The 72,089-nt window shown below is 44.6% G+C and overlaps 1 protein-coding gene, 1 non-coding gene and 1 pseudogene across 2 annotated transcripts; 1 reads left to right on the forward strand and 2 right to left on the reverse strand.

Annotated features, from left to right (window-relative positions):
* Positions 1-38,084: 38,084 nt before the first annotated feature.
* Positions 38,085-38,156, reverse strand: TRNAD-GUC (transfer RNA aspartic acid (anticodon GUC)). Its single transcript has one exon. It is a non-coding gene; the product is annotated as a tRNA-Asp (tRNA).
* A 1,260-nt stretch (positions 38,157-39,416) lies between these two features.
* On the forward strand, positions 39,417-46,280 carry LOC125544986 (uncharacterized). The gene is made up of 15 exons (XM_048708804.2): positions 39,417-39,647; positions 41,159-41,332; positions 41,775-41,848; positions 41,925-42,042; positions 42,157-42,239; positions 42,320-42,479; positions 42,562-42,755; positions 43,120-43,304; positions 43,404-43,499; positions 43,958-44,073; positions 44,804-44,905; positions 44,995-45,104; positions 45,192-45,279; positions 45,393-45,592; positions 45,669-46,280. The coding sequence occupies exons 2-15, from the start codon at positions 41,231-41,233 to the stop codon at positions 45,877-45,879; spliced, it is 1,839 nt and encodes a 612-aa protein (XP_048564761.2). The 5' UTR covers positions 39,417-39,647; positions 41,159-41,230; the 3' UTR covers positions 45,880-46,280.
* Positions 46,281-47,573: 1,293 nt separating this feature from the next.
* LOC147980470 (secreted RxLR effector protein 161 pseudogene) lies at positions 47,574-49,092 on the reverse strand (annotated as a pseudogene).
* Between the last annotated feature and the right edge of the window lie 22,997 nt (positions 49,093-72,089).

A 72,089-nucleotide genomic window follows, 5' to 3' on the forward strand; every position in this document is an offset into this window, starting at 1 on the left:
CAGCACGGTAACAGGCCGTTAACAGGCCGTAGGACAGCAAAGGCTTAATTCTGTAACAGGCATAACGGGTCGCTAATGGGCCAGAATATAGGACGGGCTGGAAACGGCGCAACGGGTTAACAGGCCAGAAACGGGCCGACTCTTGCCATGGGCCAAATTTGGCCCATTAGGGTAACAGGCCAGTAATGGGCCAACTCTTGCCATGGGCCGAATTTGGCCCATTAGTGGAACAGGCCAGTAACGGGCCGACTCTTGCCATGGGCCGAATTTGGCCCATTAGGGGAACAGGCCAGTAACGGGCCGGAAGTAATCGAGGGCCGAAAAGGAGCCCAAGAACGTATGGGCTGTCAATAGGCCGAAAGCTAACGCAGGCTAGAAACGGCCCATGTAAATCACGGGCCGTTAACGGGTATAAAGAAAATTACTGTTCATTATGGGCTAGAGTCACCGTGGGCCTTTACCTGGCCCGGCCTATTATGGCACACGAAAATCTTGTGGGCCTTTACCCGGGCCGGCCCATTATGGCCCGCGAAATCTTGTGGGCCTTTAGCTGGGTCAACCCATCATGGTCCACAAAATCTCGTGGGCCTTTAGCTGGGCCGGCCCATTATGGTCCGCAAAATCTAGTGGGCCTTTAGTTAGGCCAGCCCATTTAAACTTGTTGGGTCGTGCCACGTGTCGACGTATCATAGGCACCTTCTGTCCAGTGAGTGGATGACATCTGTCCCGACGATGAGCCGACACGTGTTTCCTCTAGCCAATGATGATTTTACACGTGGAAAATCCCCATTGGTCGGGGCTGTTAACGGGTTATCAGATCCAAAACCCGACCCGATAGCTTAACGGCGTTCCATTACGGTGGATGTCATGTGTCGGTCACCCTTGACGAAAGCACTTCTGTGACGCGCGATTTATCGTCATGGAAGTGGACACTTCCGTGATGATAATTTTGGTAATGTCATGGAACACTTCTACGACAGCACAGGTATGACTATCTTGATTCTGTCATAAATTTGTCATGGATGTACATGCATGACAAAAAAGCGACCTACTGTGACAAACACGTATCATCACGGAAGTGTATTGTTTTGTAGTGATATAGGCAAATTCATCACTATAACGTTGGTCAGTACAACCAAAAATAATATCATCAACATATATTTGGCACACAAACAGTTCACCATCATAAGATTTAGTGAAAAGAGTAGGGTCGAGTGAACCGGATTTGAAGCCTTTCTTCATGAGGAATTCCTTCAAAGTATCATACCACGCCCGAGGGGCCTGCTTGAGGCCATAGAGGGCCTTGTTGAGTCTGAAGACTTTGTCAGGATTCTTTGGATCTTCAAAACCTGGGGGTTGAGCAACATATACTTCTCCCTCAAGCTTTTCATTGAGGAATGCACTTTTCACATCCATTTGATATAGAGTGATATCATGATGGTTAGCATAAGCAAGTAATATGCGAATAGCCTCAAGTCTAGCAACAAGTGCAAAAGTTTCATCGAAATCAATTCCTTCAACCTATGTGTAGCCTTGAGCTACAAGTCGTGCCTTATTCCTTACCACAAGGCCATTTTCATCTTGCTTGTTGCGATAGATCCATTTTGTGCCAATGATATTGTGCTTGCGAGGATCTGGACGTTTGACCAGTTCCCAGATGTTGTTGAGCTCGAACTAATGCAATTCTTCTTGCATGGCCTGAATCCAGTCAGGCTCCAGAAATGCTTCATCTACCTTAGTGGGCTCTTTGATGGAGACAAAAGCATAATGCCCACAAAAGTTAGATAAATGTGAAGCTTTTGAGCATGTGAGAGGACTTGGTGCTTTAATGTCATTGATGATCTTTTCAACTTGCACTTCTTTTGCAACGCGAGGATGAGTTGGTTGTCGTCGAGGAATTTGATCAGCATTTTCTTCAGCACCATTTTCTTCAGTATTTTCTTCAGGTGCATTAGCTCGCCGTTCTTCATGTTCTGGAATGAATTCTTCAGCAGATTCTTCAGTAGGAATGACATCCTCAGTAGCCTTGAACTTGATAGTTTCCTCAGGTGATGGTCATCTATCACAGTAGGTAGGTGCTCTCTTTGCGAGCCATTAGTTTCATCGAACCACACATCTACAGTTTCAACAACCTTGTGAAGAACATTGTTGAAGAATGTGTAGGTGTGCGAGTCCTTTCCGTAACCAAGAATAAAACCTTCATGTGCTTTCGGTGCAAATTTTGATTTGTGATGAGGATCTCTAATCCAACATTTAGCACCGAAGACTTTGAAATAACTTACATTGGGTTTCTTATCAGTGAGGAGTTCATAGGCACTCTTCTTGAAGAATTTGTGAAGATATACTCTGTTGATGATGTGGCACGCAGTATCAATTGCCTCAATACAGAAGCGACGAGGAGTTTTGTATTCATCAAGCATAGTGCGAGCCATCTCAGCAAGAGTCCTGTTCTTGCGCTCCACGACGCCGTTCTGCTGAGGAGTATAAGGAGCAGATAACTCATGAGTAATACCAAGTTCATCAAGATAGTCACCAAGACCAGAATTCTTGAACTCGGTTCCATTGACACTTCTGATTTGCTTGATCTTCACACCAAAGTTGGTTGAAGCCCTCGAGGAAAATTGTTTGAAGACTTCCTGCACTTCATGTTTGTAAGTAACAATGTGTACCCATGTGTATCGAGAGTAATCATCAACAATAACAAAGCCATATTGAGATGCCTCATTTGAGACTGGTGAATAATGGTTAGGACCGAAGAGATCCATGTGAAGCAATTCAAATGGACGAGTGGTGGTCATGATAGTCTTCGCTGGATGCTTAGCCTTTGTCATCTTCCCAGCTTCACAGGCTCCACATAAGTGATCTTTGAGGAATTTGACATTCTCGATGCCAATGACATGCTTCTTCTTCGCAAGCATGTGAAAACTCCTCATGCCTGCATGGCCAAGTTGTCGATGCCAGAGCCAGCCTTCTGAAGCTTTTGCAAGTAGGCACACGGCTGGTTGTGGTCCTGTAGAGAAATCAACAATATACAGGTCTCCTCTCCTAAAGCCTTCGAAGACTTCAGAATTGTCAGCTTCCATAACCACAACACAACGGTACTTGCCAAAGACAACAACCATATCAAGATCACAAAGCATTGAGACAGACATGAGGTTGTATCCTAAGGACTCGACAAGCATGACTTTGTCCATGTGTCGATCCTTTGTGATCGCAACCTTACCTAGACCCAATACCTGACTTTTTCCTTTGTCAGCAAGGATGATATGCTTCAGATGCGACGGAGATAATGGAGCATCCATCAATAGATTCTTGTCACTAGTCATGTGATTTGTACATCCACTATCGAGGACCCACTCAGTGGCTTTGGGTTGATCATCTTGCAGATGAATTAGTGCAGCTTACGAACTCATATACTTCATCAGTGAAAAATATGACATCAATTCATCAGATCAGTTTCATCAAGCAATAGAACAGATAAAGCCGTATGAGGACGTGAGAAATGAAAGTTCATTTCTTCATGGTTAGCCTGTGTCCTATCAGGCATATTCAGGTCTCCAGCAAATTCTTCAGACGATTACGTACGTCTAGAGACCTGACCCTATAGAAGAGATTAGTTCTTTTTCTTCACCACCCACATCTGAAGGGGTGGCAAAGAGTTCATCACTCTGCGAGCTCCATACGAGAAAGGTGGCATAGAAGCCAGCCCATTTCGTTTCACATAAGAAGAGTTAGGATAAGCATATGAATAAGCAGAGAAATTCTTCGAGGACTTATGAACATGATGATTAGAAGAATAATGCTCATATTCATAGCCCTTAGCTCTTCCCTAAGAAACAGAGTTGTTAGCGCGATGATATTCATATGCGGACTTTGATCCTTTTGAGGAATTTGGTCCATATGAAGAATTTGATCTGGGGTTCCTATTCTTCACAGGTGGTGTTCGGAGGACAGTCACCTGAAGACTTTTAAGGCACCTTTTGGGAACCCAGATTTTCTTCATAGTGGGACCGTTCCTGCAGTTAGTGCCAACATATCTAGCAAATACTTCACCATTCTGATTTTTGAACAGTTTATAGTTGGAGTCAAATGACTCATCATCAGAACGAGGAGATTCACATGCATATCCAGATAAGTTAGATGGATCAACTGGAGATCCCTTTGCAGCAACCCATGAGGTTTTGGGGTACTGCTCAGGTTTCCAATATGTACCATCAGCATTGAGTTTCCTCTCAAAGGCAATACCCTCTTTCCTAGGGTTCCTGTTGAGGATCTGCTTTTTAAGCACATCATAAAGAGTCTGATGCCCTTTGAGGCTTTTGTACATGCCTGTCATGTACAATTCCTTCAGCCCTGCATCGTTAGTGATACTAGCAATGTCCTCAGATGAGGAATTAGTGATAGCAGAGGCATGTGAAGAATTTGAAACATTAGCAGCATTTGAACATTCAGGTGAAGAATTAGCAGATTAACATTCAATGCACTTCAAGCATGGAGGAACAAATTCTTCCTGAGAAGCGCTGATTTGTTGAGCAAGCAATGAATCATGCTCCTTCTGAAGATCTTCATAACTCACTCTTAGCTTCTCAAGGTCTTGCTTTCTTTGAAGAAATTCATAAGAAAGCTTCTCATGATCAGATAAGAGAGTGTTATGATGACCTTGAAGGTTGTCAAACCTAGTCTGAAGTCTCTGAAGATTTTCATTCAAGGCTTTAGTGCGATCCATTTCTTCACCCAACATATCATCACTTTTGTCTAGCATGTTTTGAACCTTTTCAAAAGCCCTTTGTTATTTTACAGCAATCTTAGCAAGTTTAGAATAGCTGGGCTTGAGGTTTTCATCAGATTCATTCTCACTTGATTCAGAGAAGGTATATTTGAGTACCATGGAACCCTTTGCCATGAAGCAATAGGTGGGAGCGTAGTCATCATTGCCTTTATCAGCCTTGTTGGTGAGGTCATTTTCTTCAGTGTTGAAGATAGACTTGCTGACGAATGCAGTAGCGAGGGCTAGGCTTGCCACACCGGATTCGGACTCCTCAGATGCCTCCTCTTCCTCATTTTCTTCAGATGCAGCTTCAGAGCCCATTTCCTTGCCAATGAATGCCCGAACCTTCTTGGAGCTGCTCTTCTTGTGAGATAAAGACTTTGAGGATTTTGATGATGAAGATTTTGAGGATTTCTTCCTTTTCTTTGCATCATCAGAACTGTAATCCTTGTATTTCTTCTTCTTTGATTCCTTTTCCCACTGAGGACAGTCTTGAATGTAATGTCCAGGTTTCTTGCATTTGTGACAAAGCCTCTTCTTGTAGTCACTGGATGAGGAATCATTGCTCCTTGAGGGTCTTCCAAAGCGACCACGTCTTGAGAACTTCTGGAATTTCTTCACGAGCAGTGCTAGCTCATGTCTTAGTTCTTCAAGATCACCAAGGCTGCTACCAGAGTCTTCATCTTCGGACTCAGATACTGCCTTGGCCTTCAGTGCACGTGATCTACCATAGCTCGAACCATAGAGATCTCTCTTTTCAGCAAGCTGGAACTCATGAGTATTTAGCCTCTCAAGGATATCAGTGGGATCAAGTGACTTTTAATCAACACGTTCTTGTATCATCAATACCAGAGTATCAAACGAGGAATCAAGCGATCTTAGCAATTTCTTCACCACTTCATGGTCGGTGACGTCAGTGGCACCAAGTGCTTGAAGCTCATTTGAGATGTCAGTGAGGCGATCGAAGGTTTGTTGAACATTTCCATTTTCGAGTCTTTTGAAGCGGTTGAAGGGATTGCGAAGAACATCAACTCGATAGTCACGCTGTGTTGATACTCCTTCATTCACTTTGGACAGCCTATCCCAGATAAGCTTAGCAGTTTCCAAAGCACTCACTCTTCCATACTGTCCTTTGCTCAGATGGCCACATATGATATTCTTCGCTTGAGAATTGAGTTGCTTGAATCTCTTCACATCAGCAGCATTCAGAGAAGGTGTGACTGAGGGAACACCATTTTCCACAACATACCCCGCCTGCCTTCATTGAATCCACGCGTGTGCCGGCAACACGTCCTTCCGCGAGCCAGCAGGCATTTTAGAACACAAAAAATGACTAAAATATAATTAACTTACGCATGGTCTTGACTTGTTGTGCTCGTACTGGTAGCAAGAACTAGTAGAGGATTTTCCTTATTAATAACTCTCCTCACATTTTTTTGGCTTTTAAGTGAATCATGGTTGTGGACATTATGTATGAATGTGCAGATATCTGTGAACATGAGTTTGATGTGGAAGTTGAACTTGGAATGTCGGGCTTGCGCGTGAACTATACCATGTCCAATGCTTCATCTATTATTGTTTAGAAAGTAATTGCTGTTATTACATGACCCGAAAAAAACATTTTGTGCCACATCAGTAGATGCACGGACATCACAACAGGCATGCTGTCTGGATAAACATTTGAACCTAGCTATTATGAAGGAAATTTTGTATTGACAATAGTTTTAGATAGCAGGAGACGCCTAGCCTGCTCTGCCTCTGCTAGCTTATTTCTGGCTTCTTCCATCTCTTCTTTTGGCTTGGGTGAAGAGAGCATCTGATTGCTCTTTTCGCTTCTTCAGGAACTTAGCTACATTCTCAAGGGCTGTTGCACGCTTTCTTTTAGCCTTTACTAATGCCACGAGGACATGAACAGCTGACGACTCCACCTGCCTTGTGTGTAATCCAGCATCATCTGGGAATTTGCACCTTGTGTCTAATCCAGCATCATTAGGGAACTGACACCTTGTGTGTAATCCAGCCTCATTTTGGAAACATGATCTCGAGGTTGACCATACTTCCCTCCTCACAGGAACTGCATCCTGACATGAAGTTACTTCTTTTTTAGATCAATACTCAGAGCAACCTAGATCCATTTAGTAGAAGCCAGATAAATATAACTCAAAGAAGTGAATTCAAAAGGAAAAAAATAAAAACAGACTACAAGGTGAGAACACCCACTTCCTACATCAAGCTAAAAACGAAAGCATTAGGATGATTAAGACTCTTCTTATTACACATCAAAGAACACCACACTTAAGAGAAACAGAAACTACAACATATACACATCGAAGAACACGAGGCTACATGAAAGTAATTGAAAGGGTGTTACTTACCAAAGCTCGTTCTACAGGTTCGGTGCAACTCCTCTTTAACTTGGCACGCTCCTTGAAGATGTCCCGAATATACCGTGTTTGGTCTTCATTGCTCCTCTGCATGTTCGCACTCGTGGTTTTAAAATCTCAACATGGCAAGAAAAAAACTACTAGTAATACTCGCGCATCTTGTGGGCAACATTAAAGCACTCGTCTACCATGTTAGAGCATCTCCAATAGAATCGCAACGCGCGGCGCTTTAAAAATCTCAACATGCTATCTATACTCCCTTCTCTACTGTTATATTTATTTTATATTTAATATTTAATATTTATCTCTACTTCCTTTACTGTCTACTTTTTTTCTCTATACTTTTTTTCTTGCAATATAGGCCGTCCGATTTATATCTGACAGATAGGAAGGAAACAAATGGGAATTTTGCAAAAAGATACCCATACCCCTCTCCAGATTTGCAAATAAGGCCTTCCCTCGTTCATCCTTTTCTCCCACAAGATAAACTACTCATACAAATGCATCTTGATGCGTGCAATGCATGGGCATCTTGCTAGTTCTAAAAACCTTTCCATCATTTGCCACACTACCGGTTGCAGATGAAAAACCTACCCAAGCACAGAGCGATACAGGAGCGACGCACAATTACAAGATGATATTATGTTGGACAATGGAGGCTATAACCAATTACTTTTACGGGAACAATAGCACCCAGGAAATTTGAAGGGTAGGTATGAACAAAATTGGAACTGCACATGTACTGCTAAGTGATTCAATACACACATTACCAATCGAGGAGGAGAACAATGGTCGCGGCGGCCTCTGTGAGTCATGGTTGGCAACGGGAGTCGGTTCATTGTCCATGACGGTGGTACTTCTGCGCTTGGCGTCGGCTTCCGGGAAGCAGATCCGAGACCGTGGAAGACGATGTCGGGGAAGAGGCTCCATGTACGACGATGACGGTGGACCGGCTCCAGTGCGGCGTACGAGGTCGTCGATGAGGCAGATGCGCTGCGGTGGATGAGTGCGCCGATGTAAAGGGGAGGAGCACGAAGGTTGCGGTGCCGTGGAGAAGTCTATTTTGCGGTGGGGATAGAAAATGGGGAGTATTCATGTGTACTACTCTGGGTGCCGGGGTGGGGTTGGCTGGGAAGGGTGAACCTGAAGTTACGAAAATAGCCCCCTACCAAGCGTCATCTGTAGGCCTGTTCCGAAGGCTATGATGGTAACTTCCCACTGCTCAAATCAGGGTCGTGGGAGATTTTCCCGCCGACCTCAAAATTTTGTGACACTGGACTCCCCGTGTGGCGTGTTGAGTGATTCGGCTAAGCAACTAGCGAGTAGTAGTAGTAAACTCTGCATATTAGGTTTGACCAAAGTCAAACTTCCTAAAGTTTGACCAAGTTTACAGAAAAATATAAACATTTACCATAACAAATATGTATGATGTGAAAGTACATTCAATAATGAATCTAATGGTATTTATTTGTTATCGTATATGTTAATATTTTTTGTTATAAGCTTTCTGAGAGTTTACAAAACTTGACTTTGACCAATGCTAATACGCGGACTTAAATAAAAACGGAGGGAGTACACATTTGTTTTCTTAGTTTGTAGTGAACTAATCATTTGTTGAAAGTGTGAAATAAATATATTAGGCTATTGACTTCGAATGTAATGGTCTATACAATTCAGTAGTTACAATCATTGTCGAATCCCAAGATGTATGCAAGGTCTATAGTACTTCACAACATGCTCAAACTCACATAATCCCAGTCAAATGAGAATCTAAATGCATTTCATAGTTATTACTTTGTAGGATGAAACAAAAACAACCATAACTCTACATCAGCCATTATAGAAGCAACATTTTGACATATCCCAATGTGTGAATGAAACGTGCAGAGAGAGCTTTTGAAGATGGAGCAGATAGGGCGGGAAAGATTGTATGTATGTGGACGAGAGAGTAGGAGACAAACCTAACAAGACAGACAGAGAGAGAGAGAGAGGAAGAAGTTAGGTCTGTGAGAAAGATGGATACATGTAATATACATGAGATGCGTGTGCGTCTGGATTCTGTATACGTGGAAGGAGAAGAGACAACATGTTTGATGAGAGAGCTGGAAAAACATGGACAAGAGGGGAAGGATCTCGTGGGTTGAGGGATTGACAATTTTGTGCGGGGGAGAGAGGGATTGGTAATTTTGTGCAAGAGAGAGAGAGAGGGTGGGGGGAGGAGTCAGTCAGCCGTCGTCACATCACCCTACTTCCAAATGACCCCGCATTCTCTAGCGCGGTGTGGTCGCCGTCTTCGATCTGCTCGATGCCCTCTTTGAAGATTGAGGTGTTGTGCATGTTGGGGTGCAAAGAAGCACAAGCGAGAGTGGTTGCCGTATAACCTTGGATGGGGATGAATTGTGTGCTCGGGGGAGTGTGTGTGTGTGTGTGTGTGTTGTGCTGCGTGTGTCTCTGTCTGTGTGTGTGTGTGTCAGATATTGAGAGAAAACAAACCTAAGGAGAGAAATGGGTATTCACAAAGAGATTGTGCGGGCCTTGAGGTGGGCAGGGGCCGGGTGAGGGTGTCAAAATGTGCGCGTTGATGCATGTGTTGCATGCGACCGTGCGAGGGACGGACGAATCGAGAGAGATGGTTGTTGTGTTACGGATGCTCCTCTCTCTGTCTCTCTCTCTCTCACACACACAAGTAAACTAGAAGACCGTTCTCTCATGTATACACAACGTATCGGCATCTGTCTATGTCTCACTCATGCATGATCATTTGCACATTCACACCTTTCTATGTCTGTATCACACGCACACCGTCTCCACATTGCCCTTCCGCCACAACACACATATGGACACATACACACGTTCTCTCTCAGTCACACACACAAAATCAGTATTAAAAAAACTAGGGCGCACCTAAAACATCCAAATCCAAATAAACACGAACTGGAGATAAATTCAAATATATGGAAATACTGCAGCGCCAAGAACTTTCACAGGAAAAAAAAGTTGAGTAATATTCAAGGATTGTTTTCACACACACAAAAAGGTTCGGTGGATGTCCTTCGAGCGCGACACGGTGACGCACCTTTCGATCGACCGCGCGGCCGCGGTTCACGCGCTTGCACAGGATTCCGTATCGTGGTTGTGGTACTAACTAATAAAAGTGTTGCCTAAGTCTAATGTTTACGTGTACTAGTACGGTTTTCTTTTTAAGTTTGACCAACCTTATATATAAAACTAAAGTAAGCTCCCACACGCGCACTCATCAATATGCCGCGCCGTTGTTGCGCATGCCGGCGCCCGCCTGCTCCGGCCAACAATTTCTCGCCCATCACCGCCGTGTCGCCGCCATCCCTGTGCCATGAAGCCAAAGGCTCGCCCGCTCACATCGCCTGCAGTCCCTCCTCGCGATGCCGCCGCACTGCCAAGCACGCGAGCAGCTGGTGGAGCCGCGTTTATGCACGCAGCGTACGAAGAGGAGGACGAGCACGTGCTCCAGCACACCGGCGAGGAGGAACTAGCGTGTCATTGTCATCTCCGCTCGCGCGGAGGAGGCGCGCATGGTGGCTGTCGCGGCGGAAGCCGGTCGCGTGCGCGTCGAGCCCGCAAACCGGGTGCGGACGCGGAATCTACCTTCGAGACCTTGAATGCCACGTGGATCCTGCAATCTGAAGGAGCAATTTGGGTCAGTCGACTCATGTGAGCCGTCTGATGCAACATGGATGGCTGGAAGGGCTTCTTCCACCTCTTCTATCGTCTTCTTCCTTCGCTCCATCGAACTTCTTTCACAAATCGACTGACCCAAATTAAACTACTAGTACGAACGTATTAAGTACAGTAGGAACACGAAGATACGAGCAGTATTTCCAACTGCAAGAAGAACAATAGTAAGACATAGTACTAGTACTACTGTACGTACTAAAGAGTTCAAATAACGAGAAAGAACATAAACATAGTTCTGCTGGGGCCTCAGCATAACACACCCTTGAAAATAAACTAAGCAACTAGTCCGCTTGACACTGCAGTAGAACCAGCATGAGCGACGACACTGCCACCTACTCGGAGTCCGAGTCCACATCCTCGACTTTGTCCTCGTCCCTCTTCCTCTTCTTCTTCGCTGACGCTTCTTTGCTTGAACCAGACACTGGGCTCTGCTTCTTCATCCAACCCTTGTAGATATTTAAACAAAGGTAGGCATCCATTGCTGCGTACAGGATGTGATCTTCATCTAATGTCTTTGACTCCCATGCATGATGAAACTCATGATCTTCAGTTTAGCGTACGAAGGATCAATCATGGCTGCTTCCAGGGTCAGCATTGAAGTTTGAGAGGAGGACACCAGGCTTGCCTTCTGGAGATCGAAGGGTTGGCCTACAACGAGACCTATCCGACGCAGGACATCCCTGTCGTTCTTAAAGCCTACAGTAACAAATTTCACTCTTTTGTCCTTGAGGAAGTTCTTAAAATCCTGGCACCCAACGTCGGCATGGCATATGTGGTAGACCAAGCAAACGTTATGTACGCAAACCTGGATCACGGTGGGCTTCTTCCTCTCTTCGTCCTTTAGATCCTTCTCTCGTCCCAGGACGGTGGTGTACTCAACATCTAGCCCAGCGACCCACTCATCCGTTGAACTGTTGAACATGCGTAGGAAGCGAGCAAGCCATGCTTTCACCATCTCGGATCCACGTGTTTAGATGACGATGAACTGATCGCCGGTGATGGCTCTAACCTGGTACTCAGCGGCGACCATGGAGATTTGGGAGGCCATGGATTTTGGAGGAGCGTTAGGAGAAGTTGAACTGTTGTACCCCGCAAAAAAACTGGGAGCGAACTAATGTGAAAGGACGGGACGACTGGGAGCAAACTATTGTAAGGTAGAAGACGGGGACGAGTAGGGCGTGCGAACGGCGTGGGGTTGCTAGCTTGCCCGGTGGATAAACGGCTGCAAGCCCCCAAAGAGTTCTCGAGAACTATGCGGGACCCACTAGATGTCATGTCTACTAGACCCATATCGTAGGCCTGACAGTATAGCTTCTGCCTATTCGCACTGAAGGAAATATGCCCTAGAGGCAATAATAAAGTTATTATTAATTTCCTTATATCATGATAAATGTTTATTATTCATGCTAGAATTGTATTAACCGGAAACATAATACATGTGTGAATACATAGACAAACAGAGTGTCACTAGTATGCCTCTACTTGACTAGCTCATTGATCAAAGATGGTTAAGTTTCCTAGCCATTGACATGGGTTGTCATTTGATTAACGGGATCACATCATTAGGAGAATGATGAGATTGACATGACCCATTCCATTAGCTTAGCACACGATCGTTAGTATGTTGCTATTGCTTTCTTCATGACTTATACATGTTCCTATGACTATGAGATTATGCAACTCCCGTTTACCGGAGGAACACTTTGTGTGCTACCAAACGTCACAACGTAACTGGGTGGTTATAAAGGTGCTCTACAGGTGTCTCCGAAGGTACTTGTTGGGTTGGCGTATTTCGAGATTAGGATTTGTCACTCCGATTGTCAGAGAAGTATCTCTGGGCCCTCTCGGTAATGCACATCACTTAAGCCTTGCAATCATTGCAACTAATGAGTTAGTTGCGGGATGATGTATTACGGGACAAGTAAAGAGACTTGCCGGTAATGAGATTGAACTAGGTATTGAGATACCGACGATCGAATCTCGGGCAAGTAACATACCGATGACAAAGGGAACAACGTATGTTCTTATGCGGTCTGACCGATAAAGATCTTCGTAGAATATGTAGGAGCCAATATGATCATCCAGGTTCCGCTATTGGTTATTGACCGGAGACGTGTCTCGATCATGTCTACATAGTTCTCGAACCCGTAGGGTCCGCACGCTTAACATTACGATGACAGTTATATTATGAGTTTATATGTTTTGATGTACCGAAGGTTGTTTGGAGTCCCGGATGTGATCACGGACATGACGAGGAGTCTCGAAATGGTCGAGACATGAAGATTGATATATTGGAAGCCTATGTTTGGATATCGGAAGTATTCCGGGTAAAATCGGGATTTTACCGGAGTACCGGGAGGTTACCGGACCCCCCCCCCCCCCCCCGGGAATCAAATGGGCCTTAGTGGGCCTAGGTGGAAGAGAGGAGAGGAGGCAAGGGCTGGCCGCGCGCCCCTCCCCCCCTAGTCCGAATAGGACAAGGAGAGGGGGGCGCCCCCCCCCCCCTTCCTTCCTTCTCCTCCACTCCTTCCCCTTCAAGTCCTAATCCAACTAGGAAAGGGGGGAGTCCTACTCCCAGTGGGAGTAGGACTCCTCCTGGCGCGCCCTCTCCCTTGGCGGGCCACACCCTCCCCTTGCTCCTTTATATACGGGGGCAAGGGGACACCCTAGAGACACAACAATTGATCATTGATCTCTTAGCCGTGTGCGGTGCCCCCCTCCACCATAGTCCACCTCGATAATACTGTAGCGGTGCTTAGGCGAAGCCCTGCGTCGGTAGAACATCAACATCGTCACCACGCCGTCGTGCTGACAAAACTCTCCCTCAACACTCGGCTGGATCGGAGTTCGAGGGACGTCATCAGGCTGAACGTGTGCTGAACTCGGAGGTGCCGTACGTTCGGTACTTGATCGGTCGAATCGTGAAGACGTACGACTACATCAACCGCGTTGTGCTAACGCTTCCGCTTTTGGTCTACGAGGGTACGTAGACAACACTCTCCCCTCTCGTTGCTATGCATCACCATGATCTTGCGTGTGCGTAGGATTTTTTTTGAAATCACTACGTTCCCCAACAATGGTATCAGAGCCAGGTTTTATGCGTTGATGGTATATGCACAAGTAGAACACAAGTGAGTTGTGGGTGATATAAGTCATACTACTTACCAGCATATCATACTTTGGTTCGGCGGTATTGTTGGATGAAGCGGCCCGGACTGACATTACGCATACGCTTACGCGAGACTGGTTCTACCGACATGCTTTGCACATAGGTGGCTGGCGGGTGTCAGTTTCTCCAACTTTAGTTGAACCAAGTGTGGCTACGCCCGGTCCTTGCGAAGGTTAAAACAGCACCAACTTGACTTACTATCGTTGTGGTTTTGATGCGTAGGTAAGAACGGTTCTTGCTAAGCCCGTAGCAGCCACGTAAAACTTGCAACAACAAAGTAGAGGATGTCTAACTTGTTTTTGCAGGGCATGTTGTGATGTGATATGGTCAAGACATGATGCTAAATTTTATTGTATGAGATGATCATGTTTTGTAACCGAGTTATCGGCAACTGGCAGGAGCCATATGGTTGTCGCTTTATTGTATGCAATGCAATCACCCTGTAATGCTTTACTGTATCACTAAGCGGTAGCGATAGTCGTGGAAGCATAAGATTGGCGAGACGACAATGATGCTACAATGGAGATCAAGGTGTCGCACCGGTGACAATGGTGATCATGACGGTGCTTCGGAGATGGAGATCACAAGCACAAGATGATGATGGCCATATCATATCACTTATATTGATTGCATGTGATGTTTATCTTTTATGCATCTTATCTTGCTTTGATTGACGGTGGCATTATAAGATGATCTCTCACTAAATTTCAAGATAGAAGTGTTCTCCCTGAGTATGCACCATTGCCAAAGTTCGTCGTGCCCAAACACCATGTGATGATCGGGTGTGTTAAGCTCTACGTCCATCTACAACGGGTGCAAGCTAGTTTTGCACACGCAGAATACTCAGGTTAAACTTGACGAGCCTAGCATATGCAGATATGGCCTCGGAACACTGAGACCGAAAGGTCGACCGTGAATCATATAGTAGATATGATCAACATAGTGATGTTCACCATTGGAAGCTACTCCATTTCACGTGATGATCGGTTATAGTTTAGTTGATTTGGATCACGTGATCACTTAGAGGATCAGAGGGATGTCTTTCTAAGTGGGAGTTCTTAAGTAATATGATTAATTGAACTTAAATTTATCATGAACTTAGTACCTAATAGTATCTTGCTTGTCTATGTTTGATTGTAGATAGATGGCACATGTTGTTGTTCCGTTGAATTTTAATGCATTCCTTGAGAAAGCAAAGTTGAAAGATGATGGTAGCAATTACACGGATTGGGTCCGTAACTTGAGGATTATCCTCATTGTTGCACAGAAGAATTACGTCCTGGAAGCACCGTTGAGTGCCAGGCCTACTGCTGATGCAACTGACAATGGTAAGAACGTCTGGCAGAGCAAAGCTGATGACTACTCAATAGTTCAGTGTGCCATGCTTTACGGCTTGGAACCGGGACTTCAACGACGTTTTGAACATCATGGAGCATATGAGATGTTCCAGGAGTTGAAGTTAATATTTCAAGCAAATTCCCGGATTGAGAGATATGAAGTCTCCAATAAGTTCTACAGCTGCAAGATGGAGGAGAATAGTTCTGTCAGTGAACATATATTCAGAATGTCTGGGTGCCATAATCACTTAACTCAGCTGGGAGTTGATCTTCCGGTTGATAGTGTCATTGACAGAGTTCTTCAATCACTGCCACCAAGCTACAAGAGCTATGTGATGAACTATAATATGCAAGGGATGAATAAGACAATTCTCGAGCTCTTCGCAATGCTAAAAGCTGCGGAGGTAGAAATCAAGAAGGAGCATCAAGTGTTGATGGTCAACAAGACCACTAGTTTCAAGAAAAGGGGCAAAGGGAAGAAGAAGGGGAACTTCAAGAAGAACAGCAAGCAAGTTGCTGCCCAGGAGAAGAAACCCAAGTCTGGACCTAAGCCTGAAACTGAGTGCTTCTACTTCAAGCAGACTGGTCACTGGAAGCGGAACTGCCCCAAGTATTTGGCGGATAAGAAGGATGACAAGGTGAACAAAGGTATATGTGATATACATGTTATTGATGTGTACCTTACTAGAGCTCGCAGTAGCACCTGGGTATTTGATACTGGTTCTATTGCTAATATTTGCAACTCGAAACAGGGACTACGGATTAAGCGAACACTGGCAAAGGACGAGGTGACGATGCGCGTGGGAAACGGTTCCAAAGTCGATGTGATCGCGGTCGGCACGCTACCTCTACATCTACCTTCGGGATTAGTATTAGACCTAAATAATTGTTATTTGGTGCCAGCGTTGAGCATGAACATTATATATGGATCTTGTTTGATGCGAGACGGTTGTTCATTTAAATCAGAGAATAATGGTTGTTCTATTTATATGAGTAATATCTTTTATGGTCATGCACCCTTGAAGAGTGGTCTGTTTTTGATGAATCTCGATAGTAGTGATACACATATTCATAATGTTGAAGCCAAAAGATGCAGAGTTGATAATGATAGTGCAACTTATTTGTGGCACTGCCATTTAGGTCATATCGGTATAAAGTGCATGAAGAAACTCCATACTGATGGACTTTTGGAACCACTTGATTATGAATCACTTGGTACTTGCGAACCGTGCCTCATGGGCAAGATGACTAAAACGCCGTTCTCCGGTACTATGGAGAGAGCAACATATTTGTTGGAAATCATACATACAGATGTATATGGTCCGATGAATGTTGAGGCTCGTGGCGGATATCGTTAATTTCTCACCTTCACAGATGATTTAAGCATATATGGGTATATCTACTTAATGAAGCATAAGTCTGAAACATTTGAAAAGTTCAAAGAATTTCAGAGTGAAGTTGAAAATCATCGTAACAAGAAAATAAAGTTTCTAGGATCTGATCGTGGAGGAGAATATTTGAGTTACGAGTTTGGTCTACATTTGAAACAATGCGGAATAGTTTCACAACTCACGCCACCCGGAACACCACAACGTAATGGTGTGTCTGAATGTCGTAATCGCACTTTACTTGATATGGTGTGATCTATGATGTCTCTTACAGATTTACCGCTATCGTTTTGGGGTTATGCTTTAGAGACGGCCGCATTCACGTTAAATAGGGCACCATCAAAATCCGTTGAGACGACACCTTATGAACTGTGGTTTGGCAAGAAACCAAAGTTGTCGTTTCTTAAAGTTTGGGGCTGCGATGCTTGTGTGAAAAAGCTTCAACCTGATAAGCTTGAACCCAAATCGGAGAAATGTGTCTTCATAGGATACCCAAAGGAGACTGTTGGGTACACCTTCTATCACAGATCCGAAGGCAAGACATTCGTTGCCAAGAATGGATCCTTTCTAGAGAAGGAGTTTCTCTCAAAAGAAGTGAGTGGGAGGAAAGTAGAACTTGATGAGGTGACTGTACCTGCTCCCTTATTGGAAAGTAGTACATCACAGAAATCGGTTTCTGTGACACCTACACCAACTAGTGAGGAAGTTAATGATGATGATCATGAAACGTCAAATCAAGTTGCTACTGATCTTCGTAGATCAGCCAGAGTAAGATACGCACCAGAGTGGTACGGTAATCCTGTTCTGGAAGTCATGCTACTAGATCATGATGAACCTACGAACTATGAAGAAGCGATGGTGAGACCAGATTCCGCAAAATGGCTTGAAGCCATGAAATCTAAGATGGGATCCATGTTTGAGAACAAAGTCTGGACTTTGGTTGACTTGCCCATTGATCGGCAAGCAATTGAGAATAAATGGATCTTCAAGAAGAAGACTGGCGCTGACGGTAATGTTACTGTCTACAAAGCTTGACTTGTTGCGAAAGGTTTTCGACAAGTTCAAGGGATTGACTATGATGAGACCTTCTCACTCGTAGCGATGCTTAAGTCTGTCCGAATCATGTTAGCAATTGCCGCGTTTTATGATTATGAAATATGGCAGATGGATGTCAAAACTGCATTCTTGAATGGATTTCTGGAAGAAGAGTTGTATATGATGCAACCGGAAGGTTTTGTCGATCCAAAGGGAGCTAACAAAATGTGCAAGCTCCAACGATCCATTTATGGACTGGTGCAAGCCTCTCGGAGTTGGAATAAACGCTTTGATAGTGTGATCAAAGCATTTGGTTTTATACAGACTTCTGGAGAAGCCTGTATTTACAAGAAAGTGAGTGGGAGCTCTGTAGCATTTCTGATATTATATGTGGATGACATATTGCTGATTGGAAATGATATAGAATTTCTGGATAGCATAAAGGGATACTTGAATAAGAGTTTTTCAATGAAAGACCTCGGTGAAGCTGCTTACATAATGGGCATTAAGATCTATAGAGATAGATCAAGACGCTTAATTGGACTTTCACAAAGCACATACCTTGACAAAGTTCTGAAGAAGTTCAAAATGGATCAAGCAAAGAAAGGGTTCTTGCCTGTGTTACAAGGTGTGAAGTTTAGTAAGACTCAATGCCCGACCGCTGCAGAAGATAGAGAGAAAATGAAATATGTTCCCTATGCTTCAGCCATAGGCTCTATCATGTATGCAATGCTATGTACCAGACCTGATGTGTGCCTTGCTATAAGTCTAGCAGGGAGGTACCAAAGTAATCCAGGAGTGGATCACTGGACAGCGGTCAAGAACATCCTAAAGTACCTGAAAAGGACTAAGGATATGTTTCTCGTTTATGGAGGTGACAAAGAGCTCATCGTAAATGGTTACGTTGATGCAAGCTTTGACACTGATCCGGATGATTCTAATTCGCAAATAGGATACGTGTTTACATTGAACGGAGGATCTGTCAGTTGGTGCAGTTCTAAACAAAGCGTCGTGGCGGGGTCTACATGTGAAGCGGAGTACATAGCTGCTTCGGAAGCAACAAATGAAGGAGTCTGGATGAAGGAGTTCATATCCGATCTAGGTGTCATACCTAGTGCATCGTGTCCAATGAAAATCTTTTGTGACAATACTGGTGCAATTGCCTTGGCCAAGGAATCCAGATTTCACAAGAGAACCAAGCACATCAAGAGACACTTCAATTCCATCCGGGATCTAGTCCAGATGGGAGACATAGAAATTTGCAAGATACATACGGATCTGAATGTTGCAGACCCGCTGACTAAGCCTCTTCCACGAGCAAAACATGATCAGCACCAAGTCTCCATGGGTGTTAGAATCATTACTGTGTAATCTAGAGTATTGACTCTAGTGCAAGTGGGAGACTGAAGGAAATATGCCCTAGAGGCAATAATAAAGTTATTCTTTATTTCCTTATATCATGATAAATGTTTATTATTCATGCTAGAATTGTATTAACCGGAAACATAATACATGTGTGAATACATAGAAAAATAGAGTGTCACTAGTATGCCTCTACTTGACTAGCTCGTTGATCAAAGATGGTTAAGTTTCCTAGCCATTGACATGAGTTGTCATTTGATTAACGGGATCACATCATTAGGAGAATGATATGATTGACATGACCCATTCCATTAGCTTAGCACACAATCGTTTAGTATGTTGCTATTGATTTCTTCATGACTTATACATGTTCCTATGACTATGAGATTATGCAACTCCCGTTTATCGAAGGAACACTTTGTGTGCTACCAAACGTCACAACATAATTGGGTGATTATAAAGGTGCTCTACAGGTGTCTCCGAAGGTACTTGTTGGGTTGGCGTATTTTGAGATTAGGATTTGTCACTCCGATTGTCGGAGAAGTATCTCTGGGCCCTCTCGGTAATGCACATCACTTAAGCCTTGCAAGCATTGCAACTAATGAGTTAGTTGCGGGATGATGTATTACGGAATGAGTAAAGAGACTTGCCGGTAACGAGATTGAACTAGGTATTGAGATACCGATGATCGAATCTCGGGCAAGTAACATACCGATGACAAAGGGAACAACGTATGTTCTTATGCGGTCTGACCGATAAAGATCTTCGTAGAATATGTAGGAGCCAATATGATCATCCAGGTTCCGCTATTGGTTATTGACCGGAGACGTGTCTCGGTCATGTCTACATAGTTCTCGAACCCGTAGGGTCCGCACGCTTAACCTTACAATGACAGTTATATTATGAGTTTATATGTTTTGATGTACCGAAGGTTGTTCAAAGTCCCGGATGTGATCACGGACATGACGAGAGTCTCGAAATGGTCGAGACATGAAGATTGATATATTGGAAGCCTATGTTTGGATATCGGAAGTGTTCCGGGTAAAATCGGGATTTTACCGGAGTACCGGGAGGTTACCGGAACCCCCCGGGAATCAAATGGGCCTTAGTGGGCCTAGGTGGAAGAGAGGAGAGGAGGCAAGGGCTGGCCGCGTGCCCCTTCCCCCCTAGTCCGAATAGGACAAGGAGAGGGGGGCGCCCCCCCCCCTTCCTTCCTTCTCCTCCACTCCTTCCCCTTCAAGTCCTAATCCAACTAGGAAAGGGGGGGAGTCCTACTCCCAGTGGGAGTAGGACTCCTCCTGGCGCACCCTCTCCCTTGGCCGACCACACCCCCTTGCTCCTTTATATACGGGGGCAAGGGGACACCCTAGAGACACAACAATTGATCATTGATCTCTTAGCCGTGTGCGGTGCCCCCCTCCACCATAGTCCACCTCGATGATATTGTAGCGATGCTTAGGCGAAGCCCTGCGTCGGTAGAACATCAAAGTCGTCACCACGCCGTCGTGCTGATGAAACTCTCCCTCAATACTCGGCTGGATCGGAGTTCGAGGGACGTCATCGGGCTGAACATGTGTTGAACTCGGAGGTGTCGTACGTTCGGTACTTGATCGGTCGGATCGTGAAGACGTACGACTACATCAACCGCGTTGTGCTAACGCTTCCGCTTTCGGTCTACGAGTGTATGTAGACAACACTCTCCCCTCTCGTTACTATGCATCACCATGCTCTTGCGTGTGCTTAGGATTTTTTTTGAAATTACTACGTTCCCCAACACGCACGCCATGCCGGCGCGTGGATGTAACTTCACTTAATTCCGTCAAACATCGCGCCTCCCACGACCTTCGCCTTCCTCGCGCGGTCGCGCCCTTTGAGACTTCGACCGGCTATAAATGAGCAATTTTTTTGCCTTTTTTAGACAAGCAATTTTTTTCCTACTCCGCATGCATGATACTCCCTCTGGTCCTTTTTACTCCCATCAACCGTTTGCAAAGTGTTTGACCAAATTTATACTTTTTTTGAACACCACCTTATATTAATTAACCAGCCACACCAGTACACTCATTCGATACAATATTCACCACACACGGCGGTATGTTATTTACAAGAATACCATCTAATCTATTGTCAAAGCTATACTTAGCGATTAAGTGTGCCACCTTATTGGCCGAACGACTAATCTTTGACAATTGAAGATTGTTGATCAACTTCGAGATGCTCAACGCTTTCATCTTCAGGTCACACATAGCAGACCTATCATAGTCCCCCGATGCAAGAGACGCTACCACAAAAAAATATGTTTACCAATGCATGCATGAACACTAGTTACTCTAACCCCCCTCCCTTCTTTAATTCTTTGCCACATCAGCATGTTTGCTATTCCCGTGTGCATGATACCAGCTAAGATACCACTATTATGCCCAGCCTTAATCATCGCATGCAATAATTTAGTGCACCTTGAAATATGAACATGTGTGGGGCGTGTATGTTTTTAATGACTTGAGACTATACCTAGCCCGGCATGCAAGATGACTTATTATGCACCGTTCCCCATACCTGCAGGAAGCCTGTGTGAAATTTTTTGCATGCATGACTCTCCTCCCCCCACGCTCGTCCAATCCGTTGTGACCAGCAATATTTCCGCCCCTTCGCTCCCCCGTAATTTACTCCAACAAATATGCCCACGTAGCTGTTACTTAACTGCAGGTGCATTGGGTCACTGACATATGGGCCCAACAGGGGTCTGGCCCACATGTTAGTGACGCAATTGGACCTGCAGTTAAGTCAGTGCAGCTCAGTCCGTATCTTACGTAGGTGTGCCATTGCTTGCTATAAATATTGCGCCTCCCACGACATCGCTATCTCCTCCCCCTCACGTTCACGTTCATCGCTATCTCCTCCCCCTCCCTCTCACGTCGACCACCATAGCATCGCCCCTCCCAAGCCCTAGGAGCCCCTCGCTGCACCGCGCGGACGGTCACGCGTCGCTGTTCCGTTCTTCGCTGCCACTAGTCGAGGAGGACACGTCGGTGTTCCGCTCCTCGCCGCTACGTGACGCGTCGCCGTTCTGCTCCTCGCCGCCACTAGTCGAGGAGGACGCGTCAGTGTTCCGCTCCTCGCCGCGACGCGACGCATCGCTGTTCCGTTCCTTGCCGCCACTAGTCGAGGAGGACGCATCGGCGTTCCGCTCCTCGCCGCGACGCGTCGAGGTGGACCCGTCGGCGTTCCCAATCTCGCCAGCACGCGCGCCGGAGGACGCGTCGGCTCCCTGCTACGAGGAGAATGCCGCACCACCCGCCGAGCCCCCCAGCCTTGAGGAGCTTTGGAAAGAAATGGATGTTGCCTTGTGGGAGGCTTTGCCTCCAGCATAGCGCACCAAAATAGAGGCGGAGAAGAAGGCCGAGGAAGAGAAGCGCACCGCGGAACAAGCTGCCTGGGAGGCCTATGTCGCGTCCGAGAGAGTTAGGCAATTGGCTCTTTGGCAGAAGGCTCGTGTGATGGCCGTGAGGGTGGCGGAGGACGCCCGTGCCGACGCCCTGAGTGCAGTCGGGCCCAAGCGCCTCATCTACGCTTGGCGGTACGTGGACCGGGTGCACGCTTCCAGCGAGGAGGAGTACATGTTGGCGCCGGATCACCACACCGGTGAGATCGCGCTCGCCCGCCAGCAAGCCGCCAATCAGCACCTCGCGAGTTGCGAGGCTGAGGAAGAGGCGTTCTGTCGGCGTGCTGGGAAACGGTCGCGCACCAGGGCACTCGTGGCGCGCCGCAAGCGCTCCTGCGAGCGTCGTGGCTTTTAGCAGGAGTATAATTTTTGTTTCGTAAGGCGATCTCATTAGTTTTGGGACGCAAATGATAAATCCCGAACGTTCAGGAATTTTTAGCGTCCTTAATTAAGTATGTAAAAGGGAAAGTTTGGAAACCTTGTGTATTCGTATACATTTTGCAAGTACGTGCATATAGCACAAACTTTACTATATACTATCGCACTACACGTCTCTCTCGATATATGCTTGTAGACTGTGCTACTCCCTCCGTCCAGGTTAATAAGCCATCTTTGGTTGTGCACCGTGACCAAGAAGGAGGGAAGACTTATACACCTAGACGGAGGGAATACTACTATTACTTAGTACGTGCAAATGCACATTTTAACATTACGATGCGGTTTTTGTAAAAGTAGAAAAACAACACTAGTCAAGCTTGTGAAACGATTCAATGCAAAACAAATGCAAAAATGCTCGTTTAATTGTTTACTTTTAGCTTCCTTCTCTGTGGTTATTTCTCTGTCGTACTTTGTACGGAGTATCTCACTGGTTGGAAAGGCATGCAAATTCCCAAACCGCTTCCTACACCCTGTATCGAAATTTTTGCCTAACAAGTTGTGCTGTGCAATTGGAATTCCAACTTGAGTACTACTACTAGTAGGAGTACCAGGGGCCAGTTCTTTTAGGTTTCTAGATTAGTAATCCCATAACTACTACCTCCGTCATGGTTTATTGGTCCCCATTGTAATCTATGTCAAATTTTGATCATAAATTTAACTAATGAAATGTTAGTGCATGTCACATGCACTACTCCATCCGTCTAGGTGAGTAAGTCATCTTAGGCTGTGCACCATGACCAAGGAGGAGGAGAAAACGAGAAACGTTAATGTTTATTTGCTAATTAATAGTATTGCATGCAATGAACTAACCACTTCATGTCATGTTTGATATCTCAACTCATTAAAAGCATGCACTCTCTTTATCTATTATTGGTTGATATGTCAAGAAACAAGAAATGAGGTAGAAGTTAATGCACCGCGCCTAAGTGTTTTGGGATTATTTGATTGTCGTAAGATGACTTACACACCTAGACGGAGGGATTACAATGGTGAGGAATAAACCAGTTAAATCTTTGGTCAAAATTTAGCACAAATTACAATGGTGAGGAATAAACCAGGACAGAGTAGTAGTTTATAAGCCCAAATAAATGAGTGAGGCACCTTATTGTTACTCTCCACTATGACTAGTCTTGTGGGAAAAGCTGGGGAAGCCGCCAAAAGAACTAGCCCTAGGAGTAGTAGCTAGGGATCGAGTGTGCGAGATGAACCGGAGAAAGTAAATGCAGAGAGATGAAATGCAAAAAAGACAGAGGGATGTGATGGTTGCTTGTCCGTTTATTTTACCAGGCCACTTATTACTGGGAGTGGTTGGGTTTTGTGACTATTTTAGATTAGAATATACTACTCATCCGGTGCTAGTAGTAGAGCAGAGTCCTACTCTACTACTCTACTCAAGCAAGTTAGGGCATAGCACTGTAGGGAGTACCAGTACTGTGATCACTCAAGCAAGTTGTCTGGCATCGACATGACCATACGCTGCTGGTATGTGTCTCGTAAGTCAAGCGACGTGATGTAGTCATCATCACCTGTCCACTTCCCGCAGCACATATTCGCTTCTCCATCTTTGTCCGCACATAATATCGTCCAATCTTCCATCCCCACTAAGGCGCCTCCACCCCTCGTCCGAAACCCAAGCACTAACAATGGCAGAACCGAGCAGCGTCTGCCGAAAGAGTGGCTGGAATTCGCTCCCCACAGAGGTAATCAAGCTCATTGTTTCACGTGTGGACAATCTCGGTACCATGCCGCTCGCCGCGTGCTCGTCGGGGATGTACCGTTTACTCAAAGCCCTCAGGCCGGAGCTTTTTAAGCCAACTCCTTACTTGCTGATGCCGCCAGATCTTCAGAAACGGCGTGTCACGCTGCATAACGATCGTAGGGTGGCGAGCACCAACCCCCTTGAATGCGATCCGATCCCCGTCAGCCTCAACTAGATTAACGGTATGTACTGGGTCGGCATGAACACGTCTTGGATGGTGCTCGTCGACGGTCGCGGCAGCTGGATGCTCGTGGAGGTCTACACCCGGCGATTGATCCCCCTTCCTTCGATTAACACTGCACTGCTTTGGCGCCGCGGCCCAGAATACTCGGAATCTTATAGTAGCCAACATGATACCAAGTTTGATTTGCTCAAGGTTGTAATCTGCCAAGTGCCCACAAGATCTGCGAATTATAAAGACTTTAGGCTAATTGCGTTCTTCAACCGCGGTCTCGCCTATCTGACAGGTCACTGCGATAAGTGGATAAATCTGCACGTCCATCGCAGGATCATACATCCTCCATGGTTCTCTGATGCCATTGAACACAAGGGCTTCATTTACGCTGTCGACTCCTTCTATGGCTGGACGTATTGCTGGCCTACTCCAGTCATCGCTACAAACGGCTGTTACAGCAGTATGTTACTTTCCTATGATATCATGATGGCTTGCTTATATTATTGTCAACGTTTGCTGAAAAAATATTCATGCTCATAACATGTTGTTCTTAAAATTGACTAAATCAAAAGCCCTTTTTTATTTGACTCCAACTTGATATGATGATGTAGGCCGCCTAGTGTCCCTACCCTTCCTAATCCCAGAACCTTTCAAAGAATGCAGGTGGTTCCTGGCTCGATCAGACGATGGTGAAAGATTGATGATCGTTCGCACGTACCGGACGTGTTGTTTCGCGGAATACAATCACAGTCACTGCAAGGTCTTTGAGCAGGATCCCAGCTTCTCTAGGCCTTCAGGATTTTTTGACTGGAGGCTGGTAAGTAGCCCTGGTACACGCTCTCTGTTTGTCGGACTGAATTATCCGATTAACCAGGAGATAACCGACGGCAAGGATCATGATGGCAGCGCGGTTTCGTTCATCAGGCAAAACTGTGTGTACACAGCGTACCATGCGTCTCTGCATGCACCATACCCTGATATGTGCCGCCATGCTCTGTAGCCCAAAGTAGGAGAGAGGGTCGCAAGTATCAGACTTCGACCTGCTGGCTGGAGTTTCCCCCGTCAGGCACCCATCTGGTTCAAGCCGTCAGCCAATCTCCACAACTTAATAAATAGTAACGTCTAACTGAGCCAGTTAGTTAGATGCGTACACTTGGTGTAGTAGGATCTTTATTTAGTTTGATGCATACACTTGTTGTTTTTTGGTAGCCCTTTTGTAATGATGGCTGATGTTTGGTTTGGAAGAGAGAGCTGCATCTTCACTCTTCTGGCCTGCTTACTGCTTCTGTTGCACCCCCAGCCCTGGTTGCTGCTGCTGCTATTTTCAATGTACAATCAGTAATATATTTTGTCTGTTGGTTGAATAAATGTGTTGTTAGAACGACAAACACAATGTTTTGGAAGTCGTTGCACGGTTCGATCCTTTAGTGCCCCATTACGTAGCGCATCCTATTTTTCGTACGGAACACATTTTCCACTAGTTGATAACATGCAACCCACTGATGAAGGCCCAATAGAGAAGCCCATAATTAACTGGAAGGGAGGCTCTCACATGAATCCGGCCCAGGTACATGCTCATGGTCCCCTAAACATAAATAAGTAAATAAATAAAGAAAGAAAGCTAAATGCTCATGCACCAGTTCTTTTGGAAAATAGGTAGCCCGGTATTTCTTTTTGAAGAATACCCAAGCTAGGCCTATTTGTTTTCTCCGAATTACTGGGCTGCAAATCTTTCAAGACGAGGAGGGATGCATTCCGGTCTGGCTTAAGAGTATGGTCAATGTCTGTTAAAAGTAATATCAAAAGGGGTTGAAAATTCCAAAAAAATAGCAAATGGGATATAAGTTTCTTTTTTTGTTTTTGTTCTTCACTGATATCTTATACATATTTCATTGGATTTAACATGACATAGTACTAATTTATTTTTAAATTTGTTTTAGTATGGCTATTAATTTTTGGATTAAGAATATTTCATTCCCTAGCAAAAATTTGCGAATTTTCAAAATTTCCCACATATTTAGTTAATTTTTTGACCCTGGTACTGACTAGAAAATGGCCAGCAATTCTAAAAATGGAAAACGGGCTGCAATAAATTCCATATGAATTAGAAAATGAGTAAAAGTTATAAAAATAATAGCAAATGGGCTGTACACGCCACAGATTTCGAGGCTGACTTGTTTACGCAAGGCTTTGTCAGTGAACACACGATTCTAGCAGCAGTGACTGTTGGATGTCCATCCAACGGCCGACGTGCTTCTTCAATCTCTGATCTTCCTGCTCCAGCCGCCTAAACTAGCGCGAGCAGGACTGCCTGCTCTCTCCTCTTGTGGCCCGTTGTGATGCCGTGCAGGCTTCCCCGGCCCACCCTACTCCCTCCGCTGGCCTGGTCGCACGCAATCAACTGCCTCCTTATTACGCGAAAAAAATGATTCCTCCCACTGACATCTAGGGCGCACCGGTTGGGAGGCTGACCTGTGGGCCTACTAAGTTGACGCGTACGCAGGGCTTGTCAACTTAGTCAACAAACGATTCTAGCAGCAGTAACCGTTGGATTTGAATCGAACGGTCCTGCTGCTTCTTCAATCGTTGCTCTTCTTGCACCAACCGCCCAAACCAGCGCCGGGGAGACCGCCTGCTCCTGCCTCCAGTGGCCGGCTGTGCTGCCGTTGAGGCCTCATCGCCCCTTACTACTCCCATCGCTAGTCAGGCCCTGCAGCGACGGTAGCCTCACACCGCAGCCGAACCAGTGAACCCTCGTACTCCTCTCCGCGTGGGCATCCACTGCCGCATCTTCCCCGGCTCCGCGTCATCCCCTTCCTAGGCCTCACCGTCGTCCATCGCCTTGGTGCTCTCGACGCGGCGTGGTCAACGTGGTCAACGACATTTCATCGAAAGAGTACTGTACGTGGAGAGGCTGACAGCTGGGTCCACGGCCACAGCCAATCTTTTTGTTATTTGCCAAGTAAGTCGCTTTGTCAGGCCTGTTGGGCTGCAAATCTTTCAAGACGAGGAGAGCTTTCATTCGGCTGGCCGAGAAAATGGCCCATCCGTAATGAGAAATGGGTTGTACATTTTTAAACCACATCAAATCGGCAATTAGTTTCAAATATCTTTTTTTCATTTCAAGATTTTAAATTACATTAATTTTTATGCATGGAGAATTTGTTGGATTTTATATTGATATACATTTATTTTTAAAATCAGTTTGAATGTGAGTCGAAATTTCGAGATTAAAAACAGTTCGGACCGCACCGAAATATGCAAAATTTCTTATAATTTTTTAACCGTGGCCACAATATGGGCTGTAATGCTAACAAAAAAATATGGGCTCCAAAAACCTTAATAATTAGCAAATGGGTTGTAAATTATTAGAAATAATAGCAGATGGGATGTATGTTGTTTTCCACAGATTTGAGGCTTTCCTAAAAAAGGTTGACGCACAAGCAGTGACTGTTGGATGGCCATCCAACGGCCGTCGTGCTTCTTCAATCTCTGCTCTTCCTGCTCCAGCCGCTCAAACACGCGTCGGCGGGACTGCCTGCTCCCTCCTCCCCGCGGCAGGCTCTGCTGCCGCGCAGGCCTCACCGCCCCACCGTACTCCCATCGCTGGCCTAGCCATCCCTCTACTCACCCACACCTGCTGTTATTCTCCGGCGACGGCAGACGAACCAGTAAACCCTCGTACAGGCGTACTCCCCTCCGCATGGGAAACAACTGCCGAGTCTTCCCTGCCTCCGTGTCGTTCCCTTCCTAGGCCTCGCCGTCGTCCACCGCCCTGGTGCTCTCGGCGCGGCCTGGTCAACGTGGTCAACGACCGACATGCATCTGAACTGGACTGTACGTGGAGAGGCCGACCGCTGGGTCCACGGCCACACGCAAGGAAATGCCTCATTATTACGTGTAAAATAATGATTCCTCCACCCGACATCAGGGACCCACCGAAAGGGCCTCTGTATTTCACGAAAAAAATGTTACCGCCGCTGACATCTCGGACCCACCAGCTATATCTTCGTACGCAGGGAAGTGCCTCCTTATTACGCACAAAAAAATGAATACTCCCCCTGTTAGCTGGGACCCAGTATAGTGGCAGGCTGACTTGTGGGCCTACTAAGTTGACGGGGACGGAGGGCTTTATCAACTTAGTCAATATGCACGATTCTAGCTCCAGTGACCGTACGATGTCCATCCAACAGCCGTAGTGCTTCTTCAACCTCTGGTCTTTTTGCTCCAGCCGCCCAAACCAGCGCCGGTCGTGCCTCGTGCTCCTGCCTCCCGTGGCCAGCTGCGATGCGGAGGCCTCACCGCCCCCTACTACTCCCACCGCTGGTCAGGCCATCCCTCTACTCACCCACAACCCCTGTTATTCTGCGGCGACGACAGCCTCACACCGCAGTGAACCAGTGAACCCTCGTACTCCTCTACGCGTGGGCATCCACTACCGCGTCTTCCCCGGCTCCGTGTCGTCCCCTTCCTAGGCCTCACCGTCGTCCACCGCCCTGGTGCTCTCGGCGCGGTGTGGTCAACGTGGTCAAGGAACGACTTCCATCGGACGTGGACTGTACGTGGAGAGGCTGACAACTGGGTCCACGGCCGCAGCAAGGAAGTGCCTCCTTATTACGTGCAAAATAATTATTCCTCCACCTAACAGCGGGGAACCACCGGACGGGCCACCGTATTTCACGAAAAAAACGTTTTCCCCTGACTGTTGGGACCCACCATCTATATCTTCGCACGCAAGGAAGTGCCTGACAGTCGGGACCCATCTGGTCGAAGCGTACGTAGCGTTGTCATTCTGGTCATGAACGTGTACGTACATATATACTAGTGGATGTAGAGGCACGCACGTGTCGTAGTAGAGGCGCGCACGTAGCATGTACACGTACGTACGGCGGCCAGGGTGCAAGAAAGAAAATACAGCCACGTATGTGTACATACGGGCGGGGTCTCGAACGCCTACTCGCACATACGTACGGCCAGGGCTCGTGTACATGGCTGGGTCGGAACGGAGAAACATCGTCATCGTCGTGTTCATGGGTAGGCAATGGAATGCGTCGTGTTCATGGGGAGGCAATGGAATGCGTCGTGTTCATGGGGAGGCAACGGAATGCGTCATGTTCATGGGGAGGCAACGGAATGCGTCGTGTTCATCGGGAGGCAACGGAACACGTGGGAGCCAACCGGCTGGGTCGGAACGGAATGCGTGGTCGTGTTCATCAGGAGGGCTTGGACGGAACATGTGATGGAAACGAGGCCTGGCGTACCGCAAAACGGAGGAAACGGACCTCCTACGTTCAGAACAGGGTCCTGTTGATCAGGAGGGGTGTGGCGTACCGCAAAACGGAGGAAACGGACCTCCTACGGTTGAAACAGGGGTCCTGTTGATCGGGAGGGGTGTGGCGTACCGCAAAATGGACAAAACGGACCTCCTACAGTCGAAACGGGGGTCCTGTTGATCGGGAGGGGTGTGGCGTACCGCAAAACGGACGAAACGGACCTCCTATGGTCGAAACGGGGGTCCTGTTCATCGGGAGGGGTGTGGCGTACCACAAAATGGGACTCCACGGGATACTGTTCATCTCCACCGTCGACCTCCTCCAGCCTCCACGGGCTCCTGTTCATCCAGCCTCCATCGCGCGCTACTCCACCGGCTACTGTTCAACCACCCCTCCACGGGCACCCCTCCACCGTCTACTGTTCATCCAGCCCTCCACACCACGGGTCCTGTTCAACCACCCCTCCACGGGCACCCCTCCATCGTCTACTGTTCATCCAGCCCTCCACACCACGGGGTCCTGTTCATCCACCCCTCCACGGGCACCCCTCCATCGTCTACTGTTCATCCAGCCCTCCACCACACCACGGGGTCCTGTTCATCCAGAGGCAACGCCACCGCTCACTGTTCATCCAAACCCCCCGCAACGCTCACTGTTCATCCCATCGATCGGCTTCAGTTAGCAGCAGTAACGAAGGAATCGCTCGATCGGGTTCAGTTAACAGCCATCGATCGATCGCTCGGGTTCAGTAACGCGTAGCCTGTAGTGCAATCGCTCGGGTTCAGTTAGAGCCCAACGCCTCGCTCGGGTTCAGTTAGAGCCAACGCCTCGCACACACGCGCGTACGTGTGCGAGAGAAACGCGCATCGCTCGGCCCCCGACCTCCCACCGTAACCGGGAACTCCCCGAAATTTTCCTCCCCCTCGCTTCTACCATGGTTTTTTTCTGTCATGGACGGCCCAAAGAATGTCATGCAGCTGCATCTCCGGGCCGCCCAGGACGAAAAGCCCATTTTCTGTCATGATTTTTTGTCATAGAAGTAGGAGCCCACCACATCTATGATGATACCGAGTTTTGTCACAATTATCGTCATAGAAGTGTCATATGTATGACAGAAAAAAATTTCGTTCGGCCCAAAATGTCACGGATGTGTCTTTTTTTGTAGTGTTTATTCTCTGATTTAAATGAATAACCATCTCGCATCAAACAAGATCCAGATATAATGTTTATGCTTAACGCTGGCACCAAATAACAATTATTCAGGTCTAAAACTAATCCTGAAGGTAGATGTAGAGGTAGCGTGCCGACGGCGATCACATCGACTTTGCAACCATTTCCCATGCGCATCGTCACCTCATCCTTAGCCAATCTTCGCTTAATCCGTAGCCCCTGTTTCGAGTTGCAAGTATTAGCAACATAACCAGTATCGAATATCCAGGTGCTACTACGAGCATTAGTAAGGTACACATCAATAACATGTATATCAAATATACCTCTCACTTTGCCATCCTTCTTTTCCGCCAAATACTTGGGGCAATTCCGCTTCCAGTGACTAGTACCTTTGCAGTAGAAGCACTCAGTCTCAGGATTAGGTCCAGACTTGGGCTTCTTCACTTGAGCAGCAACTTGCTTGTCATTCTTCTTGAAGTTCCCCTTCTTCCCTTTGCCCTTCTTCAAACTGGTGGTCTTGTTGACCATCAACCCTTGATGCTCCTTCTTGATTTCTACCTCCGCAGCTTTTAGCATCATGAAGAGCTCGAGAATAGTCTTATCCATCCCTTGCATATTATAGTTCATCATGAAGCTTTTGTAGCTTGGTGGCAGTGATTGAAGAACTCTGTCAATGACACTATCAACCGGAAGATTAACTCCCAGATGATTCAAGTGATTGTGGTACCCAGACATTCTGAGTATGTGCTCATTGACAGAACTATTCTCCTCCATTTTGCAGTTGTAGAACTTATTGGAGACTTCGTATCTCTCAATCCGGGCATTTGCTTGAAATATTAACTTCAACTCTTAGAACATCTCATATGCTCCATGACGTTCAAGACGTCGTTGAAGTCCCGCTTCTAAGCCGTAAAGCATGGCACACTGAACTATCGAGTAGTCATCAGCTTTGCTCTGCCAGGTGTTCATAACATCTGGAGTTACTCCTGCAGTGGGTTTGGCACCTAGCGGTGCTTCCAGGACGTAATTCTTCTGTGCAGAAATGAGGATAATCCTCAAGTTGCGGACCCAATCCGTGTAGTTGCTACCATCATCTTTCAACTTAGCTTTCTCTAGGAACACATTAAAATTCAACGGAACAGTAGCACGGGCCATTTATCTACAATAACATAGACATGCAAAATACTATCAGGTACTAAGCTCATGATAAATTAAAGTTCAAATTAATCATATTTCTTAAGAACTCCCACTTAGACAGACATCCCTCTAATCATCTAAGTGATCACGTGATCCATATCAACTAAACCATGTCCGATCATCATGTGAGATGGAGTAGTTTTCAGTGGTGAACATCACTATGTTGATCATATCTACTATATGATTCAAGCTCGACCTTTCGGTCTCAGTGTTCCGAGGCCATATCTGCATATGCTAGGCTCGTCAAGTTTAACCCGAGTATTCTGCATGTGCAAAACTGGCTTGCACCCGTTGTATGTGAACGTAGAGCTTATCACACCCGATGATCACGTGGTGTCTCGGCACGACTAACTGTAGCAACGGTGCATACTCAGGGAGAACACTTGTACCTTAAAATTTAGTGAGAGATCATCTTATAATTCTACCGCCGAACTAAGCAAAATAAGACGCATAAAGGATAAACATCACATGCAATCAAATAAGTGATATGATATGGCTATCATCATCTTGTGCCTTTGATCTCCATCTCTAAGCACCGTCATGATCACCATCGTCACCGGCTTGACACTTTGATCTCCATCGAAGCATCGTTGTCGTCTCGCCAACTATTGCTTATACGACTATCGCTACCACTTAGTGATAAAGTAAAGCAATTACATGGCGATTGCATTTCATACAATAAAGCGACAACCATATGGCTCCTGCCAGTTGCCGATAACTGTTACAAAACATGATCATCTCATACAACAAATTATATATCATCACGCCTTGACCATATCACATCACAACATGCCCTGCAAAAACAAGTTAGACGTCCTCTACTTTGTTGTTGCAAGTTTTACATGGCTGCTACGGGCTTCTAGCAATAACCGTTCTTACCTACGGCATAAAAACCACAACGTGGTATAGTGGTTGCTTTTTTATCTTCATAAAGAACCTTGTTCATTGAATCTGATTCAACTAAAATTGGAGAAACTGACACTCGCCAGCCACCTGTGTGCAAAGCACGTCAGCAGAACCAGTCTCATGAATGCGGTCATGTAATGTCGGTCCGGGCCACTTCATCCAACAATACCGTTGAATCAAGAAACAACTAGTGACGGCAAGCAATATGTATATACCCACGCCCACAACTCCTTTGTGTTCTACTCGTGCATATAACATCCACGCATAGACCTGGCTCGGATGCCACTATTGGGGAACGTAGTAATTTAAAATTTTGCCTACGATCACGCAAGATCTATCTAGGAGAAGCATATCAACGAGCGGGAAGAGTGAGTCCACGTACCCTCGTAGACCGAAAGCGGAAGCGTTAAGTAACGCGGTTGATGTAGTCGTACGTCTTCACGATCCAATCGATCAAGTACCGAACGCACGGCACCTCCGTGATCTACACACGTTCAGCTCGGTGACGTCCCTCGAACTCTAGATCCAACCGAGGCCGAGGGAGAGTTTCGTCAGCACGACGGCGTGGTGACGGTGATGATGAAGTTACCGACGCAGGGCTTCGCCTAAGCACTATGATAATATGACCGAGGTGGAAATCTGTGGAGGGGGGCACCACACACGGCTAAGAGATCAACTTTGTGTGTATATGGGTGCCTCCCTCCCCCGTATATAAAGGAGTGGAGGAGGGGGCCGGCCGGCCTCATGGGGTGCGCCCCAAGGGGGGAATCCTACTCCTACTATAAAGTTGTGGAGAGAAGGAAAGGGAAGAGGGAGAGAAGGAAAGGGGGGCGGACCCCCTCCTAATTGGGCTTGGGCTTGGGGGGAGGCTCCTCTTGGCCTCCTCCTCCTCTCTTCCACTAAAGCCCATGAAGGCCCATTAACCCCCCGAGGGGTTCTGGTAACCCCCCGGTATTCCGAAAAATGCCCGAACCTATCTGAAACCTTTCCGGTGTCCAAACATAACCTTCCAATATATCAATATTTATGTCTCGACCATTTTGAGACTCCTCGTCATGTTCGTGATCACATCCGGGACTCCGAACAACCTTCAGTACATCAAATCACATAACTCACAATACATATCATCATCGAACGTTAAGCGTGCGGACCCTACGAGTTCGAGAACTATGTAGCCATGACCGAGACTCATCTTCGGTCAATAACCAATAGCAGAACCTGGATGCTCATATTGGTTCCTACATATTCTATGAAGATCTTTATCGGTCAAACCACATAACAACATACGTTGTTCCCTTTGTCATTGGTATGTTACTTGCCCGAGATTTGATCATTGCTATCATCATACCTAGTTCAATCTCGTTACCGGCAAGTCTCTTTACTCGTTCCGTAATGCAACATCCCGCAACTAACTCATTAGTCACATTGCTTGCAAGGCTTATAGTGATGTGCATTGCCGAGAGGGCCCAAAGATACCTCTCCAACAATCAGAGTGACAAATCCTAATCTCGATCTATGCCAACTCAACAAACACCATCGGAGACCCCTGAAGAGCATCTTTATAATCACTCAATTACGTTGTGCGTTTGATAGCACACAAAGTGTTCCTTCGGTATTTGGGAGTTACATAATCTCATAGTCATAGGAACATGTATAAGTTATGAAGAAAGCAATAGCAATGAACTAAACGATCATAGTGCTAAGCTAACGGATGGGTCATGTCAATCACATCATTATCTAATGATGTGATCTCGTTTATCAAATGACAACTCATGTCTATGGTTAGGAAACTTAATCATATTTGATTAACGAGCTAGTCAAGTAGAGGCATACTAGTGACACTCTGTTTGTCTATGTATTCACACATGTACTAAGTTTCCGGTTAATACAATTCTAGCATGAATAATAAACATTTATCATGATATAAGGAAATATAAATAACAACTTTATTATTGCCTCTAGGGAATATTTCCTTCGGTAGGTACAATTGCAATATTACTTATTAGCAATTTTAGAAAAGGGCGGAATATAAAAGTGAGCCTAACAGTTGCTACAGTGAGTCAAGTTCTAGCACAATATGATAATAACAATATGGTAAGTAGAACAACACAACATGATAACAAAGTGCAAGGTGGACCAAAGAAAACCACAAGCAAGAGCTAGGGTTAGGGATAACCGAAACTCCAGACACGGAGATGTATCCCGACATTCACTTCTTTGAGGGGTGCTAGTCACCATTGGATGGGTGGGTGTTACCAGGAAGGCACGCCAACTAAGGCTTACCCTATTCTCCTTGAGATGTCTCAACAAACATTCGGGGTAAATCAGAAGTTCATTTCTCATTGGAGCACTCCTATTGCCTTGGAGTCTCAAACCTCCAAGAGTAACAGGATCAAGGGTGAAATGCTCAAAACCTGCTGAAATTACACATTTCCGTGGTTAAAAGAGGGAGAAGGGGTGGATTTATCACTTGGCAAAATCTCTCTCAAGAACTTTCACGAATCTCTCTGGGATCTAGGTTTTGGTGCAAGAGAAAGTAAGAGGGGGTACTTGGGTGTTCTAGGGTTCATGTGAGTGCAATGGTCAAACCTCAACAAAGTGGCAGAGAGTATTTATGTCTCCCATGCGAACAAGTCATTTTGGGTAGAAAACTTGTGCATGGACAGTCTACCGATGGGTATTGCAAAATAGTAGCTGAAGAAGCAAGTGCGCAGAACAAGGGTCAAACACTTAGGACAAAACTGCACGTGACAGTCCGAGTGTCTGGACAGACGTCCAGCCACAAATATGAGCGGGTGCCTCCCCCTAGGACTAACGCCCGGACAGTTGCCCGGACAGTCTGGCCATGTGTGAACTTGTGTTTCTTGCAGGATAGAACATGGGTTTAAGGGAAGCTGTTTAGCTTTGGGGTTTTCTTTGATAGGCTAAATAAATATGCGATTTGAGCGAGTCATTTGCATGTCCACACTGATCCCCTCTTAATAGTGTGGGATCTCTAAAGTCAAGAACAAGTAAAAACTGGGTACCTTTCTTCATCGTGGCATATGACTTGAAATATGATCGCTTTTAGAGGTTTCATGATCCACGCATAACACATCCATGGGAACTAAACATGTAGGTATTCTTAATAAACATATTAGTCCACAATAGCTATGTTGTCATCAATATCAAAATAAGATCAAGGGCATGATTGGACTTTAAACATCATCAAACAGTGTGTGTGGTGCGGGTTCTGAAGATAATAAACCAACATGATAATTGTGCAAGGACGTTCTTGCTCCTAGATCATGCTGACCTCTTGCAGATCAATCTTAGCTAGGGACTCCTCCTTCTCGTTGCCCTCGCCTTCAACACTGTCTTTAGACCATGTCACCTAAGTTCTCACCTCCTCTGGTACCTCATGCTGTGCGCCCCATGTACCTCTTCCTCATGTCGGTCCGTGACAACAATCGCCAGTGCGTATGGGTTCACCACCGCAAAGGGCCTCAGATCCTCCATCAGTTGGCTTCGGGCGGGCAACGTCCACAGAGGGAGCCCCGTAAACGCCCACACCAACTTCTGGGTTGTCCTTGTTCACCTCCAACGCGCTCCCCAAAGGTTGCACCCGGCTTCGCCATTGTTGTAGTTCATGCAATCGCCATGGATCGCCGATCTGGTGGCCGAGCATGATTAGGTGGAATCAGGGTTTAAGGTGCTCCTCCACACCAACCCTACGACGCCTTAAGTAATCCAGAGCATTCCATTCCTTGGAGGAGAGGTTATGTCGTGTGCCTCCTTGAATTCTGGCTGCCGTGTAGATGTCTGACTCCGAGACGCACCCTTTTCAATATGCTCCAAGCTGACACCGACACGGACGCAGAGCCCTTGTATGGAGCCTTAACAGATTGGCCAACCTTGGCAACATGGGTTTTCCAAAACCACGGTAATCTAAACCGTCGACATTTAAATGACTAGGCAAGTATTACTGCCATGTTGATTTTTTTAAAGATACCTCTTTCTCAAATAATAACGAAAACACGATATTGGGAATGGTATGATTTATAAAACTATGGTATTTGTATACGGTAAACACACCGGAGTCTCCCAAACCGTTGTATTCTTCCAATACTCTAAAAAATAAGCAACCGAACATGGTCTTGGAGTTTTGAAAAGAAAAAGATGACGATGAGTGTTTCCAACAGAAAATTATGACAAGATGATAAACATGGGTATACGCCTTAACATTTTCTTTATTATATTACGGTGCACATTGATCAATTTACGATGAATAAACCATAGAGGGTTGATATTATGTACCCCTCCGTAAAAAAATACTCCCTCCGTACTGATCTAAACGCTTTTATATTAGTTTACGGAGGGAGTATAGACTTTAATGATCTAAACGTTCTTATATTTCTTTACGGATGGAGTAACTCAGATTTTGGAGCCCAAAAAGTCACAATCATCAAAGCAAACAGATTTTGACAAAAAAAAGCTTACTGTGCATCATCATTAGAGATGAATAGACAAAACCCGTCTAATTTCTTAAATCTGATTCTCGAAATGAAAATTTGAAAACAAAAAAATACGCCGTTGCCGGGGATCGAACCCGGGTCACCCGCGTGACAGGCGGGAATACTTACCACTATACTACAACGACTTTGTTGAATTTATTTCTATAGAAGGCTATAAAACCTAGGGCAAGATCCACTGAACCCAACTCACATCAAATTCTGTTTCTAGCACAGAAGCTGATATAAAGAGCATTAACAGAGCAGGCGATGCATTGCAAATCAGATGGATGACCAGGTCGGTGCTAATGTAAGTGTGAGGGTATTCACTAGCTCCCAGCTTGCACACATCAGGTGACTAAGATAACGAGCCTTGTGAAGTTCTGCCTCACACGACATCATCTCCCCGCCATCTCCGGCTATAAAATCCCAACGGTGAAGCTTCCCCATCATGTAAATCATGTCCGCCACCGCCTCCTAGTCACTTCTCGATGACAATGTTGTCGTGCCGACCAGCAGGGGATTGGCTCAACATTCTCGACAACGAGAGTATGCTTTCACAGTTGCCTCATCTCCGTGCGTCGCACTTCTCGTGGCCACCACAACATTCTCCTTGTGCCGCGACACATGGGACGACTGGTGTGGCGGCGGGCATAGTGGACCTGTTGCCTCAGGCGCCATCCTCCGGCGAGAAGATTATATCATCGCCTCCGATGCCTCCCAACCTCCGCCCCCGCCCCCTTTCAGACCAAGCTCGAGACCTGAGACACAACGAGTGTCGTTATGGCGGGGAGGAGTGGTATATCACCCTCTTTGCTTGTCGCTCTGAGGAGGAGTCGTTGGAGGCTCAGTCTGCCGCTAGACGACCACACCCTCATCTACCTTGATGAGGACTAGACGACGTGAGTCTTTTGCATTGTTTCTTGTGCCTGTTTTCTAAAAAGCATGTCCACCCTTGCATTGAGCTTGACTGCAACCATTATTGGACTATATCAACGGAGTCATCGTAAGGTCTGCGAGAGAATTTGCACGATGTCTTCTTGTTTTTTTCTTGCGAATAATGTCTTCTTGGTTTGCTTGATGCTAGCTCTAATACACGCATTTTCTCTTAAAAGAACTCTAATATACGCCTCATCACTTGCTTGATGCTACCTCTGCTGCTCTTCGTAAAAAAAAAATCGGCCGTGAGAGACGAGGGAACCGAGGAAACGAAAATCGCCATCATGAACCGATTCCGCCCGTCTGTCACGAGTTGGCGCGGAGGGAGGCAGCCCCGTTCCCGCCCTCCCGGGCCAGCCGAAATTTCACGATGCCACCCGTCGCCCCGCCCACCCACCAAAAGAAGAAAGAAACGTGTAGGGCGCGTGGGACCGACTACTGTGGCTGTGGGAGCGCGGGCTGGGGAGCGAAATTTCGAAATCCCCTCGAAACTCTTGGCCGCTCTCTCTATCACCTGGTGGGGAATTCCCCTCCCCTCCGCGCCCCCGCCGCCCGCTCCCACTTCGCTTCCTACGCTCCTCCGCCTCGCCGCGCCGCCACCTACCCAAACCTCCGCCCGGGCTCCCGCTCCCCGACGTCGACGCCTGCCCGGGAGCGAGCGAGCGGACGGAGCACCCTTCCGCGGCGACCTCCGGCTTCAGGTGAGGACCAATCTCCACACCCCCTCCCCCGCCCCCAACCCCCGACGACCCCAGCACCGCACCCCCTCCCCTCAGAGCCGTCTCGTCCCCGCCGGCGGGGAAACCTGTCCTATCCATCGCCCCACCGCACCCCTCGTCCCTCTCCGGGCTTGCGGCCGCGGCGATTGTCTCGCCCGGCGGTGGCGGTGCGTGAATCGGGTCGGCCCACGCCGCGTTTTTATAGGACGGACGACTGTGGCCGGTGAACGGCGAGCGGCGGCGACCGAGGACCCAGCCTGCTCCCCCTCCCCCTCCCCACCAGTCTCTCTCCCTCCCTCCCCCTTACTGCCTTCCACGCACTCTCGTTGATCTGCTCCCTGGCGCCCCGGAGCTCTCCTCGATCCGCCTCCTTCTCTCAGATCTGCTGCGGCGATAAACAGCAGGTGCGGCCGAATGTCCTGTGCTGTTAGCCAGCTGCTAGGGCCTGCACCGACGGAACCCAATGTGTCGTGCTAAATTGATCTTCTCAGTTCCAGCAGCTGGGAAATGCACAGCGTCTTCGCGCTTTGGTCATTCATCTGCACTTTGTATATCTTTGGATAAGTGTAAATTATAGAGAGTAAAAGAGTACTGCTTTTTGTCTTGTGTAAAATTAGAGAATAAGAGAACCACCTCCAGTTATATCCTACGGTCAAAGTTGTACCGACAGAGTTTATGTAAAACAAGGAAAATATACCTACAAAATGATGCCTGATTAAGCACTGACCAGTGACCAGTATGCATGATTAACCATGTTTAACCATCTGTTTAAAATGTGAGATATAACCAATATCAGGATTATACATATGGCAGGTAGATTAATCATAAGCACACATGTTGAATAATTTCTCTTAGCAAACTAATCACTAGTACAGATTGAATAATGTCAATCGCAAGTCGAATAAAAAAATGGCTTGAACATATGATTATTATTATGATACCAAAATGAGGTTATGAATTATCATAACTTCAGGCTTAAGGTAACATATAATTTTCAGGAGTAGATGATGCCTAATATAAGAAATGAAAACATATAACAGAAAATTATCAGTAGTCTCACCACCTCATGGCAAAGAGGTCATCATAACAAAACAACCTATTCACCTCTCATCCTTCCAAGCAAACAAAAATCTGGGTCATCCTAACCACCTCTCATCCCTCCAACCACTCAGCCAATAAAGAAGGATATCCCCAACCCTTCCCTCCTTGCCCTCGAACCAAATGCACCCTTAGTACCGGACATCCGGACACGAGGATGTGCCATCAACCACCTCTTCTGTGCTATAAATATTAATCTGGGGCGGAGAGTTGATTTTGGGAGACTGTTTCTGTGTCTTGACAGTCATATCCAGCCCCTCTGCGCCTTGTAAAAATGGTACAAATATGTTGCCTTTTGATTGGATTTATGATGTCTATGCCTACTTCATTATAAGTTTTGCTGATACATGGAAAATAATCATAATATCTATGTATTTGTCATTCTTGGACTGTAGGCTGAAGGAGTGAAAGGTAGGGTGGGCAAGGCAGAGTGAGGGATGCAGAGTTAAGAGTATTTGGATGCTGCAATGGCACAGGCTGCTATTGAATCTGCTGTGAGTGGTGGCGCGTTGATTGGGAGACCGGCTGGGGTCCCGAGGATGAAGAGGAAGACTCCCTCGGAGCTGCGGGTAATGCTTTTGTTCCCCTGATTTATATCCTCAATCCATGATTATTCTGTTGTCATTGCAAATGCTAATTGGACTAAACACTGTGAAATGTGTGCCACCATGCATTGTGACCTGTGAAGCTGTACTAAACTACTAATCACGTGAATCAAGTATTAGCTCTAAATAAGCCCCAAACAAGCTCTTAATGCTGGGCCACATTGTAATCTAATAAGCGATATGTTGTTGCTTGATTGTATAGAGCCAAATGTGCAGCAAATCAACCACATTTTCAGTTTGTCACTTAAATGTGTTCTGGAGAAGTAGAGAACCATAGGCATGTCCTGTTGTAGCATGTTTCTCTTCCGTGTTATGTCTCCACATTATACATGAATGTCGCAAATATTGCTCTACTTTAGCCCCTGTTCTAAGCATTGAAATTTATTCCAATGATTAATTTCTGCAGGGAGAACAATATAAGAGACACACGTCTGAAAAGATTGCTGATGACCAGCTATTTGCTTCTGCACCATCTGATAGGTAAATCTGCTGTATTTATATATTGATGTTCTTATTGTGCTTGATCAAAAGTTTGACACCTATCTTGTGGGTTTAGGCCAAGCAACGGGCTTCGGAATATGGAACAACAAAAAATACCCAAATATATCAACACCCGTGTTACAGAGGTGTTCCCAGTTAAAAAATCCAGAAACGTTGGAAAGGAAAACTGTAAGGTTAGACATCTGAGACATTATTGATTTTGATGGGCTTAATGATGCTCATTGCTCTGCAATTCTTTACAGTATCATAGTTTCGATATAAATCTTATATATTGAAATTGTAAACAGGATGCTTTACTCAATAATGAGAAGGTTCCCAAATTTGCTGATACTGTAACTACTTCACATTCCGTGTCATCTTCATTCCTGCGGTAATTATTTGACTAAAGTTGCTGCATCTTGTATTATACCATGTTTATTCTCTTATGTGCATTGTTGTATCACAATTCAGCGGTGACTCTGTTAAGTTGGACTCTTCTGTTCCATCACTTGTGGAGGCAGCGAAACCAAGTTTCAGGAAAGCTGAGAAATACAGTGAAAATGCTCTACGGAGTGTATCTGAGCTACACATCGGTGATGACAAGCAACCTGCCTCGAACAAATTTGATATGGTAAAGAGTATCTATCTAGTGCACTGCAGTATTTTATATATATATTATTGCATGCGCTAATCTTTCTTGTGCCTTGTGATAGGAAAAAGTGATGAAAGGGTTTGGAGCTCGTGATGCTTCTGGAACTTCCAATGCCCCTGACGTACAAGTTGGTGATCTTCCTTTGAAGTCTTCAGAACTGTGCCCTTCTAAGATAAAAATTCCAGGAAAAAGAGCTCCTTTGGATCTCACTTTAAAGACTAGTCTGCAGTTCGTTTCATCATCTTCTGTGAAGTGGTGGGTGTGCATTTGCTTCTCTCTTTCTTGTCTTCCAAACAGTTTTCAGGTAGAAAGTGCATTCTTCCCAAAGACACCTCATCTGTCTCTTGGTTGAACCATTGACATATCCTAAATTGGCACTCGGAAAATTATATATGAAAATGGCTATGTGCCCACCTCAAAAGATGCTGTACAGAACCTGCAAAATTTGCACACAATTCAATTTCCTGTGCTCCTAGTGGAAATATGTCTAGTAGAACACTAGGAAAGAGAATTCAAAATTACTTAAAAATGAAATTATATTGTCATTCTTATGTTTAGATCATCTGCCTCAAAGACCCAAGTGTCAAATACTCCTGCTAAGAACTCTTCTGTTTAACAGGTGTCACAATTTGAGTATTGCTGGGCCCATCACTCAGAGTTATCGTGGTGGCTCTCAAAATTCACGATGTGCAAGGCCTGGGAAGGAATTCTTGTTCTCAAGGGCACTGCAATCATGGGTATATCCACAGTCCCTGTTACCTGCTTCCATCATATCTGCTATGCTCTCATCAAATGCACGAGGAGGTAATCACTGGACTTGAATTATTCCTGCATTTAAAGAACAAACATCCCTGTAATTCCCGTGGATGTAAATCCTTACATTTCCCCCCTTCTGGCATGTAGAAAATGAGTTCCTTCTCAAGAGGTATCAGGACTGGGAAGACTCATTTCAGAATCTTTACTACATGCTCCGCAAGAATCAATTGAACATCTTTTATGGTATCTTACTCACCTCAAACCTCAACGATTCATTCAATATCTCGATAGGTCACTTATATGAAAAATCTAACTATTTTATTGTCCATGATGTCCTCATTGTACCTGCACAAAAGATGGTATATCTTTGCTAAGAAATGCATTAGCTCATGACAGCTGATGCAAAATATGATTTATCTATTTTAAACAGTGAACATTTCTATCTAGTGGAAGATGCATTGCCCAGTATTACAATATGAATTTGTTCCTGCCTTACACTTTGTTATTAAAATATGAATGAGAACTTTGAGCACGTAATGCCACATTTTGCTCAAGGCCGCCTTCATTTGCCGTTCGATTTCATTTGCCCTGGAATATTTATTTAGGTTCTAGACTATTACTTTATCTGTTTTTTTAGGAACTTATTACTTTATCTATGGTTAGTCTCCATCACTGTACTGAACACTGGTTTTGTTATCTAGTTTATACAGCACAATTTGTTGCTCTATTCATCCGTGGAAATTGTTTGGAGAAGCAGTCCTGTAATGCCTACTTGTCACAATCTACACGTGGCATACGGTCACTACTGCGAAAACATGTAAGCTCTCCATTCTGTTTCTTTCTCTACTTTGGTTTAATTTCCACATTAAAATAAATCCATATATGCCTGCAAGTTACTATGGCATATTTCCGTCATTGATCAATCATTATTTTCAGTATGAACTTGCTTGCAATTTGTGTGACACTTTAATCAAGTAGATAAGCTTGTTGGTTACCGAGACTACTCCTTGTGTTTCTTTTTAACTTTTGAGAATGTATGGTGTTGTAGTGGTTCTACATTGGAATAAAACATTGTATTTTGTGATGTACTCCCTATGTTCCACAATGTAGCGCATATAGATTTTCCCAAAAGTCAAGCTTTGCAAACTTTGACCAACTTTGTAGGGAAAAAATATAAACATTTAGAATACAAATACATATCATTAGATACATCATGAGGCATATTTTATTATTGTATATGTTTGGTATTATAGATATTGATAATTTATAGGCACTACATTGTGGAATGGAGGGCGTAATAATTGTTTGTTCTGATTGGCCATTTTGCTGGAAGTAACATTGCTTTGGTAGTTTATGTCAATCATATACCCTTATGTGGTACCCTTATAGGACTATAGGAGTGAGATATAATATTGGTATGTTGGTCTCTAAGTCATCCAATTGCTTAAGACAATTCAAGCTTAGTTTCTTTTGAGCTCCGTACTGGTTCAAAATATTTTTTTCTATTAGGATTATGATTGTAGGACTTTGTGAATGCATTGTCACAGGGTGTTTGCTTTTCTATGCCTCTTTGCAATGCTGAAGTGGAGCAGGTTACTGATGATGACCTGATGGAATTTTCAAAAATCCAAACACTCAATCTGGGCCAGGTACCGTTTGCTTCTTCAACCTTTCCCTTGTTTGCTAGCCAGGCTGCAGTTACTGACAGTTTGAGGCTTAATTTTTCTTGAACTTGCAGACACTTCATATAGATGCTTTATCTGAGGTGGACAACACTACAGAGTCACTCCTTTCATTTACTGGCAATAAGAGCGTTCATGGCTTATATGATGTCTTGTTGAACTACAAGTAGGGTGCTTAGTCTCTAGTAATTATTCTGTTTCTTTTGACCTGCCAGAATTTAATATTGTATAATCTAATTTTGTCATTTTTCAGGTCCTTTCTGAATTCATTATCTGCCACAGATGTCCCAGTGTTATATTCACCGGTGCCATTTCAAAATGGCTGCCTCCATATTCCAGAGGTGATTTCATTTCTGTACTCTATTTTGTTTCCGCGACAGGATTTTTTATGGCCTATTTCTATGCGTAATTGCCTGACTTGAAAATCTGATACCCTGAGTACATGCTTTTGCAGGTCATATGCAGGGAGATGAGGAAAGCTGATACTGGCCTGTCCTCCTCTACCGGTTTAGATGAAGAACCTGGATCAGTGTTTGCTCCTCCACCAGGCAACATGTGTTACAGCATGGAAATAAAGGATGTGGTTATCCCACCGTGGGTTGCCTCCGGCATTTGTGCCGCGATGAGCTCAGACACGGATCGCTTTGATTTAACGTAAGTATGATCTTCCCTTGCACCGCCTGTTCAAGTCTTTCCACGTGCTAAAATGGGATCTCTTTTGTTCTTCCAGAATGGGGACGGAACCCTCCTCCATGGGCTTAAACGCTGCTTTCACCTCCATAGGCGTGAGCGGCCAGTCAAAGGCTCCTTCAGAGTCCTCTCCTGAAGGCTGCGAGGCCATTGGCATTCCCAGCGCTGTCTTGGTCCGCTCCTTGCACTCCGCCTCGCTCCGGCGCCTCAGTTACAACCACGGCGAATACCTTGCGCACACAACCGTGTGAGTTGCAACGCCTTGGAGCATACCTGTGATGCAAGGCCGGTGCTTCTTTACGGCCACTTTTGTGGTGCTAGGATCCTGTGTATCCTCCATGCCAGGAAGCCCGGCGATACAGAGAGAATCCGGAAGAGCCTTGTATGAGGCGTCAACCAACGCCTCAGCCTCTGCAGAGCACTCTAGGGAGTGCGTGTGTGGAGGGTTGTACCTTTTGAGCCTGTGCTGTTAGTTCACAGGACATGTACCCTTGACTGGTAACTTTAATGGAGTTTCTGGTTATGTAAAACGAAGGGAGAAAACAACAACAACAAAAGGGACATTTGCTTTCTTATTACTTGGGTTATATTGAATGCTGCGTTTGAACAATTTTGTGTTGGGCTGTAGTGGGTGTTACTACTGTGATCCTTACCAGAAGATTGGGTGTCCATTTGAATTGGTAGTGCTTAACCAAGAGGAAGCACAAATACAAATTCTGTTACTCTTTCTCTTGCTTTTGGCGGGAATGTAGCACAACACATGCCAAACAGTGTAGAGTAGAACGTTGATATATGCACATGCATGACTCCATTTGGACACAACACCTACCGGAGATCAAAGTTGTGGAGTTTTAAAATTAACATGAGCAACCAAAAGTTATTTTAAGCCATTGCCCCCTCCCCCTTTTTTCCAATAGTTATTTCTATTGAAGCAACTGTATGATTGTATCTTTATAATCATTATTTTGTATCTGTAATCACATCTAAAAGTGAAGAGCTGCTATCATGCTTCATGCTCCGAGTACAAACGTGACGAGGAACATCAAAATGAGGATGCCAGCAAAAGTCGCAGCCTTTATCGTAGTCGGTCCCATTCCTAGAGACTAACCTATGTGAACACGGGACTACTGTTGTGAAAATAATTTGTACGTGACGAACAAGCGTTCTACAACTGTAGGTGGGGATTTGTGAATGTTCTCCCTCACAATGTATCTTTATATAGGGACGGGCTGCTTGAGCATGGGGCTTCACGGCCACTATATGGTACGTTGTGCTCTGCTGTGGCCAATGTAATTGCATTCAACATCAACATGCATGAAAGATAAGCATGCAAAGCTCTTTGAGGTTGTAGCTCAAAGTTATCTCTGGCGAGCTTGCTTGTACAGGACAAAATCACCAATAATCGTGCTAGTTCTCTTTTGGTTTTATGATTAGATTCGATAACCAACATGTATGTATGTTTCGAAAAACATGTAACGTGGATAACCTCGTCTCTTGGTTTGTTTACACAATAGTTCTCTCTCCTACTTTCACGGTGTGGTGTGCGGGCCAATACCATCCTATTAATGATTTTTTTCTTTCACATGCCATGGGTGGGGTAAGGTTTTGTGCATTGTATCAACCTCAACGACATGCTTGACCTTTTACACAACCCTTGTTAATTCCTTTGAGTTTTGATTTTGCAGCTATGCTCCCCAGGCGGAGTGTTATACGCGTTAACCAGGGCATTAATCCGCGTAGCCAAGGGTGAGCACTCATCGTATACGACATGACTACCATGGTATATAATCCTCTAATCATGTGTTCCCTCCCCATGCTTTCACACCCCGGCATTGGTAGGGACATAGAGAGTTACTCACTTTTGGCGCCCCCTTCATGAATCTACGCATTTCGGTCCTAACACAGAAATTTTGCCTTTTTCATGTCTTACTCAAGTGAAACGGTTTCAAGAGCATTCCACCACCCACCACTGCCCTTTCTTTAATTGCACCCACAAAGAAGTGAGCACCGACGGTGAGGCACCAACTGGGGGATGGGTATCTCTTGAAGTACTCCAGGACGCGGTTGAGCCATTGACATGTGCGTCCGGGAGCAGATTGGCCCATCTGTCAGTGACCCAACTGCACCCTGCAGTGCATCAGGGGAGATGTTGTTGATGCAACAACTAGCTTGCTGACACTAGCGATCTCACCGACAACTACAAATGGGAAAAGGTCGAGGAAGTGTAGATTTGTAAGCCATATGAGACGTGCGAGTGGTCGGACTCCACACCAACACAATGCACGACACGGCATCCATGGACGATGAGGTGCACTATGTAGAGCACAAACAATTTTCTTGTTGTTTTTTTGACAATCAATACCTCGATATATTTATAGTAGCGAATTGTACATGGTAGAGATACATGAGTTGACTACAACGATTACAAAACTAGCAAATCTTCGAGATCTTCAAACTCTTTCTTCTTTCATGACACAATTTTGTACTTTTCTGAAGGCAGACGTAGGAAAATAACAAAGGTATTGTAGAATTGATTGTGTGCATCGATAATTCTCATTGATCATGCACTAGGCACATATATAGGTACAAGGGCTGCGAGATCTCAACCATATCCGCTATACAGGGAAAGGATCGGGAGATATCGGTAAGCTAGGAAGTAAATACAAGAGATCCTAGCCGCCAGATATACATGCAATGACAACCGTGCTCAACCCCCCCCCCCCCCCCCCCCCCCGCAGTCGAAGCATCACCGAGATGCAAAGACTGGATCGAAAACCCTCGAAAGTCGAGGTAGGCAGTCCCTTCGTCATGACATCAGCGAACTGCTGATCAGTGGGTACATGCAAGACTCGAACACGACCAAGTGCAACGTGCTCCCGGACAAAGTGAATGTCAAGCTCAGTATGCTTCGTCCGGCGATGATGAACAGGGTTGTCACAATAGACAATCATGGCCTTGGGAACCTCACATAGCAACTCCTGAAGCAGCTGCCGTAGCCAGGAGCACTCCGCGACGGCGTTGGCCACTGCCCTGTACTCGTCCTCGGTGCTTGATCGTGAAACGGTGGGTTGTTGTTTAGACGACCACAAGATCAGAGAGGGCCCGAGGTAGACGCAGTAGCCGGAGGTGGAGCGCCGGGTGTTGGGACACCCAGCCCAGTCAGCGTCGGAGTAGGCGGCGAGGCTGGTGTCGGGTGATGCCGTCAAGGTGAGACCCATAGCCGCGGTGCCACGCATATACCGGAGAATACGTTTCACCAGAGCCCAATGGGTGTCACGAGGAGCATGCATGTGGAGGCACACCTGCTGGTCAACATACTGAATATCTGGACGCTTTAGGGTGAGGTACTGGAGATCACTGACGATGGAGCGGTAGAAGGGAGAGTCGGACGCCGGAGATCCCTTGACGGCGGACACCTTAGCCTTCGTGTCGACAGGCGTGGAAGCAGGCTTGCAGTTAAGCATGTTGGCTCGCTCCAGAAGCTCGTAGGCATACTTCTATTGATGCAGGAAGAAGCCAGTGGCACGGCGGACAACCTCAATGCCGAGGAAGTAGTGGAGAGCCCTCAAGTCCTTGAGGGCTGCTACCTCTTGAGCACTGCGTTGGTTTTCCCTTGAAGAGGAAAGGGTGATGCAGTAAAGCAGCGTAAGTATTTCCCTCAGTTTTTGAGAACCAAGGTATCAATCCAGTAGAAGACCACGCGCGAGTCACCTCGTACCTACACAAACAAATAAGAACCTCGCAACCAACGCGATAAAAGGGTTGTCAATCCCTTCACGGCCACTTGCAAGTGAGATCTGATAGAGATAATAATAATAAGATAAATATTTTTGGTATTTTTATGATATAGGTTGAAAGTAAAGATTGCAAAATAAAATAGATTGGAAACTTGTATGATGGAAAATAGACCCCGGGGCCATAGGTTTCACTAGTGGCTTTTCTCAAGATAGCATAAGTATTACGGTGGGTAAACAAATTACTCTCGAGCAATTGATAGAAAAGCAAATAATTATGAGAATATCTAGGCATGATCATGTATATAGGCATCACGTCTGCGACAAGTAGACCGAAACGATTCTGCATCTACTACTATTACTCCACACATCGACCGCTATCCAGCATGCATCTAGAATATTAAGTTCATAAGAATAGAGTAACGCCTTAAGCAAGATGACATGATGTAGAGGGATAAACTCATGCAATATGATATAAACCCCATATTTTTATCCTCGATGGCAACAATACAATACATGTCGTTTCTCCTACTGTCACTGGGATCGAGCACCGCAAGATTGAACCAAAGCTAAGCACTTCTCCCATTGCAAGAAAGATCAATCTAGTAGGCCAAACCAAACTGATAATTCGAAGAGACTTACAAAGCTAAACCAATCATACATAAAAGAATTCAGAGAAGAATCAAATATTGTTCATAGATAATTTGGTTCGCAAACCCACAATTCATCGGATCTCGATAAACACACCGCAAAAGAAGATTACATCGAATAGATCTCCAAGAGAATCGAGGATAACTTTGTATTGAGATCCAAAGAGAGAGAAGAAGCCATCTAGCTACTAGCTAGGGACCCGAAGGTCTGAAGTAAACTACTCACACATCACCGGAGAGCCCATGGATTTGATGTAGAGGCCCTCCGTGATCAATGCCCCCTCCGGCGGAGTTCCAGAAAATGCCCCAAGATGGGATCTCTCGGGTACAGAAGGTTGTGGCGGTGGAATTAGGTTTTCGTGGTGCTCCTGGATGTTTGTGGGGTACGTGGCCTTATATAGGAGGAAGAAGTAGGTCGGTGGAGCAACAAGGGGCCCACGAGGGTGGAGGGCGCGCCCAAGGGGGTAGGCGCGCCCCCTGCCTCATGGCCTCCTCGATTGTTTCTTGACGCCCACTCCAAGTCTCCTCGATCACGTTTGTTGAGAAAATCACGTCCCCAAAGGTTTCATTCCGTTTGGACTTCGTTTGATATTCCTTTTCTGCGAAATACTGAAATAGGCAAAAAAACAACAATTTGGGTTGGGCCTCCAGTTAATAGGTTAGTCCCAAAAATGATATAAAAGTGTAAAATAAAGCCCATTAACATCCAAAACAGATAATATAATAGCATGGAGGAATAAAAAATTATAGATACGTTGGAGACGTATCAAGCATCCCCAAGCTTAATTCCTGCTCATCGTCGAGTAGGTAAATGATAAAAAAAGAATTTTTGATGTGGAATGCTTTCTAACACATTTCTCAATTTAATTTTTCTTTATTGTGGCATGAATGTTCAGATCCGAAAGATTCAAGATGAAAGTTTAATATTGATATAAAAATAATAATACTTCAAGTATACTAACTAAGAAATCATGTCTTCTCAAAATAACATGGCCAAAGAAAGTTATCCCTACAAAATCATATAGTCTGGCTATGCTCTATCTTCACCACACAAAATATTTAAATCATGCACAACCCCGACGACAAGCCAAGCAATTGTTTCATACTTTTGATGTTCTTAAACTTTTTCAATCTTCATGCAATATATGAGCGTGAGCCATGGATTTAGCACTATATGTGGAATAGAATGGTGGTTGTGGAGAAGACAAAAAGGAGAAGATAGTCTCACATCAACTAGGCGTATCAACGGGCTATGGAGATGCCCATCAATAGATATCAACGTGAGTGAGTAGGGATTGCCATGCAACGGATGCACTAGAGCTATAAGTGTATGAAAGCTCAACAAAAGAACTAAGTGGGTGTGCATCCAACTTGCTTGCTCATGAAGACCTAGGGCAATTTTGAGAAAGCCCATCATTGGAATATACAAGCCAAGTTCTATAATGTAAAATTCCCACTAGTATATAAAAGTAATAACATAGGAGACTCTCTATCATGAAGATCATGGTGCTACTTTCAAGCACAAGTGTGAAAAAAGGATAGTAACATTGTCCCTTCTCTCTTTTTTATCTCATTATTATTTTTTATTTGGGCCTTCTTTCCTTTTTTCTTTTCTTTTTGGCCTCTTTTCTTTTTTTTTTCTCTTTTTTTTCGTCCGGAGTCTCATCCCGACTTGTGGGGGAATCATAGTCTCCATCATCCTTTCCTCACTGGGACAATGCTCTAATAATGATGATCATCACACTTTAATTTACTTACAACTCAATACTTAGAACAAAATATGACTCTATGTGAATGCCTCCGACGGTGTACCGGGATGTGCAATGATGCATGAGTGACATGTATGAAGAATTATGAACGGTGGCTTTGCCACAAATACGATGTCAACTACATGATCATGCAAGCAATATGACAATGATGAAGCGTGTCATAATAACGAAATGGTGGAAAGTTGCATGGCAATATATCTCGGAATGGCTATGGAAATGCCATAATAGGTAGGTATGGTGGCTGTTTTGAGGAAGGTATATGGTGGGTTTATAGTACCGACGAAAGTTGCGTGATACTAGAGAGGTTAGCAATGGTGGAAGGGTGAGAGTGCGTATAATCCATGGACTCAACATTAGTCATAAAGAACTCACATACTTATTGCAAAAATCTATTAGTTATCGAAACAAAGTATTACGCGCATGCTCCTAGGGGGGATAGATTGGTAGGAAAAGACCATCGCTCGTCCCCGACCGCCACTCATAAGGAAGACAATCAATAAATAAGTCATGCTCCGACTTCATCACATAACGGTTCACCATACGTGCATGCTACGGGAATCACAAACTTCAACACAAGTATTTCTCAAATTCATAACTACTCAACTAGCATGACTCTAATATCACCATCTCCATATCTCAAAACAATTATCAAGTATCAAACTTCTCGTAGTATTCAATGCACTTCTATGAAAGTTTTTATATTATTCCTAAAATCAAATTTCCATGTTGTTCTAAAGGACTCTCAAAATAATATAAGTGAAGCATGAGAGATCAATTATTTCTATAAAATAAAACCACCGCCGTGCTCTAAAAGATATAAGTGAAGCACTAGAGCAAAAACTATATGGCTCAAAAGATATAAGTGAAGCACATAGAGTATTCTAATAAATTTCAAATCATGTGAGTCTCTCTCAAAGGGTGTGTACAACAAGGATGATTGTGGTAAACTAAAAATCAAAGACTCAAATCATACAAGACGCTCCAAGCAAAACACATATTATGTGGTGAATAAAAATATAGCTCCAAGTAAAGTTACCGATAGACGAAGACGAAAGAGGGGATGACTTCCGAGGCATCCCCAAGCTTAGGCTTTTTGGTGTCCTTGAGTTTTACCTTCGGGTGCCATGGGCATCCCCAAGCTTAGGCTCTTGCCACTCCTTGTTCCATAATCCATCAAATCTTTACCCAAAACTTGAAAACTTCACAACACAAAGCTCAAAATAGAAAATATCGTGAGCTCCGTTAGCGAAAGAAAAAAAAACACCACTTCAAGGTACTGTAATGAACTCATTCCTGATTTATATTTGTGTTAAACCTACTTTATTCCAACTTCTCTATGGTTTATAAACTCTTTTACTAGCCATAGATTCATCAAAATAAGCAAACAACACACGAAAAACAGAATCTGTCAAAAACAGAACAGTCTGTAGTAATCTGTAGCTAACGCAAACTTCTGGAACCCCAAAAATTCTAAAATAAATTTATGGACGTGATGAATTTATCTATTAATCATATGAAAAAAGAATTAACTAAATAGCACTTTCCAAATAAAAATGGCAGCAATTCTCGTGAGCGCTAAAGTTTCTATTTTTTACAGCAAGATCAAAAAGACTTTCCCCAAGTCTTCCCAACGGTTCTACTTGGCACAAACACTAATTAAACACAAAACACACAACCAAAACAGAGGCTAGATAAATTATTTATTGAATAACAGCAAGGAAAAATATTGGGTTGTCTCCCAACAAGCGTTTTTCTTTAAAGCCTTTTAGCTAGGCAAAAGATTTCAACGATGCTCACATGAAGGACAAGAATTGAAGCACAAAGAGAGCATCATAAAACACATGACAAACACATCTAAGTCTAACATACTTCCTATGCATAGGCATCTTATAGGCAAACAAATTATCAAGGCAAGCAAAAACTAGCATATGCAAGGAAACGGAAAGAAACAATAGCAATCTCAACATAACGAGATGTAATTTAGTAACATGAAAATTTCTACAACCATATTTTCCTCTCTCAAAATAATTACATGTAGGAACATAAGAAAATTCAACAATATAGCTATCACAAAACATATTCTTAACACGATCCACATGTATGCTAAGTTTACACTCTTCCAAAATAGTGGGATTAACATTAACTAAAGTCACGACCTCTCCAAACCCACTTTTATCAAAAACTTCATAAGATTGAACATTCTCCAAATATGTGGGATCTAAAGTTGACACTCTTCCAAAATCACTTCCAATATTATTGCAAACATTATAATCAATCTCATACTCATCATGGGGCTTAAATAAATTTTCAAGATCATAAGAAGAATCACCCCAATCATGATCATTGCAACAAGTAGTAGACGTAGCAAAACTAGCATCCCCAAGCTTAGGGTTTTGCATATTATAAGCACAATTGACATTAATCGAATTTATACTATCATCATTGCAATCATGCTTTCTATTCAAAGATCCATTGTGAATCACTCCATAAAGTACTTCATCACAATTTTCAGATTCACGAATTTCAAGCAAAACTTCATAAAGATAATCTAGTGCACAAAACTCACTAGCAATTGGTTCATCATAATTGGATATCTCAAAAATATTAGCAAGTGGATGAGGATCCATAGATCTTAGGTTCTCTGTTTAGCAATAAATAAACAACTATTCCAACCAAACGAGCAAACGAGCCAAGTAAGACATCAAAGCAAATGGAAAGACAAACAGAAGAAGGGCGAATAAAACGACAAGGGTGAAGTGGGGGAGAGGAAAACGAGAGGCAAATGGAAAATAATGTAATGCGAAGGTTAAGAGTTGTGATGGGTACTTGGTATGTCTTGACTTGTGCGTAGACTCCCCGGCAACGGCGCCAGAAATCCTTCTTGCTACCTCTTGAGCACTGCATTGGTTTTCCCTTGAAGAGGAAAGGGTGATGCAGTAAAGCAACATAAGTTTTTCCCTTAGTTTTTGAGAACCAAGGTATCAATCTAGTAGGAGACCACGCGCGAGTCACCTCATACCTACACAAACAAATAAGAACCTCGCAACCAACGCGATAAAGGGGTTGTCAATCCCTTCAAGCCACTTGCAAGAGTGAGATCTGATAGAGATAATAATAATAAGATAAATATTTTTGGTATTCTTATGTTATAGGTTGAAAGTAAAGATTGCAAAATAAAATAGATTAGAAACTTGTATGATGGAAAATAGACCCGGGGGCCATAGGTTTCACTAGTGGCTTCTCTCAAGATAGCATAAGTATTACGATGGGTAAACAAATTACTCTCGAGCAATTTATAGAAAAGTGAATAATTATGAGAATATCTAGGCATGATCATGTATATAGGCATCACGTCCGCGACAAGTAGACCGAAATGATTCTACATCTACTACTATTACTCCACACATCGACCGCTATCCAACATGCATCTAGAGTATTAAGTTCATAAGAATAGAGTAACGCCTTAAGCAAGATGACATGATGTAGAGGGATAAACTCATGCAATATGATATAAACCCCATATTTTTATCCTCGATGGCAACAATACATTACGTATCGTTTCCCCTACTGTCACTGGGATTGAGCACCGCAAGATTGAACCCAAAGCTAAGCACTTCTCCCATTGCAAGAAAGATCAATCTAGTAGGCCAAACCAAACTGATAATTCGAAGAGACTTGCAAAGATAAACCAATAATACATAAAAGAATTCAAAGAAGAATCAAATATTGTTCATAGATAATCTGGATCATAAACTCACAATTCATCGGATCTCGACAAACACACCGCAGAAGAAGATTACATCGAATAGATCTCCAAGAGAATCGAGGAGAACTTTGTATTGAGATCCAAAGAGAGAGAAGAAGCCATCTAGCTACTAGCTATGGACCCGAAGGTCTGAAGTAAACTACTCACACATCACCGGAGAGGCCATGGAGTTGATGTAGAGGCCCTCTGTGATCAATGCCCCCTCCGGCGGAGCTCCGGAAAATGCCCCAAGATGGGATCTCTCGGGTACAGAAGGTTGCGGCGGTGGAATTAGGTTTTCGTGGTGCTCCTGGATGTTTGCGGGGTACGTGGACTTATATAGGAGGAAGAAGTAGGTCGGTGGAGCAACGAGGGGCCCACGAGGGTGGAGGGCGCGCCCAGGGGGGTAGGCGCGCCCCCTGCCTCGTGGCCTCCTCGATTGTTTCTTGATGCCCACTCCAAGTCTCCTGGATCATGTCTGTTGAGAAAATCACGTCCCCAAAGGTTTCATTCCGTTTGGACTTCATTTGATATTCCTTTTCTGAGAAATACTGAAATAGGCAAAAACAACAATTTAGGCTGGGCCTCCGGTTAATAGGTTAGTCCAAAAAATGATATAAAAGTGTAAAATAAAGCCCATTACATCCAAAACAGATAATATAATAGCATGGAGCAATCAAAAATTATAGATACGTTGGAGATGTATCAAGGGCAAACTCGGTGCCGAGGCGAGTTGTGATCTGCTGAAGTAGCGCTGGCGAGGATGCACTCAGGATGATGTGATATGTCTCCAACGTATCTATAATTTTGATTGCTCCATGCTATATTATCTACTGTTTTGGGCAATATTGGGCTTTATTTTCCACTTTTATATTATTTTTGGGACTAACCTATTAACCGGAGGCCCAGCCCAGATTTGCTGTTTTATGCCTATTTCAGTGTTTCGAAGAAAAGGAATATCAAACGGAGTCGAAACGGAACGAAATCAACTGGAGAAGTTATTTTTGGAAGGAAACCTACCGGATAGACTTGGACCCTACGTCAAAAGATGAAGGAGGAGCTCACGAGGGTAGGGGGCGCGCCCCCTGCCTCGTGGCCCCCCCTTCGGTCCACCGACGTACCCCTTGTACCCATATATACCTACGTATCGTAAAACTTCCAGAACAGAGATTAGATCGAGAGTTCCGCCGCCAGAAGCCTCCGTAGCCACCGAAAGCCAATCTAGACCCGTTCTGGCACCCTGCCGGAGGGGGCAATCCCTCTCCGGTGGCCATCTTCATCATCCCGGTGCTCTCCATGACGAGGAGGGAGTAGTTCTCCCTCGGGGCTGAGGGTATGTACCAGTAGCTATGTGTTTGATCTCTCTCTCTCTCTCTCTCTCTCTCGTGTTCTTGAGGTGATACGATCTTGATGTATCACGAGCTTTGCTATTATATTTGGATCCTATGATGTTTTCTTCCCCCTCTACTCTCTTGTAATGGATTGAGTTTTCCCTTTGAAGTTATCTTATCGGATTGAGTCTTTATAGATTTGAGAACACTTGATGTATGTCTTGCCGTGGATATCTGTGGTGACAATGGGATATCACGTGATTCACTTGATGTATGTTTTGGTGACCAACTTGCAGGTTCCGCCCATGAACCTATGCATAGGGGTTGGCACACGTTTTCGTCGTGATTCTCCGGTAGAAACTTTGGGGCACTCTTTGAGGTCCTTTATGTTGGTTGAATAGATGAATCTGAGATTGTGTGACGCATATCGTATAATCATACCCACGGATACTTGAGGTGACATTGGAGTATCTAGGTGACATTAGGGTTTTGGTTGATTTGTGTCTTAAGGTGTTATTCTAGTACGAACTCTAGGGATGTTTTTGACACTTATAGGAATAGCCCAACGGATTGATTGGAAAGAATAACTTTGAGGTGGTTTCGTACCCTACCATAATCTCTTCGTTCGTTCTCCGCTATTAGTGACTTTGGAGTGACTCTTTGTTGCATGTTGAGGGATAGTTATGTGATCCAATTATGTTATTACTGTTGAGGGAACTTACACTAGCGAAAGTATGAACCCTAGGCCTTATTTCCACACATTGCAATACCGTTTACGCTCACTTTTATCATTCATTACCTTGCTGTTTTTATATTTTCAGATTACAAAAACTATTATCTACTATCCATATACCACTTGTATCACCATATCTTCGCCGAACTAGTGCACCTATACAATTTACCATTGTATTGGGTGTGTTGGGGACACAAGAGACTCTTTGTTATTTGGTTGCAGGGTTGCTTGAGAGAGACCATCTTCATCCTACGCCTCCTACGGATTGATAAACCTTAGGTCATCCACTTGAGGGAAATTTGCTCCTATCCTACAAACCTCTACACTTGGAGGCCCAACAATGTCTACAAGAAGAAGGTTGTCTAGTAGACATCATGATGTCGTCGACATACAGGAGAAGGTACGCGGTGGCGGCGCCCTGGTGATAAACAAATAGGGAGGCATCGGACCGCGTGGACCGGAACCCCTACTGCTGAAGGAAGGCCGCGATCCGCTGGTACCTGGCCCGGGGCACCTGCTTCAACCTGTAAAGAGAACGGGAGAGCAAGCACACGTGGTCCGGATAGTCGGTGTCGATGAAACCAGTGGGCTGCTGACAAAACACCTGCTCGTAGAGATGACCATGCAAGAAAGCATTGGACACGTCGAGCTGGTGAACTGGCCAGGCGCGAGAAACAACAAGCTGGAGGACAGTGCGAATCGTGCCCGGTTGACAACCGGGGCGAAGGTGTCGGTGAAGTCCATGTCGGCGCGCTGGCGGAAACCACGCACCACCCAACGTGCCTTGTAGCGCTCAAGGGAACCGTCGGGGCGAGTCTTGTGGCGGAAAACCCACTTGCCAGTGATAACATTGGCACGGGGAGGCCGCGGGACAACCTGCCACGTACGGTTGCGCTGCAGGGCGTCGAACTCCTCACGCATCGCAGCAAGCCAGTTCGGATCCCGAAGGGTTGCGCAGGCAGATGTGGGTAGCGGAGACGGAGCCGAGGTAGACGTGTCGCACGCGTACTTGTCGGAGGTGTAGCGCGTACTAGGACGAAACATCCCAGTCCGAGCCTGAGTAACCACACCGGTGAGAGGTGCGACTGCAGCCGGCGGAGCCGAGAGGGGGACCGGTGAGGAGGAGGTCGAGCCGGTCTAGGAGGACTCCAAGGGGCACCCACGGCAGCGCCCGAGGGGGCGCGGCAGCGGGGACGCTCAAGGGGGCCTCGGCGGTAGGAACGCCCAAGGGAGCCACAGCAGCGGCGGCGCCCGAGTCCATGTACCAGTCACCGCCACCACCATAGTTGCTAGGTGATGGAGGCGAGTGCAGGGCGACGAGCAGGGCGGAATCCCACGACGCCGACACCTGGGCCGGGTAGAGCCCGCCATAGGGAGGCGCATGGGTGACACCGTAGCCGCCCGTGGCCGGCGCTGCAGGGAGGGCCGGGTAGGGGGTGGCGCCAGGTGCGGCGAAGTACGCCTGATGGCTTGCCGGACGAGGCCCAAGGATGCCCGGGGTGGGAGGCCGAGGAACCGACATCGAGTATGCGTGGACGATGCCCGTCCATGGATTGGTGCCGCAGGTCCACAGTAGAGTCGCGTACTGCTGATGAGGGGCCCCCCTTGCGCCTGGGGCTGCTGCTTGCACTACAAAAAAATACACTGCCGTGATGATACGTGTTTGTCACAATAGGTCACGTTTTCTGTCATGCATGTACATCCATGACGATTTTATGACAGAATCAAGATAGTCATACCTGTGCTGTCGTAGAAGTGTTCCATGACATTACCAAAATTATCATCATGGAAGTGTCCACTTCCATGACGATAAATCACGCGTCACAGAAGTGCTTTCGTCAAGGATGACCGACACGTGGAATCCACCGTAACGGGTCACCGTTAAGCTATCGGGTTCCGGTTTGGATCCAATAACCCGTTAACAGCCCGGACCAATGGGGATTTTCCACGTGTAAAATTCTCATTGGCCGGAGGAAACACGTGTTGGCTCACCGCTGGGACAGATGTCATCCACTCATTAGACAGGAGGCGCCTATGATAGGTCGACACGTGGCACAAACCAACAGTGGCCCATTCTGGTGAAAAGGCCGACCCATTTGACTTGGTCAAAAGGTAATGGTCCAGCCCACGGAAAGCCTGTTAACGGCCTATTCGTACATAGCTCACTTACGGCCCGCTAATTCACGGCTCATTATGGCCTATCGGAATTAAGCCCAGTAGCTTCATCTGGGCCGTCCATTATGATTCTATCCCATTGTAACTTCCGGCCCATGTATGGCCCATGATGTCTTTCGGCCCATATGAGACCCTTTGTTACTCTTGGCCCATTAACGACCCGTGGTGAAACTGGCCCATAATGAATAGTGCACCCGCTTTATACTCATTAACGACCCATTATTCCATTGGGCCGTTTCCAACCCGTATTATCTTTCGGCCTTCTCAGGGCCCATTTATTCTTGGGCTCATTTCTAGCATTCGGTACTTACGACCCGTTACTGGCCTTTTCTGACCGTTAATCCGTTGGGCCGCTTTCATAATACGGCCGATTAACGACGACCCGTTATGGTTGGCCCATGAATGGATGATTCCAACTCTAGCCCATTTATGGCCCATAATGCGGTCTGTTATTGGCCCATGTTTGGCCGATCGATCCAACGGCCCGTAGAAGGCCCATTGATGCTACAGCCCGAAGAAGGCCCATTGTTTCTACGGCCCGTAGAAGGCCTAGTGTTTCTATGTCCCGTAGAAGGCCCATTGTTTCTACGGCCTATAGGAGGCCCAGGGTCACTACAGTAAATATGTAGCCCATGGTTATTGTGGCCTAGTTTTAAAAAATAGGTTGTTGCGGCCACTAGCAAACCGCGAAAAAAGAACTGCACTGACTACAAGCAAACAAATAAACAAGACAACAAGGAAATAAATAAGCAAGCAACTTATGCTAGGCTATCACGACTATTACACATATTACATCCACTCGACATCAAAGTTCGCCACCAGTGCAAATATAGGGAACAAAGCAGCATATCACATACACTGGTTGTCAAAGTTGGCGACCAGTGCAAATAAACGCCACAGCAAAACAAGTCTAGAACTGAAACCACTTCAGAAGAGCTCAAGAAATAATATCCTGGGTACCCATAATGCTGGCAGGATGCTTAGCAAGCTTATTAACTTTCTCTTGTTTGGCGCTTAAATCCTCCAACACTTGCTGTTGCACCAGAAAGGATGCATCTGAATTCTGCAGGGACTTCCTCAGTCCTTTGGCTTCCTGTCGCATAACATCTGATCGATGTATTTCAACTTGAAGTTGAGACTCAAGAAGTCGAACTGATTCCGACAGCGAGTTCTAAGAGCTGGTGCTAGCAGTAGTAGCCAGTGACTCAAACACTACATCAAGACATGACTTTGGGGTTGTCTTAGTGTCTTCAATATAATTTTTATTAGCTTTCTTGGAGACCAACAGGGATGTCTCACTATCTTGAACCTTATCTGCATTACTTCCTTTACCATTGCATAACAGGGTACTCTTCTCCAATATTTTATCCGCGTTAAAAAAGAGAAACAAACAAACACATCACAAGCTTACCATGTTGTATATGAAACTCATTTTGGTAAATCAGTTCAGTAGTAAGGTGGACAGGATAACAACATGGAACACACATATATCTATCTAGTATGTTCACTGTATGGTCTATATCATTCTAGTTTATGTTGCCAAATCAAGATAGAGACAGTTCAAATCATATCTATTTAAGACAAAGCAACATAGACAGAATATAAGTGTGGGAAACTACACAACAATAACAACACTTGTAATGTGCATGTCATGAGAACATAACTGTTTATTCAATTGAAACTGAAATCAATACAGAGCAAGTTACAACAGCAAACACGTTAAAGAAATGGGTTTAAAACATACCTGTTGCGCCATTAGAGTTTCAATTGCATCCAAATTTGAAATTAGTTGGTATGAGTAAATACAGTGATGCAAGAGCAAAGTAGTATGAACCATAGCTACGGAACCTGACCTGAGAACAATTCTTCTTCTACTTTAAGCGTTGACTTGGGGTTCGGAGTGGTGGTCCTCGTGCTTTTGGCACTGCAGTTGCCTTACTAACTGCTCGTGTTCGGGTGCTCTGTGGTGGAGACGGTGTTGTGTCAACTGGAACTGGATTACTATTTGCTGGGGTTGGGGTTAGAAGGGGTGTGGCTGGTTCTCTGTCTAACTGGGCAGCAATCTGCGTGAGTCTGGGTTTTGTGTGGTGGGGCTGGTTCTTGGCCAAGTACAACCGTGGTTCTATCTGCATCGAAAAGTAGCACGATCTTTTCTGAAGACCGTGTTTTTACTCCCACAGATACCCATCACCCCTCCAATTGAAATGACTGATAAATAAGAAAAGTAATTGAATGTACATACATTGTAAGATAGACAGGTGCAATGGATAGTAGGGAAGAAAACAGGGCATGAAATAATTCACATTTATGTTGTCTAACCAAACAAATAGCATGACATAATTTCACATATATGATGGCTAATTAAACAGGATAGCATGACACAATTTCACATGTATGATGACTAACTAAACAAGATAGAATGACATACTTCAAATTATGATGACTATGTAAATAGGATGACATGATATAACTATACGATGTGTCTATTAAAGTGGTTGGCATGCCATAAATCACAAGCATGCCGTTGATGGAAACATGATGGCATGATATAATTTAGGGATAGAATGACATAATTCAAAATATGATGACTATGTAAACAGGATGAGATGATATAACTATATTATATCTTTAGAAAATGGGTTGGCGTGCCATAATTCAGATACATGCTGTCTATGTAAACATCATGGCATGATATAATTCAAATATATGATTTATATACTAAGCAAGTGAGCAGAGGTTAATCGCATATATGATGTGTCAACTAAAGAGATGGCATTCAATATTGTGTATATGATGTAAAAACTAAACATTGCAATACAACATATGCATGATATGAGTAATATAACCCTGTCAAGTTTGAGCATACACCTCAGGGGGATAATAGGACTGGTCATCTGCCTTTGAATCCTCCTCTGAAGAGCTATCTGTAACCAGCAAGATATCTGCTTTTAGCAGGTAGCATTGTCTACTCCGAAGACCTTGTTTTCACTCTAGATTTCTCCATCACCAATTCAAATGGCTGATGCACAGGAAGAGCAGTTGAATATACAAACATTGTTGACAAATGCAATGAGAAATACAAAAAAAGGACGACATGATATAATTCACATATATGACGCTTGGCTAAATAGCATGGCATTGCATAATTCACATATATAATGCCTTGCAACAAGATAGCATTGCCTAATTCACATATATAATGTCTTGAAACAAGATGGCATTTCATAGTTCACATATATGGTAATTAGACACTAAACAAGTGACATTCACACAAAGCATGTCTAAACTAAGCAAATGACATAGCAATGCAAGATACCATACACACGATATGAGCAACATAACCCTGCCAAGTTAGAGCATGCACCTCGGGGGGGGGGGGGATAGGACTGGTCATCTGTCTCTGAATCCTCATCTGAGGGGCTATCCGTAACCAGCAAGACATGCGCTCCATCAGATAACATTCTCTTCTCTTGTTTCCACTCCAGATTTTTCCATGACCGTGCCAAATGGCTGATGCGCAGGAAGAGTAATTGAATGTACTAAAATTGTTGACAAATTTAATACGTAATAAAAAAATGATGGCATGATATAATTCACATATAAGATGACTGGCTAACCAGGGTGGCATTGCAAAATTCACATATATGATGCCTGGCTAAACAAGATGGCATTGCATGATTCACATATACGATAAAGAAACTAAACATATGGCATTTACACAAAGCATGTCTAAACTAAGCGGATGACATATTCGATGTATAAAGTAAGCAATGCAAGACACCATATGCATGATATTACCAACATCAGCATGCCAAGTTAGAGCGAAGACCTCAGGGGGTAAATAGGAGTGGTCTTCTCCTTCTGAACCCCCCAGAACAGTTATCTTCCTCTTGATTACAATCCGAAATGGGTGGAGGGGGGGGGGGCTGCCTTTGCGCCCACCATGGAGCGATGTCTGCATGAAATTTTATTGCCACACAAGGCTCATATCTTTTGCTCTACATGTTCAGTTCCATTGTGTACAATAACTGACGTGCACAGGAATAAAACATAGTGATATTATGTAAGGAGTGCATGCACAAATCCAGAGTGATGGTAGCAAACTGTGGATAGACCCAAAACCAATGATAGCAGGCAGACAATAGCTTTAGTTAAAAAATACAGATAATGGCTCCTTTAATGTTTGTTTGCACCCAACATGAAACTCATAGTAGACACCCGAGATTAACTAGATAGTAGACAGATAATACAAATTGCTGCCCCAATATGTACCCACAACCATTTAAAAACTCAAGTTTCAGCATTAGTTTGGACCTGACTCGGAGTCTAATAGGTGAACACGACGATAAAGTAGCATGTCATCGTATTAAGCTATGCATAACGTAAGCAGACACAGAAGAGTGTGACCTCTCTTGCGGACCCGTGTAGTCCTCAAGGTCATCTGTTCAATTGATTATGGTAATGCAGTTGTCGTGGCTGCCGGCGGCGGGGAAGAAGATCCGAGGCGACGAAAGACAGTCTGGAGAGCGGATCCCTGCTGTGGTGAACCATTCCATCGTTGGAGCAGCTGAGCTGGGGTGGAACACAACACAGTAGGAGCGGGACAAACCACACAAGGTTTTCTTTGACACATATCTGTAACAAAAGTAATTGCGTAAGAGCTTGTTTGAATTTGAGGATTCTAACAATGCAGGGATAGGAAATACACATGAATATGATAGGAATGCACGTGCAAAAAAAAGAATTTAAAAACACAGGATTTCTGCCCATCTGGGTGTTTGGTTCATAAGAATAGGAAGATCATAGGATGCAAAGAAGCATGGTGAGATTAAGTCAAACCACAAGAAAATGTACAGTTATAATTCTATTATGCTACTATCTCTTAGTCATGTGCTTCATGAATAGGAATTTGAAAAGGAGGACAAGTGGATATTAAAATTCCTACGGTTTTTCTTTCAAGGAGACACTAAAGGAACAAATCCTACAATTTTCCTTTGCTCCATTCCTTTGAACCAAATGCATGAATAGTAGTACAGTATGGAACTTTCCAATTCCTATGTTTTTCCTTCAATTTTCCTTTCAAGCACTGGCGATTCTAGTAGGCAGGCTTGAGCAAGGAAAATCCTACACTCAAAAAATGTTTTTGTGCTACTTCTACTACTTTGGACCCAGGCCACTGCCCTACTAGCTCAACTCCCAGGCCCATCGACAAATGCACAGCTCAAGCACGCAGAGATAAATAATGATGGCATTCAAGAGAGTCCATCACAGATAGCTAAGTTGCCTGGTACCTCACTGCTTGTCATATAGTAGGAGAAACTAATCGTATTTCACGTTACTACATGTGCTCAGTGGACAATATATATAACATGTAGAGTAAAAAGAGATGCAACAAGTGTACAACCTCTTTGGCGAAGCCATGTCGATCTCAGTGTGATTGGGTTGGTCGGTGACGATGCTCCGACCGACTTGGCTGTCAGAGGAGGGGAAGAAGATCTTAGGCGTCTGGAGATGGAGCCCGGGGTACTGCTCCGCTGTGATGGAGGGTTTCGTTGTTGGAGCAGCTCCGGTGAGTTGTACAACGACGAGGCTGAAGCAGGACAAGAGAGACAACGTTAACCTGAGTGGAATTATAATAGCATCTCCAATAGATGATGTAAAATACATAACCACAAAGTGCTAGATGTAAAATACATCAACCGCTCATCTATGAACTTAATTTTCGAAACTAAATTTAACTATCAAAACTGAACTTAACTGTCGGAACTGAATTTTGCTGTCGAAACTGAATTTTACTGTCAAAATTGAATGCACTAGTAGCAGTAAAGTAGTAGCAGCAGCAGCGCCTGAAGCAGCAGCGCGTGCGAGAGCCGGGGCAGCTGGTCATGTAGCAGCATCAGGGTGAGGCTACATGTCAGTCGACTGACTTTTTCATCTCTGGTTAGTCGATTTTCTAGCCGTTGGATACGAAATCAAGGGCCTGCAGTTCACCTTCAACCTCCACCCCCCTGAGCCGCCAGCCACCACCTGCCAAACCACCGCCCCTGCCGCCCACGGCCGGCAGTGCATCGCCCCGCCCGCCCCGAAACCACTCCCCACCGCCGGTCCGCCGCCGCCCCGGCCATCCCTATAGCCCCCCCCCCCCCCGTGCCGAGCTTTTTCTCCGGCAATCTCCACGCCACCGCCCCACCACCGCCGGTGACCACCGCCCCCACCCTGAACCCTAAGATAGATAGTGGGGTACCTCTCCGGCGAGCCCCCCTCCCCGCTGTGGCTGGTTCTTCCTGAAATCCGGTGAGCCCCCCACCCCCTAAAAGTCGACTGACCCAAAAGTCGATTTAGTCGACTGAAGTGTAGGTAAATCGGAGCAGCATCGCAAGCAAGAGCAAGAGCGAGAGCAGCAGAGTGAGCAAGAGCAGACCAGGAAGGGGACCAAGAGCAGGAGCAGAGCAGCAGCGCGAGCGAGAGCTAAAGCAACATCAGCTCCTACTGATGTGGACGTCGTCGCCGAGGGAGCGACATCATGGAGGAAGTGGCCGACAACGCCACCGTGGATGGAGCCGTGCCATGTCGGCTCGGGACCGAGCGCCGACAGCACCGTGAGATCGAATCAAGAAGAAAATGCGGCGATTAGTGTACAACCTCTTTGGTGGCGTCGATTAGGCCTCAGCTTTATCTGAGGAAATGGTGATGATGATCCTCTTACGTGGTGCAGGTGAAGACAACAGTGTGGGAATTGAGGTGGTGCAAAATACGAGGGGAACGTCGGGGTAGCTCCTTGGAGGTGGAGGACGGGGTGGCTGAACTGGCGGGACGACGAGATCGACGACGGATCCTCATCCGATACGGTGGATGAGGGATGTCGAGGTGTTGCTGTGGACGACGTTGTCGGGGAAGAGGCTCCGGCTGGGTGGCGGACGGAGGAGGGTGTGCGGCTTCGCGGGTTTTCGTGGCCTCGGTGTACGAATCGGTGGGCGGATGAGATGGGAGTGGGGAACCATGGCTTAGGGACGCACTTGTCCGAAATGTGGGGTAAGTTATGAAAGTACCCCCACCAGTTTGAGCTAGGCGGTTCTTTCGGTTCAGGAGTATCACAGGCATTTCGCATGTCGGGATTTCGCAGGAGGTGGGAGTTTTCGCGCGCGTTGTAATTTTGGGATAGCAAGGCGCGGGTTGAGATGGAGGGAGTTTTCGGAGCACAACGAGACAAACATATATCTTAAATATTTCAGGGTAACAAGGCGCGGGTTGAAAAGGCGGGAATTTCGCAGCACGATAGACAAAGATGCTAGCTTGAAATTTCGGCATAACAAGGCGCGGCTTGAAATTTCGGGCAAGCTTAATGTGTACCAAAAAAAGACAATTCGCACCTCATCACTAGAGAGAGCCATGTCCCGTTTTACTATATTACTAGAAATGCATTCAAATACAACAACAGAAAAACTAAAAAAATCGGGACAACAAACATAACGTGTACAGTACCAAAACAATTTGCACTTCCCTCAACAAAAAAATGTGTGTTGTCTAGCATATAGACTAAATTTGAGTACATTTTCCCTGTTTGAATGAGATTGTACTAGGGTTAGTTATACAACCATCTAAATATTATCTTTACAACACATGACATGAATATAGGAGAAGTAAATTCCTATATAAAAATGAACTACATGTACATACGATCTCAAATTCAAATATATGTATCCATTTTATGTTGAATTCAAATCGTAGTACATGTATGCTCTAGCTAGATGTTCGGAATCTAAACCATGTATGATACTACGTACAATGTGTTTAACACGCACAACACACACACAAAAATCATTTAGACTAGTAAGGTACATGTGCATTGCACGCATTAGATTTGGCAACCAAATTATGAATAAATGCCACATTATAGCATGTAAGCTTTAAGTCATATATGCATGATGTAGATGTTCATTTAATCTTATAGTTCATTTCATTTAAAATCATCTAGTTTTTATAAGAAAGCTAATCAATTTTACGATTCATGGAATTGCGCGTTGTAAAGCATACAATAAAAACAAATAACGGCAAATCATGTAGAAAAACATTTGGGCAATTCTGATACGGAAGATTTTAGAACAAAGAAGAAGTGCTTTGTGTTTTGAGGTTTGTGCATTATGCTTAAGTTCAACCATGGTGTCTTCTAGATTGTACATGTGGCAAAATCTGGTGGAATCTAGATGATATCCAACGACCAACAGTTCTCGAATTTGCCATCTCTACACCATCGGATTGGCTTCATCCAATGACCATCTTTCAAAGTTAAAGTTATCCCCACACTATAAAAATATTAAATATATATAGGGCTATATATATATATAGGTACATGATGTGAAAGCCACCCATCATCTCCAATTAGAATAGTGTGTGATACGTCTCCAACGTATCTATAATTTTTGATTGTTCCATGCTATTATATTATCCATCTAGGATGTTTTATATGCATTTATATGCTATTTTATATGATTTTTGGGACTAACCTATTAACCTAGAGCCCAGTGCTAGTTTATGTTTTTTCCTTATTTTTGAGTATCGCAGAAAAGGAATATCAAACGGAGTCCAATTGACCTGAAAATTTACGGAGACCATTTTTGGACCAGAAGAAGCCCACGGAGCATCGGAGATGGACCAGAAGAGTCTCGAGGCCACCACGAGTGTGGGGGGCGCGCCCTACCCCCCGGGCGCGCTCCCCTGTCTCGTGGCCGCCTCGTGGACCCCCTGACTTGTTCCCGACGCCAACGCCTCTTATATATCCCTAAACTTCCAGAAAATAACCTAGATCGGGAGTTCCGCCGCTGCAAGCCTCCGTAGCCACCAAAAACCAATCGGGACCCTGTTCCGGCACCCTGCCGGAGGGGGGGATCCCTCACCGATGGCCATCTTCATCATCCCAGCGCTCTCCATGACGAGGAGGGAGTAGTTCACCCTCGGGGCTGAGGGTATGTACTGGTAGTGTTTAATCTCTCTCTCTCTCTCTCTCGTGTTCTTGATTCGGCACGATCTTGATGTATCGCGAGCTTTGCTATTATAATTGGATCTTATGATGTTTCTCCCCCTACACTCTCTTGTAATGGATTGAGTTTTCCCTTTGAAGTTATCTTATCGGATTGAGTCTTTAAGGATTTGAGAACACTTGATGTATGTCTTGCATGTGCTTATCTGTGGTGACAATGGGATATTCATGTGGTCCACTTGATGTATGTTTTGGTGATCAACTTGCAAGTTCTGTGACCTCGTGAACTTATGCATAGGGGTCGGCACACATTTTCGTCTTGACTCCCCGGTAGAAACTCTGGGGCACTCTTTGATGTTCTTTGTGTTGGTTGAATAGATGAATCCGAGATTGTATGATGCATATCGTATAATTAGACCCACAGATACTTGAGGTGACATTGGAGTATCTAGGTGACATTAGGGTTTTGGTTGATTTGTGTCTTAAGGTGTTATTCTAGTATGAACTCTAGGATAGATCGAACGGAAAGAATAGCTTCGTGTTATTTTACTACGGACTCTTGAATAGATCGATCAGAAAGGATAACATTGAGGTGGTTTCGTACCCTACAATAATCTCTTCGTTTGTTCTCTGCTATTAGTGACTTTGGAGTGACTCTTTGTTGCATGTTGAGGGATTGTTATATGATCCAATTATGTTATTATTGTTGAGAGAACTTGCACTAGTGAAAGTATGAACCCTAGGCCTTGTTTCAACGCATTGCAATACCGTTTTCGCTCACTATTATAATTAGTTACCTTGCTTTTTTTTATATTTTCAAATTACAAAAACCTACATCTACCATCCATATTGCACTTGTATCCCCATATCTTCGTCGAACTAGTGCACCTATACAATTTACCATTGTATTGGGTGTGTTGGGGACACAAGAGACTCTTTGTTATTTGGTTGCAGGGTTGTTTGAGAGAGACCATCTTTATCCTATGCCTCCCACTGATTGATAAACCTTAGGTCATCCACTTGAGGGAAATTTTCTACTATCCTACAAACCTCTGCACTTGGAGGCCTAACAACGTCTATAATAAGAAGGTTGTGTAGTAGACATCAAGCTCTTTTCTGGAGCCATTGCCGGGGAGGTGAGTGCTTGAAGGTATATCTTTAGATCTTGCAATTCAATCTTTTAGTTTCTTGTTTTATCACTAGTTTAGTCTATAAAAGAAAACTACAAAAGAAATGGAATTGAGGGTGCCTCATATGCTTCATCTTTTTAATATCTTTTGTGAAAATAAGGATTTCGATAATTGTGCCAAAATGCTAGAAGAAGAACGCATTAAAATGTTTGACACTAAATCTTTGAATGATGAGCATGATTGCAATGTTGTTAGTACGAACTCTTTGAATATCCATAGTACTAATGATGATTGCACTAGTCATGATGAAAATGTCTCTTATAAGCATGTCAATTTTTGTGGAGTGCATTGAGTTTGCAAGTACACACCAAATAGGGAAGATAGATTTTGCAATAGGCATAAGTATTTAGAAACTAAATGGTTGCAAGAAAGGCTAGATGTTTGTGCTGAAAATTTAAATTTTCTTAGCCATCCTTGTGAACTTAGCAATGAACGTGGTCATTTAAATATCCAATGGAAATTGTTTCATGATCAAATCGTGTCCAAAAATTGTGATGACTTGATTTCCCTTGCGCATCATAATGAACTTAGTTTGCTTGTGGGATATGAAGAAATGAAACGTATAACTAAGGATATTCCAGAATTTGCCCTTGATAAAGTTCTTGATTTTGATTTAGAGGAAATTTATATGTATTGTGCGGTGAATTGCATTGAAAATACTTATATTGCCAATTACATAAAGACATGGAAACAAATAGAAGATGAAGAGAATACTAATGAAAGGGAAGAGACTTCCCAATATCCTCCTATTATTTCTTATGATGAATCAGGTAACGAGGAGGAGCCTTCTATTCAACCAATCTCATTAATAAGGAGCTCCAAAAAGAGGTTTAAACCCACACATAATGTGAAGAAGAAAAAGAAAAGACGGAGAAGCAAAGGTAAAAAGGTATCCCTCCCAAATGATGTTGTTCCTATTACTCATTGTGATGATGATCATTGCTATACTATTGGTGCTATCCATACTATTAATGATGAGAGTGATTATGCTTATGATATGAAAAGGCCCAAGCTTGGGGATGTTATGTTGATGAGAATGACATGCGTGAGAATTTATTTGCTGCAATTAATGTTTGTCCCAAGCTTGGGGATGCTATGTTTAATGAAGATGATATTTTTAGTCTCCCATGTTTTGATGAGCAAATTTATCATGATGATAGCATGCCCCTTATTTATGATGATTATATTGATGAAAGTGGGTTTGGAAGAGTGTCAACTTTAGGAAGTAATGGTCCCACTATTTTGGAGGATGTTGAATCTTATTGTGATAATTATAAAAGTGGATTTGGAGAGGTCATGACTTTATTTAGTAATGATTCCACTATCTTGGAAGAGGTTTCAATTGATTATGATGAGAACAAAGTTGCTACTTATGATGATTATTTTGATGATACTTATGTTATAAAAAGTAGTGATGATTATATTTACAAAACTTGTCATGATTATGATTACCCTTTTCCTGAAAATTACTCTTTTAATGTGGAAACAATTTATAGTATTCGAGTTTCTTATGATACTCCCACTATTCCGATTGACAAGAATTTTGCTTATGTGGAGAGTAATAAAAATTCTATGCTTGTGGCTCATGAAAATAATTCTTTATATGATAGTTATATGGTTGAATTCATTCATGATTCTACTAAAAATTATTATGAGGGAGGAATATATGCTTGTAGGAATGCAATAATACCAAGTTTCCTCTCTATGTGCTTAAAGTTTTGAAGTTATGCTTGTGTTGCTTTCCTATGCTAGTTGATTCTTGTTCCCATAAATTGTTTGCTCACAAAATACCTATGCATAGGAAGTGGGTTAGACTTAAATGTGCTAGTCATATTCTTCATGATGCTCTCCTTATGTTTCAATTCTTATCTTTTATGTGAGCATCATTGAAATCATCATGCCTAGCTAGGGGCGTTAAACGATAGCGCTTGTTGGCAGGCAACCCAATTTTATTTTTGTTCTTTGCCTTTTGCTCCTGTTTAGTAATAAATAATCTACCTAGCCTCTGGTTAGATGTGGTTTTATGTTTTAATTAGTGTTTGTGCCAAGTAGAGCCTTTAGGATCTTCTTGGGTGATTGTTGTTTGATCTTGCTGATAAAAACAGAAAGTATGTGCTCATGAAAATAATTATCATTTTTTACCAGAGAGCGATAAAA

The sequence above is a fragment of the Triticum urartu genome, chromosome 3A (assembly GCF_056163025.1).
Source record: "Triticum urartu cultivar PI428250 chromosome 3A, HENAU_Tu73, whole genome shotgun sequence".
In the NCBI taxonomy this organism is placed as follows: Eukaryota; Viridiplantae; Streptophyta; class Magnoliopsida; order Poales; family Poaceae; genus Triticum; species Triticum urartu.

Bases quoted from the DNA above. Each gene is read 5' to 3' on its own strand.
- LOC125544986 (XM_048708804.2), top strand. From the start codon at position 41,231: ATGGCACAGGCTGCTATTGAATCTGCTGTGAGTGGTGGCGCGTTGATT. The intron at 43,500-43,957 runs GTATCTTACTCA...TTTGTTATCTAG, and splicing joins TCAATTGAACATCTTTTATG to TTTATACAGCACAATTTGTT. The intron at 44,906-44,994 runs GTACCGTTTGCT...TTGAACTTGCAG, and splicing joins AAACACTCAATCTGGGCCAG to ACACTTCATATAGATGCTTT.